Source organism: Chionomys nivalis, chromosome 16 (genome assembly GCF_950005125.1).
Source record: "Chionomys nivalis chromosome 16, mChiNiv1.1, whole genome shotgun sequence".
NCBI lineage: Eukaryota > Metazoa > Chordata > Mammalia > Rodentia > Cricetidae > Chionomys > Chionomys nivalis.
In genome coordinates, this window is record NC_080101.1 from 60,566,684 (window position 1) to 60,638,421 (window position 71,738).

A 71,738-nucleotide genomic window follows, 5' to 3' on the forward strand; every position below is an offset into this window, starting at 1 on the left:
GTTTTTTACTCACAAAATAAATATATCTTGATTATGATTTCCCTCTCTCTACTACTTCCAGGCATTCTCCACCTCCCCTCCCATTCAGATCCAGTTAATTTCTGTCTCTCATTAGAAAATGAGCAACTGGTAGCGGCTCCCCTGCTTCTCAGAATTTTCAGGCTCTTACCCTGATATATGACTTCTGATTTTTTTATTGGTAAGAAATAAGATAATACTATGCTATACTGTACTAATATAATAAAATTAAAAAAACAAAAATTAACACGTCAGAATTGAACAAAATGAATGAACAGAAGGAAAAGAACCCAAGAGAACATACCGGAAGCAGAGACCCAGACATTTGCCTGTTCAGATACGTCATAAAAACTAAACTAGAAGTCATATATATATGCGCAAAGGACTAATAGAGTAAAAGAGAACATATATATTTATATATGTATATGTGTGTATATAAAACGTGTGTGTATATATATATACATATAAATATATACATACATACACACACACACACACACATATATATATATATAAAATAAGATAAAAGAAAAAAGGGAAAACCCTAACATGACTGTGGTGAGTTCAGAAGTTTTATACAGTAAATATACAGCTGACAGATTTATCAGACTAATCCGCTGGGAAAGGTATACGTACACACCCACTTGAACTAACCTGTTTTGCAGAGCTATGGGCACACCTGTGCTTTGGATAAGTCACTGTCGATTCTGTAAAAATCTTGTGAAATCATGGCATTTCTCCCTTTTATAGTCTCCCAGCAGTGTATAAACCTGACTTTTCCTGTAGGACAACTGGATGAAGCCGTGGTGGGAAAAGGATCCACTCAGTCAAGCCTTTATTCTCATAGCCAAAATCTATATAAAAATAGCCTCCCACAAACTTTCTTTATTGACCATAGTCACTGATAAGAGAGGAGCCTCATACAGGAGGTAATGCGTCTGCTCTAACAGCAGACCCAGGAAGGTGTAATCTCCTGGTCTTCTGCTCTGACTTAACAGGCTACAGACAGTCTGTATACTTTACCTTGGTTTTAACTAACATAAGATCATAGCCCGGGCAATTAACTGTTTATACAGGACAAAGGCCTGAATTGCTAAAACTAGCTTCAGAGAGAAAAATTCTCACCTGGGCACCCTGCTGGAGTCAAAAGCAAGGTCCCCAGAAGAGATTTCCTTTAACTCAACCAGCTAGATGCTAATGCAAATCAAGCTCACAGATTGGTATAGCTGCAGAGAAATTTCACAGCCTTGCCTCCTCTGAGATGTAAGGCACCTCCCTGCCAGATCCATGGTTTCTTGTGACTCTGTGGAAATACATGCTTGATACTATTGTTACAACCTGTGGGCTTGCTAACTTGTCCATATGCCTATATAAACTCAAAGATTTGTGGAGATGACCCCTTATGCCTTATGATCACCTTCCTCCAAGAAATAAAGAGACATGCAGGAAATACCTGTCTAAGTCAGTTTTTCTACCCTCAGATCCTATTCCCGAGCCAGTTTTCTCTTGTCTCTTGCTGTGGAAGTCCTGTTCTGAACCCCGAGGGAGGACTGAGGCTGGTTCTCAGTAGCTCCCAATATGTAACACTGTGAGACAAGGACCCTCTAAAGATGCCATCAAATTCACTTTCTGTTGACCTTCTACTGTTGGTCGTGCAGCCTACCCTTAAGAGTAGTTTGTTTCATCCAGGCAGTGGTGGTGCACGTGAGTTCAAGATCAGCCTGTTCTACAGAGCTAGTTCCAGAACAACCAGGCTACATGGAGAAACCCTGTCTTGAAAAAAGAAAAAAAAAAAGCAAAAGAAAAAAATAGGTTGTTTTCCAAGTGAGACTCCCTTGGAGGAAACTTTATTTTCATTTACAAGTGGTTATCGGAGATTGCTTCTGGGTTAGGAATGGGGACATATGTCTGCTTCTTCTTTCAGTTCTAGGGCCCCATCTGGTGTAGACACGTGCCATCCCTGTGCATGCTTCCTCAGTCTCTCTGAATTCATATGTGCATTGTGTTGCAGGAGAGGGCCGCTTGTTTGTCCCTGCCACCCGGTTTGCTTAGCCCAAAAATAACCACACAGAAACTGTATTAATTAAATTGCTGCTTGGCCCATTAGCTCTAGCCTCTAATTGGCTAACTCTCACATCTTGATTTAACCCATTTCTATTAATCTGTATATCGCCACAAGCATTGGCTCACTGGGAAAGATCCAGCATGTTTGACTTTGGCAGTTCCATGGCGAATCTCTCTCACTCTGCTTTCTTCCTCCCAGAATTCTGTCTTCTCTGACTACCTAAGTTCTGCCCTATTAGGCCAAGGCAGTTTCTTTATTCATTAATCAATGAGAGCAACACAAAGACAGAAGGACATCCTACACCATCATTGGTCATGTTGGTTTAGAGGACCTTGTTCTCCTGGTATTTTCCATCTTCTCATGTTTACACTCTCTCTGTCTCCTCTTCCCCAGAATCTCCTGAGTTCTGAGGTAAGGAACCTGATGGAAACATCCAGTTCAGGGTTGTTGAGTGTTCCAAGGAGTTCATTGTTTAACGTCTGACCATGGGTCTCTGTATTGATTCCTATCTGTTTCAGGAGGAAGCTTCTCTGAAGATGACTGAGCACTGATTCTTGGGTATAGCAGAATGTCATTATGAGTCATTTTATTGCTCCTTTGTTGTTTTGATTTATTTATTTAGTTGGATGGTAATATCTGGTTTCTCCCTAGGTCCCCGGGCTATCTGGGCTCTGGTTCTTGGTCATTCAAGTCATATTAGGTGCTTGGTTTCCATCTCATGGAGCAAAACTTCAGTCAAATCAGATACTGGTTAGTTGCTTCCAAAAGCATGATGTCCCCATTGCCCTTGCATATCTTACAGGTACTGTTAGCATGGTCAAGAGTAGTGGAAGGTTTGTGAAGTTCAGACTTAATAGCTAGGAGGAGCTAAATGGGGAACAGAAAGAACAGAGGGAAGGTTTGGAGCAAAGATAGGAGACAGTTTGGACATAGGTACCTCCTTCTGTCTACCTGATCACTGGCAGAAGCAACAAAGATCTCATATAATATCTAGATATAGGGTGCCAATTGGAAACCACTTGGATTTATTACTTAAAGGGTATCAGAGCCAGGTTTGGCTACAAAGGTAGATAAGTTCAGAAGCCCTTAAGTCGGGTGCTAGGTGTAGAAGTCTGGGGTTTTCCAAAAAGCATCCCAGCAGGGAGCTTGGAGGTATGGCTAAGGATTCAGTTCCCATGAGTGAGGTAGAGAAAGAAGATCCAAGGCTTGAATATCCTATGGCTACGGCTTGTGAACAAGACCAAAGGGCAAGAAACGATGCTTGAGATATTAATCCTCACTCATGGGAAATGATCAGAGGTGAGTTTGATGAAGAGAATCAGTTGCAGCCTTGAAGATCGTGGCTGGGGGTTCCTCTGCTTTCAAGAACACCAGAAAGATACAAGATGTGGCCCGCCAAGACTCGACCAGCGATGAAATGAAGACCACCGACACAGGATCCTTCTCTATCGCGCTTTATTGAAGTGCACTCGGTTACAGTTGACTGGTGGAAGTAGGGGGCCCCGAATGGCGGAAAGCGGCTGAATATATACAGGGAGAATGGGCGTGTTCAGAACCAAAGAGACGTGGCCGCATGGGATTGGAAGCAGCTGTTGCTGGGCAGATCAAGAGCAAGATCAGGCGGTAGAGACGTTGGTCTAACACGCCAAAACACACTTGTTCATCAGGCTCTCGGCGCCATCTTGTAATGGCGGCGATAGTTCGCCACATCTCCCCCTTTTTTGTTTGATTAGAGAAAGAGACCTCCAGTCATGGCTGAAATTAGAGGGTTCCCCCCTGGGCAAAAATGATAATCTCTGTTTTTCCAGGGACGGGAAAATTAGTCAGAGGAAACCCGTCTGCACGGAACCATGATTTCCAGGGTGGCTCACCCTGTGCACTCTGTGGTGCAAGCCACCCAGGTAAGGCAAGCCGTTCTTCCGAGTGCAATGGGCAACAGGACCCGTCAGGTGCAAAGACACGGCTTAAGTCTCTTTAAACATAGTGAGCCAAGCTTGGGGGGATGTGCCAGCCTCAAGTGCAGCGAGTGCTCGGACAATTGCCATCTTCTCCCTTTTGCGTGCTCTCATCATCTTTATAATCCAGAACAGTGCCACCATCAACCCTGCACACATCAGCACACCAATCACACCAACCCCAGCCCACTCTTTAATATAAGAGAAGGTAGTAACCAGCCAGTCCGTAAACTCTCCAAGTGTAATCACTTCTGCTTTGGTAGCATTTAAACTTAAAATTTTCAAGCTTAAATTGGATTGTAATTGCTCAAACTCCAAGCTCCAATTACCTTTCAAGTAATTGGATAATCGTTTTGATTCGTTAAATGATGCAAAATAAGGAGTAACACATAAATATTCTTTGCGTAAAACACAACTCATAGCCATAACATCAAACATCTTATATAAATTTTCTTCCACTAAATCTATCCTCTTATTAAGTAATAAAATTCCTGAAGCCAAATGCTTATTTATAGCTTCTTGTTGTATCAGGGCTTCTGAGGTTTTCTGCACTACTTCATTAATGGTATTTGCTACATGTACCTGGTTGGCCATAGCTACCCCAGCTGTAACAGCCGCAGCTGCGGAAACAGCAATAGCTGCTACGATAGCTGCTGTGATACCGAAATCTCGCTTTTGCCGAATCAGGGACAAAACAGAAAATTCATTTGGGTCTGCCTTCACTGGTACCCACACAAAGGTAGGCACCTTCGCTAGCAGGCCGGTTGTGTGCCGAAAGGACCAGCATTGAGATAATACACAAGAAGTCTTTGAGCAGTTAAGCTGCTTGTCGGTAGAGTGATTGCTTAAAATCCATAAAAACGGGGCATCCACACAAACTGGATTTTTTGATTTGGAAATATTAGCCACCCCTTCACTCTCTTGGATCAACAACTTGGACCCATTTAACACTCCTGAACTATTTGTTAATATCCACTTGGAAGTGTTAAATAAAATAAAAGGTGACAGATCCACAAAACCTCCATAATTACTGGAATAAATCCAAGGTGAGGTAAGCAGACCCCTTTTTAATCCTTGTTTCGTTGACTTTGGTAGCTCTTTCCAAAGCCACCAGCCCGGAGAAGCTGGTTTGGGCTTGTCAAAGCGAGGGACACAATTTAAAAATGCAGGTGGCCATTGAAAATTTACCCTACGCTCACAGCGAGGTAAGGATAGGCTGTAATTATGGGTATTGTCTTTTGTCCCGTTGGAATTACCTGTCTGAACAACAAATGGAAGGGCGGCGGTAACATTTAACGTATAGGTGGTAACATTAAAAACAGTCTGGTTGCTTATATCACCTGAGCCACTTGACTTGCCCCCATTCGCCTGCTTAAGAGTCTGAAATATGGCATCAAGCATCCACGATTCGTGAATGCCATTTAAAGGATCTAAATAACTAGCAAACATCTTAAAGTCTAACATCAAACAAGAGGGAAGGGAGGCGCTACTATTACTAGTCAGGCAAAGGGTTCCCTGTAAATCGTAGCTGGTTGCATTATAAGCTTCTTCTCTATAATCTACTTGTTGGCAGGACAAATCAAAAAGGCAATCCTTTATATACAAATGGGGCAAGATTCTAGAAACATTAGTAACCGGCATGGGAATGGGCCAGGTGCGGGTAACTGCCCAAAAATAATTGTCTTGGCTATTAACAGTCATCAGAAGGGGAGCAAGGGCGAGTATGATGTTCAGGGTCAGACGGTGCTTCCTCGAGAATTGGCTCGTCATCCTGGGGCTGTCCAGCGTCTTCTTTGTCTGCCACTGTTCTGGTTAACCTCGAAGGCACCCACACCGGATCGGGCCGCTCCTGAGGAAAAACACAAACAGCTCCCCTGGATCTCTGTATTACAGGATCCGGTCCATGCCATTTGTTATCTAACACGTCTTTCCATTTTACATATTCTGTGGATGTTATAATGTGGCCAGCATGTCTATCTGCCGGTGAACGGCCATGATTATCCAAGATTAAAAAATTCAAGGTAAAGAGGGCTAGTGATAAACGATCCTTGGGAGAGGCAGAGCCCTCAATACCCCCCTTTTGTTTTTGTAGCATCTCTTTGAGGGTTCGATTTGCACGTTCAACAATCCCTTGCCCTTGAGGGTTGTAGGGCAGCCCAGTGAGATGAGCTACTTGCATTTGAGTGCAAAAGGATCTGAAGCCCTGGGCCACATAGGCAGGACCATTATCTGTTTTTAAGGTTACAGGCTTTCCCCAAGCTGTCCAGGCCTCTAGACAGTGGGTTTTTACATTTCTCACTTTCTCACCCGTTAAGGCGGAAGCGTGAATGACACCTGAATAGGTGTCCACAGAAACATGCACCCATTTCTGTTTGCCAAACTCAGGAACGTGGGTTACGTCCATTTGCCACAAGGTTAGGGGTTTCAATCCTCGAGGGTTAACCCCGGTGTGAGGCGGGTGATGAAACATCACACATGTCTGGCAGGATTTGACTATGTCTCTGGCTTGGTTCCTAGTGATATTAAAGCGGAGGCGTAACGTCTCGGCAGGTACATGAAAGTTGTGATGGAAGGATTGGGCTTGGAGTACTGAGTCGTATAATAGCAGTCCAAGCTGTTCTCTTGTAAGAGCATCCACCGTGGCATTAGCACCAGCGAGTGGTCCAGGCAAGCCTGAATGTGCCCTTATGTGACCAATATAGAACGGCGTGTCTCTTTTATAAATACACTGTTGTATTTGATAAAGGACTGCCGCAATCATACTTTGTTCTTTAATATGTGATGTAGCCTCCAAGTGTCGAACCGCATTAACAACATAGGAGGAATCTGATAACAAATTAAATGAGCATGAATGAAAAGCCTTGAAAACTTCCAAAACGACCAAACATTCAGTCACCTGGGGGGCTCCAGGGCGAAATTGTAACTGCACTGGCTCACTCCCCATAACTTGATAAACTCCTAATCCTGTTTTTGATCCATCTGTAAAAATATGCAGTGCACCTGAAATCGGTGTTTGAGAGGTAATAATAGGAAAATATATAATATTATGGCACAAAAATTGTAACAATTTATCTTGGGGATAATGATTATCTATCAAATTTGAATAAGCTGTAACAAGAATGGCCCAACTATCTATTGTACCAACAAGGACCTCTACCTGCTCTTTTGTATAGTATGATCAATTTATCTGGCGCATACCCAAAGGTAGAAATTGAAAACTTCAGCCCCAATAAGGCCAGAGAGGCAACAGCTTCAGGGTAATAAGTTAAAGTTTTTTGGCCTTGAGAATGGCTATGTATCCACCATACCGGAGCATCTTGCCAAAACACCCCCGTGGGGCTACCAGAAGTGTGAAGTATACAAAACGTTAATGGGCGCAAAGGATCAATGCGCATCACTTGTACTTTCTGAATTGCGGCCTCAACCAATTTGAGGGCTTCGCGTCCTTCTGCCGTTAAACTCCTTGGTGAATTAAGATCAGGATTACCTTCCAAAATCCTAAATAATGGTTTTAATTCTTCCCTCGTCATAGGGAGATATCCGCGCAACCAATTAATATCTCCTAAAAGCTTTTGAAAATCATTAAGGGTCTTTAGGTGTTGTGTGCCTATCTTAATTTTTTGTGGTCTGATTGTCTGTAATTCAATCTTAGATCCTAAAAATTCCACCGTTTCAGTCTTTTGTACCTTTTCTGGAGCTATATAAAGTCCTTTCTCTCCCAGGGCTGCCTCCAAGGCAATTAAGGCCTGATCTAACTTAACCTTCTCTGGGCTCGCCAGTAAGATATCATCCATGTAATGAATTATTCTTACATCAGGAAAACTCCTCCTAACAGGGGTAAGGGCCGCATCCACAAAGAGCTGGCACATAGTAGGACTATTTGCCATGCCCTGAGGCAGGACCCGCCATTGGTATCGTTTGTCGGGTTCCTCATGATTTAATGAAGGAATAGTAAAGGCAAAGCGCTCTTTATCAGCTGGATGGAAGGGGATGGAGAAAAAACAATCAACAATATCGATGGCATATACGTGCCATCCTTTAGGTAAAGCTGAAAGCACAGGAAGGCCTCTTTGAATCGGGCCCATTAAGGACATTTGTGCATTAATGGCTCTCAAATCATGCAATAAGCGCCATTTTCCTGATTTCTTCTTTATTACAAATATGGGAGCATTCCATGGCGACGTGGACGGCTCTATATGTCCTAGTTGTAATTGTTCTCTCACCAACTGCCATGCCGCATGGAGTTTTTCCTGAGAGAGGGGCCACTGGGGTATCCATACGGGCTTATTAGTCTTCCATGGAATTTTTATATAATCTTCAGTGGCCCCTAAGAAAAACCCAAACCCTTTCTATCATGTTTTCCCTCTGGGATAATAGGCTCAGGCCTACCTTGTAAATTACAGCCTAAACCTGCTCCGGGCATATATCCCTGCTTACTCATAAGTTCTTGGCTAGTACTTGAGTAACTTCCCTCATTGGTTAACATAAGTTTTAGTTGCTTTTGTACATCTCTTCCCCACAAGTTTAATGGCAGATCTAGTACGAAAGGTTGAAAAAATCCTTCTTGGCCATCCACATTCCATTTTAAGCTCTTCGCACTCATGTCAGGTGTGTTCTGATATCCTAGCCCTTGGAGTGTTTGTGAAGCCTTTTGCAACGGCCAGCTCTTAGGCCAAAACTGACGGCTCATAACGCTCCTATCTGCCCCTGTATCTATCAGCCCTGTAAAGGACTTCCCTTCTATTTTTAATGTACACATCGGCCGATCGTTCAACTCCAAGGAAAGGCAGGCCATATCTACTCCGGAAGACCCGAACCCTTTGTCTCCTCTCTCCGCGGTATGAGCCGGAAAGCGCTCATGCATGGATGGCACGACTATCATCTGAGCTATTCGATCTCCCGGAGCTATAGAAACAATTCCAAAAGGAGAGTGACACATGATCTTAATGGTCCCTTGATAATCTGGGTCAATAACTCCTGGGAGTACCAGCAGCCCTCTCATTGTACTAGAGGATCTACCGATAACAATTCCCACTGAATCTTTTGGAAGCGGTCCCTTCATGTCAGTGGGGATCGCTTGTACTCCCATACTTTGAGTTAAAACCAACCCGGAGGTGGCACGGAGGTCCATCCCTGCGGAGCCTGATGTGGCTCGTCGGGCGATTTGGGAGGATCCATGTTCCCCTCCTGTATTGCCCCATAGATTTTGGGGCCCTGGGGTCGAGGGCCCCTCTGCATGTTTTTTGACCTGGGAACATATGGGTTGTTTATGGGTTGACCATTAATATCTTTCGTTGACCTGCATTCATTGGCCCAGTGTTTCCCTTTCTTACACCTAGGACAGGTGCCTGGTTGTCTGCCCGCCCGTGGGCCATTGCTTGAGCTCCCTTTGTTTGGACAATCACGTTTCAAATGTCCCTGCCTACCACAGGCAAAACAGCCATTCTGGCGGCTCTTTTGTTTTGTGGCGGCTATCATGGCACGGGCTAGCCCTTCGTTTGTCAGTGGGCCTCCAATCTCACGACAGGCCTTTAGCCAGGCATCTAGCCCTTTTCCCTTCCAGGGAGTAATGGCCCTTTGGCAATCTTTTGTACATTGTTCATACACTAACTGCTGCACCAGCGGCATGGCTTCCTGGGCGTCACCAAAAATTTTTCCCGCTGCTTCCACCATTCTAGCTACAAAATCTGAGAATGGCTCATTTGGGCCTTGTATTATCTTAGTCAGATTTCCTGACACTTCTCCTCTTTTTGGGATCATTTTCCATGCCCTTTTATAAATATCATGGATTTGTTGATAAACCTGAACTGGATAAGCTGTCTGGTTCACGGCCCATTGGCCTTGACCCAGAAGCATGTCAGCATTCCATGGCGCTGTATTTTGTGCTTGAGCGTTGACCCTAGCCTGCGCATGGGCTGCCTCTGTCACCACAGATCTATAATCTAGGTATTGCCCGGTGGTCAAGCAAGCCCGCGCTATCTCCCACCAATCATTGGGTGTTAATGCTGAATTCAATATCCTGTCCAATAAGGTTATGGTATACTGTGCGTTGGGTCCCCAAGTCCGGGAGGCCTCGACTAAGTCTTTCAGCTGTTTATATGGAATTGGTTCATGATACCTCCGCTGGTCCTGATCCTCAAAAACAGGAAACGCCATAGACGGGATTGGGGTAAGTTCAGCTAGATATCGAAGAGTATTTCGAGAGAGTCTATGAGCTCCCCCTGCCGTACCACGCTTGTTCCGACCTGAGTATGGCGGTGGAGCATAGCTAGGCTGTGGTTCATATCGGCCCTCCTCATATCTAGCTGCCTCTTCCTCCAGCTCTTCCTCTTCCCACTCAGTTAGTTCCTCATCTCCCTCTAGTCCTTCATCCTTATACAAGTTCATGGTGGCAAATTCATCTAAAAATTCATCGAGGGGTGGGTAGAGGGATGCACTTGGCACGGGTCTCTCACCCTCCTCCCCTTTTGCTCCCTGATCGGGATTTCCTTTTTTCTCTATCCCATGATCGGGATCCCTTTTTTTCTTACTGGGTTTCTCCTTCTCTCCCAGTTTGGATCCATTTCTTTTGCTATCCTCATCTCCCTTCATTGAGCTTAACTCTGAGAGGCTATCCTGATGCTCTGTCAATGCGCGTCGCCCTCTTTTCACATGCTCCATATGCTTGCCTTCTTTTAAACAAGCACGAATTAATTTCCAGAGCGGGATCGTACCTGCTCTAAGTTGATGTCTTTCCTCTGCCTTGTCGAGGTCCTTCCCCAGTTTCTCCCAACAAGGGATATTTAAGTCCCCTGACACTACGAACCACGGCGCCTGTTGGTCAATGTCTTTTAATATGGTTCTAATAGTGCCATCAGAGACCTTCAATCCCCGTTCTTTCAATAAAGCTTGTATTGGGCTAACAAAGTCGGGCGCTCGACCCTTGCTGCTGTCAGAGCCCATCACCTTCCTTCTTTACGAGAGTCTTACGATGGGACTGAAATACCGAGTTGTCTACCCCGGATTTTACTTTCAGTTTGACACGCAGCAGAGGCACTCCTCTCCGGGACGATCACACCTCAAGCACAGGCAGCAGAAAAAAATTATCAACCCAAAGACTACTGCAGCGATGCCAAACCACACAGGCTCAACCCCCCCCACCAGCAAGCTCGACATACCTGAGGATACTTTACCGACGTCGACCACTTCGCGTGTAGAGTTCTGAATCCTCTTCGGCCCCCTACGGTGTCCGCCGAAGTTCCCGGGTTTCGGCACCAGCTGTGGCCCGCCAAGACTCGACCAGCGATGAAATGAAGACCACCGACACAGGATCCTTCTCTATCGCGCTTTATTGAAGTGCACTCGGTTACAGTTGACTGGTGGAAGTAGGGGGCCCCGAATGGCGGAAAGCGGCTGAATATATACAGGGAGAATGGGCGTGTTCAGAACCAAAGAGACGTGGCCGCATGGGATTGGAAGCAGCTGTTGCTGGGCAGATCAAGAGCAAGATCAGGCGGTAGAGACGTTGGTCTAACACGCCAAAACACACTTGTTCATCAGGCTCTCGGCGCCATCTTGTAATGGCGGCGATAGTTCGCCACAACAAGACACTCAATGGTCACTACTACAGATTAAGAGAAGGGTTTAAGCTGGCTACCAATTGCAGCCGGTGTTGGGTGAAGAGCCTAGTGATTGGTTACTTGGAAAGTGAGCTGTTACAGGTAGACTGGGTACAAGATCCCAGCATGCCTCCAGCTGCCGATAGAGAGGAGGAACCAAGAGAACCTGTCACGTCTCATGACACCAATGTAATAGTTTAGCAGCACTGGGGAGGCAACCTTGGTGGGTTGGAGCCAAGGGACACGACAAAATCATACCATGCAATTGTTAGGTCCAAATCCATGAAGTCCCCATAAAAGCAAACAAGAAAACCAAGTCCCACATGTAAAAGCAAAGAGCCGTTATTTTAATCAAGTTTGCAAACTTGGTCTTTCCGCATGTCCAACGTATTGGAATAACCGGAGAGTCCTGAGCTCAATTAGAATAGAGTTTTATAGTAGTGAAGGTGGGGTGAGGGGTTTTTGAGGTTTGAAGACCCCTGATTGGCTGACAGTGTCTCGGGTGTCCTGGTGAAAGTGCACTGGCAGGTGACCCTATCTACAGCACTTGGAACGCCAGGCATTTCCTTTGAATGGTCTGTTCCTGGGTGGGGGTTGGGTAACTCAGCTTGTGGTTCCTCTTGCAGCTTGTGGTTACTCTTGCAGGGTAAACTACTGAGACTTGGGCCTCTTATTAAATTTATTGAGGGCCGAGTTCTACTCTGGCGGGTGATAATGGTTGGAAATAAAGAACTTCCTTTGGGTGACCTGTCCATACTTAGCTAACCATGGCCGGTCCCCACAGCAACGGAGCTCAGGTGGTAGGAGTTATGGTGGGGAGGTGCAGCGGTGGGCTCTGGGCGAGTGGTGGGAAAGGGGAGGAGAGGTGAGAAGGGCTTGCTTTTTATGAGGGGATATAGTGCACGCACACAGTGGGTGCTTTGCCGAGTGGCTGCAGCTGATGACGTGTCCTGTTGGGTCTCTGAGAGCAGGCCAGTGTAAATGCCTGAACGCTAACAGACAGGACACCATTGTGGATTAAAGGGGCAGTGGCTGGGTTGGTGTTTATGCTTCTACTTTGGTTGTATATTTAAAATATATCTAAAAGGGATATTGCTTCAATAAAGTGTTAAGTTGGGAGTGTAGCCTCCAGCCCCGAGGCCTGAGAGTTGTATTGGTCTGGACTCCAAATCCCAGTATGCCAGGTCCTGACCCCTCCCGCGAGGGGGGGGTGTTGGGACCACTCCCACAGGGTATTTAAGATAGCTACCAAAGGAGAATCATGTGGTCTCTTTCCTCTGCCCCTGGTGGTGGCATTTGCGGCCTCCCGGTTTGGGTTCCACCCGAGAGTGCAGGAATCCCATTAAACCCGCCCATTGAGTTCAGTCTGTAATTTGCCAGGCAGCACACTTGTTTAAGGCAACATGTTGGTAGTTGCTGGGTGGAAGCAATGTGGTTTTCCATTGTGTTCAGTGGGTTTAAGAGACTAGGGTGGGAGGTATCCTACAGTTTTGAACCATGCTTGCACTTTCTGGAGTGAGTTTTGAAACAGCAACAGTGCTAATAATTTGTGGTTTGATGGAGTTGTCTTCTCAGCTCTTCCCAGAGAGGGGTCCTCCTTCGGAGAGGCATGTGTAGTGCCTGTTTCATCACCAGGAAGCTATTTCTCACTTTTCCTTTATTTCTCCCAGAGCTTTGCTGGTCACTGAGAACAGACAAAGAGCTTCAGTTTGTGCCTTGGCTGACTGTGGGATGATCTGACTGAAATGCTCTCATCTACCCTGCGGGGAAAATAATCCTGATTACAAGTCATCAAGATTAGTAGCACAGCAATGCCAAATACCAGGCTATTCCCATCACCCCAAATTCCAACAAGCTTCAAATTCCAACAATATTTGATCTTATGGGTGTGAAATGTAGCCAGACATGGGTTTAGCTTTAAAACCTTGTCAGGATGGATAGAACCATCAGTTCTCTCATGGATTGGGGAATTTACTCTGTATCAGCAGGCAGATTACAACTGATCTACCCTAGTTGGCTGAGGGAGGATTTCAGACTCCAGTACATAGTGTCCAAATCCCATACAGATACCTGATAACCGGTAAATTTAAAAAATAAAGTGAAAAAACAGATCACAAAAAGCTCATTCTGTGCTGTTTGGAGTGATTCTTTGTGAGCTCCACTGGAAACGGAGTCGTGTTTTGCAAAGACCTAGCATCTCTTTAAAGCGTCTTCCCCAGCTGGCTGTGAACCTTCACTCTTGTACATGCATGACCCGAATAAATCTGAATGACAATTGCATGGCCATCCGAGGAAACAGCAAAGAGATAATCAATAGGGCATCCCTAACAGAGAAGTCTAGGCATTTCCCACCCATATGCAGGCAGTAGCACCTTTACTGCCCACAGGCAGTTAACTCTAGGCTGGAAGCCTTTGTTACTCTTGGTTTTAATGGACTTTCCCTGCATTTAAGTTGAGTTTTTTAGCTTTGGTGCAGAATCACCTCGGGGTTTTGAGTCTAGTGTTAAAATGTAATTGAGAGGTCATTAGGCTGGGTTGAACTCCATGTCTCTAAATTCCTACCAATGCAAGCCAAAACCAACACAGAGTACAAGGCAAACTGAAGCCTACAGCTAATCACAAACCGCCCACACCCTAGAGCATAGCTCAGTGATAGAACGCTTGCCCAGCCAGCACGTGCAAGGCCCCGGCAAGACTGAAGCCCTGCGGAAACAAACAAAACTCACAGAAACTTTGCCTTCTACCTAGAGACTGTCCACCTTAACCCATCAAATACTCTCTCGGTCTTGCTTCTGAAAACAACTTACAAAGCATTCTCCTTTTTCCCTCTCAACAGAGCTTAAACTCCCTGTGGGTTGACCCAGCCTGGTCCATGAACCAGGGTTGGGGGTGGGATGTGGGGGATTGCTCAATAAACTATTTAAACTGTTGATATGCCTGTGCTTGCCTTTTAACGGCTGCAATGCCTGGGTCTCATCCAGCGCCCACATCAAGAGAAAATAAATAAATTAAAGATTCCATGGATATAATTTTTTTGAGATTTCTTTTTATGTATACATATGACTCTATGTGAGTTTATTCAATGGTGTTCAGGTGCTGCAGTTATTGAAGTCAGTTTGGAGCTGCCTGAGGTGTGTGCTAGAAACTGAACTCGACTCTTCTGGAAGAGCAGCCTCTAAGGCATCCCTCCAGCACCCTGATGGATATAATCCTGGTTCTCAGATGTTGAGCTTTCTGGTGACTCTGTTGTGCAACCCTGTTCAGAGATATGCTGCACGGATTAGGAGTCAGCCTAAGAAATGAGAAATAATTATAGACTAAATCTCTAATCAGGATCAGAAGGAGGACAGCAACCAATATTAAACTACAGCTCTTCCAGGAAAACCTAAGAGGCTGGAAATTCAGCTCAGTAACTAAGAGCAGCGTTATTCCTGGTCACAACTACCCCCAACTCCTGTTTCAGGGGACTCAACTCCCTCACATGACCACCGAGGGCACCAGCGATCCATGTGGTACAAATACCTACATGCAGACAACATGCTCATACACATAACAAACCTCCAATCCTTTCTAAAAACTGGCTTGCCAATTTCCTGAAATCAGTAATCAGTTTTTGAAAAACTGTGTTTTGTAGATAGCATGTCATTATGTCTGAAATGGTCTGGTCTCACATTTACCATGCCCCTGCCTTCTGCTCCTAAATGCTGGATTATAGACATGTTCCCTGAAACCTGTCTCTAGCCGTCAGCCCTTCAGGCCAGTTTTGGCCAGTTCCTAGAAACAGCAATGTCTTAAAAACCTAGACCAAGTGTGTCAGTCATCATACAACTGACAACAGATAATTTATACTTTGGGAATATGCATTTATTTAGGTAATATTTAAGTTGGAGTAGCTAATCACTAAGTCTCATTTTAAATATCCCAATTTAAGTGCTCATTTGTTTATATCAATTAACTTGAATATTATTCTTAATTTTTATTTTTGTCTGAATAGTATTCTTGACTTTTTCACTTGGACTACAAATTACTTAAAACATAGATCTGTGTTTCTGTTTATTTTAAACAGAATGTTCTATTTGAACATCAAATACCTCATTAGATAGTGGCAGAACAGCCACAAATCGTGTCTGTGAGCCTGTAATCTCAGCACGCTAGAGGCAAGACACAAAGATCATGAGTTGAGACCAGACTGAGCTATCATATGGAAGCTCATCTCAAGACAAACAAATCAATAAATAATAAAATAAACAGCAATAATAGAAGATACTTCTGTAATGTCTTTGGTCTAAGCACCTGACATGCATTAGCTTATTTATTTATTTTTCACAGCTCTTCAAAGTGTATTCTCTAATATTTTTATATTCTCTCTGTGTGTGTGTGTGTGTTGTGTGTGTTGAGGAATGTGCCCAGGATCAGAGCTGATAAGGAGGGATCTGAAGCTTCAACTAATCAGTCTGACTGCTCTTCACTACATGTTACAATGTCAAATGAAAAGTACTAGGCAATCAAAACTGTATGTTGAGCCCATTCTTAAATATTATGGACCCTAATTACTAGTCTGACAATGTTTGTATTAGGGCTCCATCTCTAAACCAAATACCTAAAGCCAACTTCAAAGAAGAAAGTGCTCATTTTGCTGTATAATTTGGATGTCTGGGTCCATTGGATGTCTGTCCCATTGGTCAGGCAGAACACTGTGGCAAGTGAGTATGGCGGACCAAAGAGGCTTTACTAGTGATGGCTGGATATCAAAGAAATTGAGGAAGGCCCAGGATCCCAATATACTCTTCAGTGAGACACTCCGATGACCTTGTTGTTTCCCAGCAGACCCTACCTACCCATTAAAGGTTTTATCACCCCCGAAATGGCATCATGGGCTGAGAACTCAGACTTCAAGGGGTGGGCCTTTGGAGGACAGTTGACAACCCAAACCTACTCCCCTTATTCATGTGTTGAAATCCTAATTTCCAGGTTCAGTAGTTTTAGGAAGTAATTCGCTCCCATGAAAAGTAGAACCCTTGTTGAATCAGACTATACCTTATAAAAGAGGCCCTTGGGAAGTCATTCTGCAGTCTCAGCTATCAGTTTGGAAGCATCCTTACACAGAGACAGAAGTGCCAGCATCTAGACTGTGAACTACCCAGCCTCCGCAAGAGTGAGGGTTCTATTGTTATGATGTATGACATAGGGTGTTTTGCTACAATACCTGAAATAGGTTCGGATACTAGATTTTTCCCATGGTCTCCTTTATGGCTGCTAAGAAATTGTAATTTAAATTTAGCAACATTACCACCTGCTGAAATGATTATCTTCTCTTCCTCATTAGTAACGTAATACTTTTCCTGTTATGAGAGCGAAAAGTACCCATGTCTTTCATATAATAGAGTACTTATGTTTATTGACGGATACATTTTATGACTAGTCATATTACCATCAACCTCTAAGACTAGGAGGGCAGTTTTAATGTTCCTTTTTTAATGGGTTGGCGTGGGAGGAGAAAAAGGCAAAACCGAAAGTAAGGCTAACAATGCCCAGCAGAAGCATGTCAACTGAAGCCCTCAGGACAGAGGAAGCCTGGCACAGTGCACCTTCTTTGCAAAGAATTTCAAAATACAAGGAAGTTAGAAGTATATTAATTTATAGAAAACAAACATAAGAAGCAAAGTAATTCATAGACAACAAACACATCTTTCATTCAGATAATGCTGTTGTTCAATTTTACATCATGTGCTTTGCCATTCTTTCTGTGGGTGTGTATGTATGCACACGCAAACACACTCACACATTGTTCTGAACATGTGAGGATAAATCACATTCACATACCCAGTACCCAAAATATCATATTTTCCAAGACTAGAGAGAGTCTTTCCCACAATGACAGTTCACTCTAATGTAACCCCTGTGTGTACTCTAATCCACAGGCTGACCTCACATTCTTCGAATCATATGCAAGATACATCCAGGATCCTTCCCTGAGTGTGGCTGCCATGTATTTTCAGTATAATGTAATCTGGAAAGTTTCCACGACATTTTTTCTTTTCTTTTTTATTTATATTTTATGACATTGACATTTTTATTCTTTATTTTCTTATTTATTGATTTTTATTGAGCTCTATCTACATTTTTCTCTGCTCCCCTCCCTGCCTCTCCCCTCCTCCCTTCAACCCTCCCACAAAGTCCCCATGCTCCCAATTTACTCAGGAGATCTTCTCTTTTTCTACTTTCTATTCCCCTTGTAGATTAGATCTATGTAAGTCTCTCTTAGTGTCCTCATTGTTGTCTAAGTTCTCTGGGATTGTGGTTTGTAGGCTGGCTTTCTTTGCTTTATGTTTATAAAACACCTATGAGTGAGTACATGTGATAATTGTCTTTCTGTGTCTGGGTTACCTCCCTCAAAATAATGTTTTCTAGCTCCATCCATTTTCCTGCAAAATTTAAGATGTCAGTTTTTTTTTCTGCTGTGTAGTACTCCATTGTGTAAATGTACCACATTTTCCTTATCCATTCTTCAGTCGAGGGTCATTTAGGTTGTTTCCAGGTTCTGGCTATGACAAACAAAGCTGCTATGAACATAGTTGAGCACATGTCCTTGTGGTATTGTTGAGCATCCTTTGGGTATATACCCAAAAGTGGTATTACTGGGTCTTGAGGAAGGTTGTTTTCTAATTTTCTGAGAAATCGCCACCCTGACATCCAAAGGGGTTGTACCAGTTTGCACTCCCACCAGCAATCCAGGAGTGTTCCCTTTTCCCCACAACCTCTCCAGCATAAGTTGTCATCCGCGTTTTTGATCTTGGCCATTCTTACAGGTATAAGATGGAATCTAAGAGTTGTTTTGATTTGCATTTCTCTGATGACTAAGGATGTTGGACATTTCCTTAAGTGTCTTTCAGCCATTTTAGATTCCTCTGTTGAGAGTTCTCTGTTTAGGTCTGTATTCCATTGTTTTTATTGGATTATGTGTTCTTTTGATAACCATTTTTTTGAGTTCTTTGTACATTTTGGAGATCAACCCTCTGTCTAATGTGGGGTTAGTGAAGATCTTTTCCCATTCTAGGGCTGTCATTTTGTTTTGTTGACCATGTCCTTTGCTTTACAGAAGCTTTTCAGTTTCAGGAGTTCCCATTTATTAATTGTTTTTCTCAGAATACATGCAGTCTGCGGTACATGCAGTCTGTGGTACATGCAGTCTGTGGTACAAGCAGTCTGCAGTACATGCACTCTGAGGTACATGCAGTCTGTGGTACATGCACTCTCCAGTACATGCACTCTGAGGTACATGCAGTCTGAGGTATGTGCAGTCTGCGGTACATGCAGTCTGCGGTACATGCACTCTGAGGTACATGCACTCTGAGGTACATGCACTCTGCAGTTCCTGCACTCTGTGGTACATGCAGTCTGAGGTACATGCACTCTGAGGTACATGCAGTCTGCGGTACATGCACTCTGAGGTACATGCACTCTGCGGTATATGCACTCTGCGGTACATGCACTCTGCGGTACATGCACTCTGAGGTACATGCACTCTGTGGTACATGCACTCTGAGGTACATGCAGTCTGCGGTACATGCACTCTGCAGTACATGCAGTTTCCAGTACATGCAGTTTGCAGTACATGCACTCTGAGGTACATGCAGTTTGCAGTACATGCACTCTGCAGTTCATGCGTTCTGTGGTTCCTTCCCATCTTCCATCTACCACCTATCATCTAGCCACAATATCAGCAGAGTCTTGAATTACTCTTTTTCCCAGTGGTTTAAAATTCATTATGAATTTATGATTTCTTAATGATTCTTAAACTTGTGATTTTATCAAGTATTTTGCACCCAAATTGTCCCAAGTTTGGGCAAGTTTCTTTGTGTTCAGGTAATACACTTCTCTCATTTCTTTGATTATTTTTTATTTTAGTGTATAAAAATGTTTAAATCTTAGCTGGGTGGTGGTGGCCCAGCACTCGGGAGGCAGAGAAACCCTGTTTCGAAAAACAAAACACAAATAGTTAAAATCTCACTGAGTACTACTCTGTCTTTATGTGGAATCAGCCATTCCTTTTAGTGAGAAATGACATCAAACAACAAGCTCTGAGTGCTAGGCATGCTTATGTTTCTGGGGTATCTGTGTTTCTAAGCTCTTTGGGGAGACAAAACCAGAAGACTCAAGCATGCAAATACACATCAGGTATGTGCTTGCGACATACACATACACGTGTAATTGTGTCTGTACAATTTCACCTATTTATAAACGCACACACAGCTTGGAGACTGTATTAGTCCCTGTGACAAAACCCCCGGACTAAACAACAGGAGGGAGGGTTGCTGTGGCTGGTAGCTCCTGAAATCAGAATTCCAAAGGCTTGGCTAGTTAGCTACATTGGTTCTGGGCCAGTGGTCTATGAAGCATCATCACACCCAGACTGTATAGCAGAGGCAAACTCACTGAAGATAGGGGGCATAAAAAGAGGGACGGGACTGGGGTAACCTTCAAAGGCATGCCCCTAGTGATCTACTTCCTCCATGTAGACCCCACCTGCTAACGTTTTTAGCATCACCCAAAATAGTCCCACCAGTTAGAAGGTCAAGACTTTAACACGTGTGACTCTAAGGGACATCTCTATTCACAGCATGATGGAAACTGTGGATTTACACTGATCGCTTTGCATTTATTCATGGATTTTCCTGCCTTCCCTCATTTGTGTGTGTGTGTGTACCTTCTTCCACCTTGAACATTTGATTGCCATGAAAGTCACATAATTCTCATTTACTCAGTCATACATTAATTTCATTCTTATATAAGCACAGTGGCTTCTCATTCTTGAATATCAAGAATTACTGTATTCATTAATTTTACCACTACCAAACACAAAAGAGGCCATATGCTCATCAAATCTTGTATGAGAATGTAGCAGCTTTTATTTACCATATACAAACATGGGTTATAACCCAATTGTCTCAATAGAAGGATGGATTACCAAAATGATACAATTATACAATGAAAAAATACTCATCAATATAAAGGAACAAATTACTACTACATGTAACAATCTGGATGAACATGAAAAACATCATGCTAGGTTTTAAAATGGAAACAGAATGAATGCATGAGGTCTGGTTCTATTTTAGGCAAAGCTAATCTAGTACCAAATCTGCACCATTGTGATTCTGGTGGGTGAGGCAGAACAAGATATTACCTTTGGAGGGGGATGAGGAAGCTTTTCAAGATTAAGAAAATGTGTTTATCTTGGTCAGGTATCCCATTGTCTGTATATTGTAAAACTTTGGCCGAAATGGAATGGAGGTGGCTCCTATTGACTGAAGGTAGAGCCCCCCAGTTTAAAACCTCTCACCCCCTTGTTTTGTTTTCTTTGTGGTTCCCCTGCCTCATACCTTTCCAGGCCCCTTGAGTCATTTATCACTGCCCAGATCAATATTCTTACTTTGCTTTAGTATTGATTACTTCTTTTCAAACAGTATGAGCGCAGCCTAGGTTGTCACTTAGCAGACAGTGATTTTCATGGGCTATTTGTGTCTGGTCAATACAGAAGGATTAACATAGTAAGACATGGATGAAACAGAAAATGTCTAAATTAACAAATTTAGGTTAATTCTCAATTTAAACCTTTGCCTATAGGACATATCAAGACAAATGCAAAACCAGACGAGCCAGCTGCAGGATCCTGGGGTCTCGCTGAATGATTCCCAGTCTTAGGTGGGGAAGGACCAGTTGAATGAAGCTGCGATTTTCTCAGACCTTCTCATAAATTCTGGTGCAGACCACACCCTTCATCGTGCATTCCTTAAGAGAGGGAGATTGACTGGGTAAAATACAAGTTAGAGAACAGGACATCTGGAATAAAACAGAGGTCTAAATGATCACATTTAGAAAGGACTAAAACATTCACACGCCAGTTCGCTAGTAGTTCACAATGATGGTCACTGACAATTGAGGACAACTTTTAAGGTTGATCTGTGTTACTATCCATGTTATATATAGTTATAATGCTTAATGTTGGTAGCCAGCTTTGTGGGAGCTGGAGTCCTCACAAAGATAAAATAAAACTCCATGTGTGAAGGAGAGTCTGTGTTGGGTAGCTGAGGTGAGAAGACCTGAAGACTGGGTACAGGTCACATTAGCGAAGTGCTGTTCCATGGACCATGGCCTTAGACTAAGGCAGAAGAGGTGGGCTGGATTCTAGTGTTCATCTGTCCTTGCTTCCTGATATCCAGGACAAACTTCCTCAAGTGCCTGGTCTCCTGTTTTCCCTGACATGATAGACAGTATCTCCTCTAACCATAGGTCAAAATCCTCTTTGGGACCTGAACCCCACCCTCTTTTCTGAAGAAGCTGGTCTTTGGCATCTGGCTTCAGTGTGGACAGGACTTACCTTGGGTATTGCAAACCCCTTAGCAGAGAAAGACTAAGAGCTGGGTGAAAAGGAGGACATATACTGGAGTCATGTGTCGTAAAGAGTTCAGAGAAAGAAGACTTTTATTGACATTGTGTAGTGCTCGTAAGAAAAAAGGAATCAAGGTTGCTTCTTCTGGACTAACAGCCTTCTTACAATTTGTACGATGATATAGTCCTTGGCTCCTTGGACTTTGGGACTTGGGATAAGATGGGTAGAGACAGTCAACACTGTACCACCTCCAAAGAGTCTGAGAGCATGCCAGTGGAAACTTGTTCTCTCTAATGTCACACCCGGCCCTTGACACTAAATTGTAAGCACCCGGCGATGACCTGCCTCTACCTATGGCTCCTCCACCATGTGAAGGGATGGATAATTTCATTAAAATGTCATGGGTCAAAAGACATACCTTTTATGTCTCCCAGGCTTATGTAGTCTCTATAGTTTAAAGCTTAAAAAAGCGATGAGAAAGTGATTAAGGTATATATTTTTTTAAAACTGTATGTTGCTTATGGTTTAAAATGTATATAATTTGCAACAAAATTTGGCTTTAACATATAACAAAAAACTTATAGTTAAAATTCCATACATGGGTGTATATATACACGTGTGTATGTGCACGTGTGTGTATGTGCGTTTGTGTGTGTGAGTTTGTGTGTGTACGTGTGTGTGATATTCAGTTTTTTTTTAGGGTGTGTGTGTGTAACTTAGATTATCATAGTCTGGTTCTGTTTTGTGAAACCCCTATCTGGGACATGGGGTGTTCAACAGGACCTTAATAGTCTCCGTCTAGGGCAAATAGCGAGACATTGCTCACCACTTGCTTCTAGTTTGTTTTTGGAAGTTTTTGTCTGTATTTTGTGTATGTGGATTGGTCTATGTTTTCTGGCATGTCTGTAAGTTTTGTTGCAAGCATGGAGCTGAGACAGAAGTGTCTCTGCTGCCACAGTCTCTGAGATCGCTGGCCACTGGATTCAGCTTGGCAGGAGTTCAGATGTCTTTTTCATGTGGAAAACATTACTTGAAAGTTTCCTCTGTGACCTGTGTCAGATTGATCCACCTCACATTGATGGGGAAAAGGAAGCAAAGTAGGACAGCCAAAAATTTAGACTTGGTTTATGTGAACATTCTGTTCTTCAAGACTTATAAGTTTATGGGGTATGGTTAAAAATCTGTAAAGTTTATTTATTTATTTTTTTTTAAAAAAGGTTAAAACTAGTAACACTGAGGGTTGATAGTTTAAAATCTATGTATAGGAATCTTAAAAGAACTGTGTGGCCTGATCCCATCTTTAGGCAGCCATGTGGCTGGTCACCATCACTGCTAGGGTTAGAGAAGATGATTGTCATGTGACTTCACTGCCATCGTAATAAAAGGAGACCCTGTGGAGTGGGACTACCAAAGAGACACCAGCAGGCCTCCGAGACGTTTTCGATTAGGATAGATTTTTGTGTGATAATTCCTGTCCTGCAAACAAGGTTTACAAAAGATAGGATTTAAAAACAATGTTTAATAAGGCATTAAGCTATACCTCCATGCATTTATATGCAAGGCTGTACAAAGCCAGAGTTGGTAACACTAAGGAGTCCCCCAGGTAAAGTTGGTTTCAAGACATGAGGGGTCATAGGGAGCAGCCGAGGCTTCCGAATGTGTGGCAGAGCTAGCGTTCCTAAGGAGAGCCCAGCTGCAACGGTGAACCTTACCAGTTTCGGATGCTGGAGCCATGATTGGCACCGGAAGCCCCAGCCACAGTTAAATAGAGCGGGCTGGGACCTGGAAGGCAGGCTGTGAAATGTGGCCCAGGTTGAGTTCAGAGAGGAGAACCCCTTGGAAAAGATTGTTCCCTCTGTTGGAGCTCGGTTCTGCCGTGGGTGGGTTATCTCTTGGAATAAAATAGAGTACTTTATTTCTGAGAGATTGTACACTTTTTAAAAAGAAAAGTGGAGTTTTATGGACATCTAAGTTATAAAAAACATACTGGGAAACATTTAGATTTCGAACATTTTTAGTTTAGAAAACTTTTATCACAATGTCTTTATGCAATCTTGGGAGTCAGTTTGCTTTTCTAGCAGCAAGCGCCCAAGCTCCTTTCTCCCTAGGTGTCAGCTACCTTCCCAGTTCCCTTCGCTCAAAGACTCAGGCCTCAGGCTTCGCTTTCCTAAAGTACTCCTAGGTCCAGACAGTTTACCTTGCTACCATACTCAAAAAAGAGATAAACTCACAAAACAGATTTCAACGAAACATTTTACTATTCCTTTATTTAAAGAAACTCACTTTACCATGACTGCTCTGTCGTCAGCAACCTGTGTCTTGTAGTGAGTGATTGAAAAAATAAGGTGTGAAGTTTATGTAAGGTCTCAGGACAGGAAAGCTTAAGTTATGAGGCTCTAAAAAATTGTTTTAGGGTTCTAAGAAGGTGTTTTAAGGTGTGTATAAAGGTTTGAGGACATAAAAAAAAATAAAGATGTGTTTTGAGGTACGTGGATGCAATTTGTGAAGGTATGAGAAAGAAGATGGCTTTAAGGTTTATGGAAAACGGATCAGAATTCTTTCACTCTCTATGCTGTTGTTACATTAAGACTTAAAATCCAGAGTTTTAGCATTAACCAACGAAATTCTGATAAAATCCAGAGTTTTAGCACTAACCAACGGAATTCTGATAAAACCCAGAGTTTTAGCACTAACCAACGGAATCGTGATAAGCTGTTACTCTAGCTCCGGTAAAGCACAGCTACTATTCAGTCACAAGCTCAAGATTTTACATTTCTTTTGGTGGTTTTGTAAATGTAGACTTAAAAGTTCTTTATATTGTGTGCTAAAGGTATCTGTCTAATCTACATACACAGTCTTCTAAAAGGTTCTTATAGGCTTCAGGAAACTGACTTGGATCTACCTCACAGGTCATATGAACTACAGATTAGGTACTGTCAATCAGTAGCCTATTTCCCCACCTGCCTATTCCTGAGGGAGTGGGAATTCTTCCCCCTTCCCTGGTCCTGGGGCTTCCTTCCCCCAGTTACCAGGACCGTGGACCTAGAAGTTTCCCTTGTACACCTAACTCTAGATGGTTGAGCGGAGCCTGGACAAAAAGGGATTTGGTCAACACCCCACCTATGCCCCAACATCAGCAGGAAGTAGTCGTAGATGAATTCTTTGCTCCTTATCATTCATTTATTATCAACAAAAAGGCTGGGACTTGCTAAATTTCAAACTTGGGACAGAGGTGCCTGTTTGACATATCAAACCAAAGCAGGACCTGGCTGCCTGGTTACCCCAGCATCCTTCAGTCCTTTGCTGTTTGTTATAGAATGTGAACACATACCCTACCTTCTTCCCTGAACTCTCCAGCCCAACGGCTGGGTTGCCTTCTGCAGAGGCTCTTCCCTATATAACCCAGACATTTTGGTTGCAGACCTTACATGGCCAAATTACTGTAATTAGTCATGGTGTTACAATCTCTCTTGGTTTCCGCATGGAAAGATTTGTAAATTCCTTAAATTCCTTTGTCACAGGAGGACTTTGGGTTATTTATTATCAATCTGAGCATTATTCTAGACTCTGTGCTCATTCTTATCCTTCTTCTTCCTGTCATTCTTTGGTGACTGACAAGCCTATTTGATCTCTTCATCATATTTCTAGATGTCTAAATTACAAAATTTAAAAAAAAAAGAAGAGATGCCATGGGCCACATAATGACCACTGCTGCTTGACAAAGTTCCAGCATTTCAACATTAGACCATACTTTCCCAGTACTTTTTAACTTTCATTTTTTAAAAGATTTTCACTATTAATGCCTTCCCCCTTTGGAAAAATTTGTGCAGGTTTTGAAGGATGAAAATGTGTACAATGGTAGCCTCCCTCTAAACAAAATAATTCTCTGGAGAGAATTCCCTGCCACTATGGAACCAGGAATCCCATTGTGCCCTCCTAATTACACCAAGTGAAGGAAGGTTAGAGATTTACTAGACATATTTGATCTAGGATGTAAAGTCTACAATTCAGATCCAGAGTCTGAGGCCACTTAGGGCAAGGGTTCAGTTAATAAGTTGTAATGAGCATAGAAGCAGATTCCTCTGAATGAATAAAAAAGGGGAATCTGTAATGTAGATAGAGCAGGAAATTTATAGAATAAGAATGACTGTAACTTGGTGTAATGTAAAAGCATTTCTTCTTGTGTGTGGTGTGGAAAATTACTAAGGTGAAATATTAAGAGAACATTTGCCCGTTTGTAGGCTGCCACACCCATCTGGCCCTGCCAGATTGGTGGGGGGGGCTGCACCCAGCAACCGTGGTAACAAAATAATCTTGCCACACAAGAGGGACCCCCACCCTTCTGTGGTCCGTCGATACTGATAACCTAGGACACCTGGTTATCGGAAGGATCAAACGAGGGGTAGTTTCGAACTGACTTAAAAGAGGTGGCTGAAGCAGGAAGGTTGTATCACTTTTCACAATGGCTCTGGCATCAGGCCTCCGTGGAAAGAGAGATCCTTCTAGCCTGCCTCCTGAAAAGCAGCAATATTAAACGCTTTGCCTAAACATTTAATGCTCTGTCTCCTGAGTACAGAGCTTCGTCTCCTGAAAACAGACATTTAACGTCTTGCATCCCGAATGCAAATCCTCATTCCTTGAGAGTGGACATTGAAGGCCTGTCTCCCAAGAACAGACTAGATACTGTGCCTTTTAGAATGCTTTACCATCCCGAGAGCAAAGCTTCGTCTTAGAGAGTAGAGAACTAAGGCCTTGTCTCCCGAGACTCGGTCACCCGAAAGCCGAGTCCAAGGTCCTACCCGACAACAGCCTGGAACAGGACGTTGGAACCTTATCTCCCGAGCGCAGACTATGGGGTCAAGAGTAGATCTACGCTACCCAGCCCCCAGTGCGGACAAGAGCCCAGCCTGAAGAAATTCAAAAAGCCCTTTTTAAGCCAGGGAATACCTGGCTTATGTATGATGTATGTATGATGCTATGTATGATGTATGATGTATGTATGATGCTACTTCATGTGTGTATGAGATGTTAAGAGAAGAGCATAGACGTGTTAATACATATGTTTAGTGTGTGAAATGTTAAGAGATATTTTATGGATAATTGATAAAATGAGGATGTTAATGGATAAGTTAAGGTTAAGAAGTGTTTTATAGACAAGTAATGGATAAGTTAAGGTTAAAAAGTGTTTTATAGATAAGTAATGGATAAGTTATATTAAGGTTAAGAAGTGTTTTATGAATAAATCATAAGTTAGATCAAGGTTATGAATTGGTTTATGTATTAGGTTTAGTAGGATTAATAATTGTGAAATTGAATTGCCTGTGTGTTGCCCATCATCAATCCCCCATGCCTATTAAGATTGTAAACCCCATTGATGCATTGGATATTGAAGCTGCTAGTAAAGAATCATCATAAAAACAATTCTCTTGCTTGGTTTGGTTACTCATCACTCTCTGGGGAGAAGGGCACAGAGTCCTCATAGATATTACTCGAAAAGAACCTGGAGCTGAAGTCCCCAGCTCGTAACATAAATGTAGAGAAATCAGAATGGAATGTTATAATGGGAAAAGAGTAAGACGTCAGGACCTTCCCTTTCGGGAGTGCGATGAGGGGACAGGCCTACAAGTCCTTTTCCCAAGGTCAGGCATTTGGATAAGTATCTCCAGTCCTTTGGGGGCTTGAGGAAAGTTCCTGCTTACTAAAGCAGTCATTCTCCTTATCTCTGGCAAGAAAAATTTAATGGCCCTTCATTAACATATGATTGTTGTCAAAGTCAATGCTAGATTCCTCAACCCCTGATCTCAAGTCACACCCCAGCTCTATGTCCCTGTTCTCCCATCCAATCCTACGTGTAAATCTAAAATATAAAAGACATATTCCTTTTTCAATAAACACGTATGTCAACCATCCTGATTCACCCTGAGATTGTATCCAGTCCCTGGTTCCTGTCGTCCCCCCTCCCACTCCACATGTCCTCTTTGGGACTTGAACCCCCACCCAAGCAGGTCTCTGGCATAGTTCTTTTTTCTGAAGATGTTTTTTAGTTGGTTTTGCTCAAAGGAGAATAGCGACTAATAAAAAATGATTTTTTCACATTTGCCTTATCCAGTGAGTGGTCAAATAAACTCCCTAAGAGATTCTGATTGATTGATCTATAATGGGCCCTCATGTTGGAACTGTCTGCCCATGTAAATCTAGTGCATAGCAAAAACTAAGAACCACACACTGAAAGAAATATCCAAAACATTGGAGGATTGTACGTGCCAATTAGTGAGCACAGAGTCCTTTGAGTCCATCTTGACTCTTTTTCCTCGGATCTGCTAACTGAAGGAGGTCTTCAGAACTTACAGCTTAAATTGCATTTTTTACATTCTTTAGGTAAGTTCCTATGAACTATTGGAAGCAAAGTACTTTTACTGCAAATATTCTATAATTGAGCCTGTCAGGGTTATATTTTACTTTTGAAGTATACTTTTTTGGTTGTAAGTCCAAACAAGTGACATTTATCCATATTTTCAATGTTGTTTAAACGTTATTGTTTTGATATGGCTGCTTGGAAATCTTGAACTAACACTTAAAGGATGTAAATATGAATCCTTTATGGTTTTCCAGTTAAGCACTAACTCTGGCTTTATTCTTAGCGTTATGGTCCATTTGTAGTCTAAAGAACAAGGGACATTTTGATACAAGCATAATCAATGTATTTATGTAGCTTTATTTCTGTCCCGAGAATTGGGGATCTTTTTACTAAGCATCTCAACTCCCCGATGCCCATAAAATCAGCAACAATGCCCACAAAATCAGCATGAAGCAGTCACTCGGATGACGCAGATAACCGGCTCACACATGCGCACAACTGCTTAGCTGAGTCATAAGTGGATGTAACCACGCATGCGCACACGTGGGTGACACAGGACTCGTTAACATTCAGGCAGTTCTGCCTGAGGGCTTGTCCCCACGTGCATGGCTCTAGAACCTGGAAGTGTCGGCCTATGTTACTGAAATTATTACACTTACCACGACCATTTTCCCGTCCAGCAGCTTCCTCTTTATGGTTGTCTCTTTACCGTCCCATCTCTGCACTTGTCGCAGGGCGCCCCTCTCCAGCGTCACGATGCTCTGCAAATACAAGTTCATGATTAGCTTGTCTCAGTTTCCATGGCAGACGTCTCAATACGTCATGTTCATTCCCCACTTCCCATAATCCTGTCTCTCAATAGTTGACTGGACCAAGTTTCAGGACAAATATTACACATTACTTTTGTTTTTCTGTTGTCGGCTGTGGTTTCTTCAAACTCCTGGCCTAGCTTGAAGGAGATCTCCGTCTTTTTGAAGGCGCTTTCTGTTCTTATCGTCATATAATCCCCCTTCTTGCTGATGACCACAGTGGGCTTGGCCAAATTTCCCAGTTTTCTGTTAGCTAACCCCACACCTGAAAAGCAAGGCAATATCAGATTTTGTGGTCAAGGCAACATATGTAAGGGACAATGGTGGTCACATTCTGTATTTAGTAGTACCTTCAATGAGTAGACGGCAGGGTTTCCTACCAAGGACTTCCTCCATGTTTCAACAATGAGCGGAGAAACATGTTGGTGACACAGGCATTTTAGTGTAGCGCTGTTCAGTTTTGCCCACTTTGCTATGCCCTCACCACAGAATAAATCATTGCTGTTCCGTATAAGCTTAAAAACAGCTTAGTTTGTAATTACAAACATAGCTGCTTTCAATGAGACTATCTCTCTTCTCCTCCAGCCCCCACACTGTTCTATAATAAGGAGCTATGGCCATAGTGAAACCCTCCTTTTTATATCCTTCATTGAATCTTATTTCTGACATTTTGTAGTTCCTAAATCTTCCTGGTGAAAAAACAAAACGAACTGTCCATCACCCTTTTCTGTCTGTGGACTCTGCTCCAACACAGCATTAGTGTGACTGAATTTGAACTCACTGCCGCCAACCAGTTCTTTTGATCTCAGCCACTTTTAAATGTCACACACGTCCTCATCTAGGGGCTGCTTCATTTCTCAAGCTTCACCCACATGATTATTTAATAATGGACAAACTCAAAGCAAATAAAAAAGAATCTTCAGTTTGTATAAATATTGAAATTTAAAATTGTGGTTTTCTAGTATTCGAGTCTTTATCTTATGAGCCTACTCATTTCTATTAAACCAGTTTTCACAAAATCCCAGAATATGGATTGACTAAAATTCTAATATTTTTTCCCAAGACTCCAAAGACAAGCCTGTGAAAGTAGCTTCTGGTCCCATGCATTTAAATAGCTTCATTTAAGTTAAGTTCTGATAATTTACTGCCAATGAGGTGGAAGTACATTTCATGAACGATACAGAAGATTGCACTTCATCCCACACGACATTCCCCAGACACCCGGGAAAAAGCATTAGAAGAAAATCTCTTGCATCTTTCTTTAAAGGGTTATTTGCCATGGAGGGTTTCTCACCCAGAGCTTTCATGTAGTCATCAAAATGCTCACTGGAGACAAGTTTCCAGGTGCCCAGAAATTTGTTGCTCATTGCGATGGATGAGAATTCAGCACAGTTCCTGATGGGATACAATAGATGTCCCTGAGATGCTGAGACCTTACACAGTTCTTTTCAAAGACACCCAAAGCATGTGACTTATGCTGAGACCCAATGGGGAAAGGCGGTGATAGGACTGGGCAATGAATGGCTCTTAAGTCATAAACTGCCTACCCATGGGAAAAGAAATGCCTACATAATGTCCCTGTGTTTCCAAAACCATGAAAAAAACTGAAAGTATTGTTTGAACCTTCAGAATATTCTTTTGGTTGATCTTATATTGATATGAGTGCTTAAGTCCTTCTATGCATTATATGCTTGTGTATCTGTGTGTGTGTGTGTGCGTGCCCATACATGAGTACATTTGAGTACACTTGCATATGTGTAGGCATCTTGGTGACTCTTAATTCAGCACAATTAAGATTTCTTAAAAGAAAGAAAAAGTCTGTGAGCATTGTCATAAAAGGCTCAAATATGCTGTGGGAGAGAAATGGAGGGCCTCATTGTGAGGACAAATTCAGAAGTGAGGGAGGCTTGGCGTAGTTTTCATATTCTGGCAGGCTGAGTAGGCAGACGAGAAGGTCAGTCTGTCAGAGCACAGCACAGAAGGTGCATTCATACATCAGGATGAGAAGCAGCCCTGTAGCTCCTTTAAAAAAGTCAACCTGGAGACAATAAGTTCTTAGTTTCTATAACAACTTTGGATTTAAGACATTTAACAAAAATCTAGAGATTTATAAAGAGACAATCTCCCACAAAATAATACCAATGGATGCTGAGAGTTCAGTATTGAATGGCCCCATGGAATGTGTTTAGTTCAGATTGCCTCATTCCATCCTCTCAGCCCACAAGACACACTGCTGTTAATGACCAGCTTGACAACAAGGAAAACTGCATCTTGAAACTAGGAAACTTATTCCCAAAAGTAAACTGTAAGTCTGGATTTAAGCTAGCATTGTTCCCCAATGCTAAACTATGATTCTTGGACTAGTATCTCCCCATTCTACAAAACAACAACATGCACACACACATACATACACATGTACACACATATACACATGCGCACATACGTGCACAGACCCTGACTAACATTCAGAGATCTTAATATACCATAGCTTTTTAGCAGTGCTCGCTCTCTCTCTCTCTCTCTCTCTCTCTCTCTCTCTCTCTCTCTCTCTCTCCCTTTTCAATACCAGACAATCAAGTGAACCAGGTGACATATCAGAACCCCAGTCTTTGATCAGGGGAGCAAATGTCAATCTAGTTCATACATAAGTCTTGCTGTATGGCTGCCATGCCTTGCTACCAGATTTTCTATACTAACATTAATTCTGGCTGAGTAACAACTATTAGCACTGGATTTTACATTTTCAGCACACAAGTCAGCAGTGCTTACAACTCTGGAACTAAATACTCCACAACCATTTCACCTTTAACAGATAGAATCCTTGGCTTCAAAGGCTCAGGTCCCCAGTACTGAATTGTCTCTATTGCAACCACATGGCTCGGCATCAAGATGACTGAGAAACAAGGCATCACATACAGTGAACCAGGCCTCATCTTCCACGGCCAGTGTCTGGTAAATTCAGCAGGGAAACAACAGTGAAAAGGAAATTTTCTTAGCCAACCCACTCCCAAACCCAAGGCAGTGTAAGTGCTGTATTGGGATAGAAACAAAAGTTTGCTGTATTGGGATAGAAACAAACCAGGATGAAAAGAGGCATTGTGGAAGGCTAAGTCAGGAAGACCTCAAATTCAAGGCCATTAGGATACACAGTGAGACTCTGTCTTAAACAACAACAGTAAAGGGCACTCACATAATGAATATGAAATTTCTTTTATCACCTCAGAGTAAAGGGTTGGGAAAAATTTTCTGATCAAATGGACCTAAGAAATAAGCGGTGGTAGTTATCCTAATATCTAACACATGATCATCTCATTAGATTCTGAAAAAGTCTTTGAAGAAATACAACATCCCTTCATGATAAAGGTCTTGGAGAGAGCAGGGATACAAGGAACATACCTAAACATAATAAAGGAAATGTACAACAACCCACCAGCCAACATCAAATAAAATGGAGAGAAACTCAAAGCTATCCATTGAAGTCAGGAATAAGACAACGTTGTCCACTATCTCCATATCTATTCAATATAGTACTTAAGTTCTAGTTATAGCAATGAGATAACAAAAGGAGATGAAGGGTATATAAATCAGAAAAGAAGTCAAACTTCACTATTTGCTGATGATATGATAGTTTACCTTATGACACCAAAAATTCTACCAAGGAACTTGTACAACTTATAAACACCTTCAGTAATGTAGCAGGATACAAGATTAACTAAAAAAAAATCAGTAGCCCTCCTTTACATAGATAATAAATACACTGAGAAAGAAATCAGAGAAACATCAACCTTCACAACAACCACAAATAACGTAAAATATTTTAGAGTAACTCTAAGCGAGCAAGTGGAAGACCTGTATTACAGTAAGTTCAAATTTTTGAAAAAAGATATTGAAGAAAACACTAGAAAAATGGAAAGATCTCCCATGCTCTTGGATAGGTAGAATTAACATAGTAAAAATGTCAAACTTAACTAAAGCAATCTACAGATTCAATGCAATGCCCATCAAAATCTCAGCAAAATTCTTCACAGACCTCGAAAGAACAATACATAACTTCATATTGAAAAGTAAAAAACCTAGGATAGCCAAAACAACCCTGTACAATAAAGAATCTTCTGAAGGCATCATAATCTCTGACTCAAACTCTACTACAGAGCTACAGTACTGAAAACAGCCTGGTATTGGCACAAAAACAAAGAGGAGGATCAATGAAACCAAATCGAAGACCCAGATACCAATCCACACACCGACCAAACCTGATTTTTGACAAAGAATCAAAAAGTATAAAATGGAAAAAGAAAACATATTCAACATATGGTGCTGGCATAACTGGATATCAACATGTAGAATAATGAAAATAGATCCATATCTATTGTCACACACAAAACTCAAGTCCTAATGGATCAAATACCTCAACATAAAGCCTGAACCTCATAGAAAGGAAAGTCGGAAGTACACTTGAATGCATTGGCACAGGAGACCACTTCCTAAATATAACACCAGTAGCACAGACACTGAGAGAAACAATTAATAAATAGGACTTCCTGAAACTGAAAATCTTCTGTAAAGCAAAGGACATGGTCAACAAGACAAAACAGCATCCTACAGAATGGAAAAAAATCTTCACTAACCCCACATTGGACAGAGGGCTGATCTCCAAAATATACAAAGAACTCAAGAAATTGATCATCAAAAGAACAAATAATCCAATGAAAGTGGGGTGCAGACCTAAACAGAGAACTCCCAACAGAGGAATCTACAATGGCTGAAAGACACTTAAGGAAATGCTCAGCATTCTTAGCCATCAGAGAAATGTAAATCCAAACAGCACTGAGATTCCATCTGACACCTGTAAGAACGGCCACGATTGAAAACACTGATGACAACTTATGCTGCAGAGGACGTGGGGTAAAGGAGTCACTCCTGCGTTGCTGATGGGAGTGCAGACTGGTACAGGCCCTTTGGATATCAGTATGGTGATTTCTCAGAAAATTAGAAAACAACCTTCCTCAAGACCCAGTAATACCACTTTTGTGTATATACCCAAAGGATGCCCAATTATACCACAAGGATGTGTGCTCAGCTATGTTCATGGCAGCATTGTTTGTCATAGCCAGAATCTGAAAACAATCTAAATGCCCCTCGACTAAAGAATGAATAAAGAAGATATCTTGCATTTACACAATGGAGTACTACACAGCAGGGAAAAATAATGGCATCTTGAAATTTTCAGGCAAATGGATAGGTCTAGAAAATAACATATTGAGTGAGGTAACCCAAATCAAGAAAGACAAATATAATATGTACTCACTCATAACTGGCTTTTAGACACAAAGCAAAGGAAAATCAGCCCACAATTCACAATCTCAGAGAACCTAGACAACAAAGAGGACCCTAAGAGAAACATCCATGGATCTTATCTATGTTGGAAGTAGAAAAAGACAAAATATCCTGAGTAAATTGGGAGCGTGGGGACCTTGGGATAGGGTAGAAGAGGAGAAAAGAAGGGGAGTGGAGAAAAACAATTTTTAAAAAAGGCTTGATTTCTACGTTGTTTGAAATTCTCAAAGAACTAATAAAAAAGGTATTAAAAAGGGAAGTACAACAGTCAAGGTGTTGTTTTTATGCAGGAGTCAGTGAAGGTTTTCACACCACCTGTTAGAGGCAAGCCCTGTATTCAGGCAGGACACAAGAGAAGAGCTCTTTGGATTTCAATGGTCTCTGAGTTAAGCACAAGAATAATGATGGAGTTCAAGATTCACAGCACAAGAATAATGTTGGAGTTCAAGATTCACAATCAGTCATATGTTCTGCCATGATAGAACATTTAAAACAGTGATACCATTTTATAACATGGTATAACAGGAAATCATCTCTTCTAGGCAAGTCATCAATTGTGTTTGACTGCCAACGTTGACTGGATTTGCTTGAATCAAAATGAGATTCCAAGACCAATGTATGGACCAAAGTTACAGATAAAACCAAGGAGAGAAACCTGAACTGAAGCAAGTTTAAGGCATTAAGAGACTCATTAAGAAACACCGGAGAGAAGGCGAAGAACAGGCAACAGAAACACACGTACCTGGATGCATACATTCCAACAAATTAAATTTTAGGAGAGTAAATAAAGTTTTGCTATTGTCATGGACTTGATTCTTTTCCTCTCAACAATTGATTACCCATGTTAATTCTTGACATGGGTAAGGTTTTGAAATCATACACTGAAAATACCACCAAAAGACCCAAAGAAAATAATTGAGGAAGGCCTGTTTGTAAAACTTGCCATGGAAATGTCTCTTGCAAACTGGTTTTCAGCTGTATTGCAGTCACTCATTTTGAAAAAGAAATAGAATAAACATTGCGTGGTAAATGAGCAGACAGAAGTATTTATGATTTTCCACTGGACGGCATATTTTACAACCGTGATACTGCTTTTATATTTAAGGGACTGTTAAATGCAAAGCCCTGTTGGAAGTGTTAGTGAGACATCTTTGGTTCCTGTCCTATTGAGTCGTACACTCTAATTAAGAGGACTGCTATAAACACTCAGGTCATGTGATAGACAGTCACTGTCCAAGGTGGTCAGCAGAAGAGGCCATAAACATGCAGGTTGTGTGATAGACAGTCACTGCCCAAGGCAGTCAGCAGAGAGAAGGCCATGAGAACTGCATTGAGGAGCCAGGTGAGCATGGCCACATCAGCAGATGCTTGGTACAGTTCCATTTAAAAGTCTTTGAGGATGCGTGGAGGGTGTGTGTCTGAGAGGGGGTGTGTGTTGAGCTTAGAGGACCATCTTGGGTGTGACTCCTTACTTCCTGCCTTCTTTGAGCCCCTGACCATGGAGCTTCCTGGCATTTTCTCCACTTACTACCTTGCTGCAGCAATTCTGGGGTTACAAATGTACCCTATAGTGTCCAGCTTTCCTGTGGGTTCCAGAGATTTAAACCCAAGTCCTCAAACTCATGGCACACTGTCCCCACTGAATCATCTCCACGGTCCTAAGCATTTAACTTCTCAGATGTGTTATGAGCAGCAATCTGATCTAGGTCCCTTCAGAGAGCAGTCAATCTGAGGCATCACCATGGGGTCAAATAGTCCAATCTTCCTCTTTCATGCTTCAAATAAATACCTTTTTAAAGTCTAAGAATGCTGAGATTAAAATTGCTTTTTTAATCAAAATGACACCTTATAGCTTCCTCAGATACCAGTGCCTAATTTTTTGGTTACCATGGTAATAACTGAATTTATTCTATCGCAATGGTAACTAATAATTTTTCTTAATGGAGTAGGGGAGAAGGAGCTATGAACAATTAGCTTGTTCTTTTTCACAGTCTAATGCACCCTGGATCTTCTCCAAAGACAAGTGTAGGATCTCACCCCATTATTTCTACTTGAAGAGCTGAGAACTGAAGGCACTGCTGGAGAGGAGTAAAACTCAGGGCTTCTACATTCCAACCTCTTCCCCTGGTCATTCCAGCATCTGCTGGGCTTCCCACAGCTCTGCTGCCTCCTCTGTCTTTGCTCTTGGAGAGAAAGTGATGTTAGCATTTTCCAAATACATCCAAGTAGCTTGACCTTTCTGGGATCAACACAAAATGCTGCAGAAGACATTTTTAGGATGCAACCCTTCACAGTGCTGACAGAAGAAAAGAATTTGTTTAATGCAATTCACTGGAAAAGCATACTGGGAAGAGAGAGAGAGAGAGAGAGAGAGAGAGAGAGAGAGAGAGAATGATTTTATTACTCAGTCATGTACCATGCTTCCTCCTTTATTTCCTTGATTACATCTTAAAATTTTTTTCCCAGAAACTCAGGTAGTTCAAGGCTGCTAAAGTGTAATTTGCATATGACCTTCAAGTATAAATCGTTAAAATTAGATCTGAGGAGGTTTTTTTCAGCCAGCCCTATCTTATTCCCTCAGAGGACCGAAAACTAGGTGTATAGTTTTCACATTCTAGACTAGTGAGCAGAACACGCGCGTGACCATTGACTTCAGGGTCCTCCATGCCCGAAGACAGATACCCGATTTCTGGGGGACGGAAAACTACCCCTGCCATAGTGACTTCAAACTTTTTGACAGAGTCTTCACATAATATTCCCATTCTCTCTCTCTCTCTCTCTCTCTCTCTCTCTCTCTCTCTCTCTCTCTCTCGCACGTGCGTGTGCACGCGCGCGTGCGTGCGCGTGCACATACTCTTTCTGGGTGTACATGTGAATCTGTGTGTGACTGTGGAGGCCCAAGGACAACTTGAGGTGTTGTTCTCAGAAGTTCTCCATCTTTTTTGTTGTTTAAGCAAGGCCTCTCACTGGCCTGGAACTCACTGAGTAAGTTAGGATGGGCTAGCCAGTGAACCCCAGGTACCCACCCACCTGTCTCTGCCTTCCCAGTGCTGGGATTACAAGGGAACCCAGTGTACCGAGTATTTTTATGTGGGTTCTAACGATTGAACTCAAATTTTTATGCCTGAAAAGCAAACACTTTTACCCACTGAGTCATACATATATATATACACATACATACCTAGGTCCTGATATCATTTTTAAATTTTTTTTATTATTATTGTATCTTTATATACATGGTGTTTTGCCTGTAAGTGTGTCTGTGTACCACGTGCATGCTTGGTGCCCCACGGATGCCAGAAGAAGGCAACAAATCCCCTTGGAATTGTAGTTACAGATGGTTGTGGGCCACCATGTGGGTGTTGGGAATAGAATCCAGGTCATCTGGAAGCTCTTAATCACTGAGCCATCCCTCCAGCCCTCCCCCGCCCCCCCCACATACTCTCTTTCCATTTGTGTAGCTCTGGCTGGTATATAACTCAATATGTAAGCCAGGCTTGCCTCAAGACCTCAGAGATCCACCTACCTCTGCCTCCTGAGTGTTGGGATTAAAGACATGGATGACCACTACTGGCAAATGATATCATTTCCCAATGTGAAATGTACAATGGGATCCTGAGTGTAGAGGGAACATTCATCTGTGTTTATGACTTACTAAATGGGTGGGAGCTGTGTTCAGTTCCATCATCTGTAAAATATTTATTGATTTGAAGAGCAAGAAAGATTACTTTGATGTTGTTACTTTGTGACATACATGTTGAACAGTTATTTTAATAGACAGTGTCCGAAATCTGTTCTTTTTTACAGAGTAAGCCAGATCTTCATTTTATTCACAGGAAACTTCTTTTGGGTTACCTTCGGCCAGCCTCTGAGCAATGTCTGCGGAGTCGGCCGCCACTGGTTACCAGAGGCATCCTTCCTGCTCTTTGTATATGTGCCTTGTCACAGGGAATGAGACGCAGGAGAGATGACTGCTTGGGCTGGCTGGCCTTATTTTGTCCTTCTTTATGCTGATCACAACCCTGAGGAGGAGAAACGTCTCCATTTGGGGTAGAATGAAGTGGTGAGGCACCTATCAAAGGCTCCCACGTAGCCATTAATGACCGGAGATGACGACGCAAGACTGACTCTGACGGGTCCTTAACCCACAACCACTTCTCTGTACATCTCAGTGGCAACATCTGATCTGCCCCACTGCTGAGACAGGTGGTCAGATGGTTGCTCTGCACCACCACCATGGGATGAGGGCACAGGGACTGGGTAAGAATTACAAAAGCAATAAACTTTATTTTCTCCCTAGATGGTCTCCCTGGATTGTAAGTACATGTAAAGGAGCATGTGTAAGTGTGACCTGGTATTTTATCCTGTAAAGGAGCATGTGTAAGTGTGACCTGCCATTTTATCCTAATGTTCGTCTACTTTTGATTCCTGCCCTGAAGATAGTCTATTGTCTTTGTGCATCAAGTGGAAAATATGCCTTTTATGATTATTTTATGGATGTGTATGTGAAAATTAAAACCTGTTACAAATGTTGAAAACATCATCCTTGATTTATGAAATACTGTTGTACAACAGGAAGAAATGTGATGAGCTCTCTTTGGGTGCTAGCACTAACAGTAACATCAGTATGATTGCTATCCAAAAGATTCGTTTTCCTGTAAATTTCAGCCTGTCTTTCATGTAACGGTTCATTACTGCTATTCTCTGTAAAAAGAAATTTCAAAAATAAAACTTGTTTTTTGTATGGGTTATAAAGTCTGGTCTCATTCCTGTTTCAACTTCTCCTGGCATGAGAATAAACAGTGGCTTGTATATCACTCACTGGGGTGAGAATTGCTATTTTTCTTCTGTACCCAGTGCAAGGTGACGTGCAAGATTTATTTGATTATTATGCACATGTATGCATGTGTGCCTGTGTGTGTTTAGTGTGTTCAAGTGTGCACTTGCCTGTAGAGGCCAAAAGGGTGTTATAAGAATCTTGTGAGCCACTCAGTGTGGGTACTGGGAATTGAACCTGAGCCCTTGGCAAAAGAAGTAAGTGCTTTTACTTTTTCTTTTCTTTTCTTTTCTTTTCTTTTCTTTTCTTTTCTTTTCTTTTCTTCTCTTCTCTTCTCTTCTCCTCTCCTCTCCTCTCCTCTCCTCTCCTCTCCTCTCCTCTTCTCTCTCTCTCTCTCTCTCTCTCTCTCTCTCTTTCTCTCTCTTTCTTTTGTTAAATGAAGGAAGTTTTTATCCCTGCTTACAGTTCATCATGACGGGAAGTCACGGAGGTGGGGCTTAAGGTGGTCAATCCTACTGTGCCACGGTCACAGTCCAGAGGAATGGGCTGGTGCTCAGCCTACTTTCTGCTTTTCATTCAGCCCAGGACCCCTGTCACAGAGTGGGGTCTCCACATTTAGGATGGGTCTTCCTACCTCAGCAAATCCAATCTAGAAATTCCCACACCAAGAAGCCCAGAGATTTGTCTCCTGGGTGGTTTTAGATCTAGCCATGTTAACAGGAACTTCCTGTCTTACTAATTCTGCAGACTTCCTGTAGTAGTTTGAGTCTTAAAGAGTCACATGTTTGAGCACTTGGTTTCCAGATAATGATACAATTGGGAAGGTTATGGAAGCTGTGGGAAGGAGCTTCAGGAGGAAGTACATCATGACGGACAAGTTTTGAGGTTTATAGTCTGGCTCCACTTCCTGCCCTGAACCCTCCTTCCAGTGTAGGGATGAAAGGTGGTCTCTCCGCTTCCTGACTGCCCTCTTACTTCACACCTCTGCTGCCATGCCTTTCCTGCTGAGACAAAGAACAGTATCCCCTCTGGAACCATGAACTAATGTCAGCCCTTCCCGCTCTATGTGGCTTTCTGTTAGAGTGTTCTACACAGCAACAGAAAAGAAACTCACGCCGTCCATAACCTTCATTATCAAACAGTTGGAAAACTGCATTTCAGTGAGTGCTTTTATTGGGCAAAATTTATCCTGAAAATGTTTTGAAGTCACTGTCCCTGATGCTGATTTTCTTCAGCAACAAGTTTTCTGCAGGGGCCAAGTTCTTTCTGGTGTCATCTCTTCCTTCATGCTTTCTCATAGGTCCTAGTACAGACAACGTTGTTCATGGTGCACTCCTAGAAGCAGAGAGATGTGTTAGTGGTGACTGTTGACCGGTCAGACCCAACCTTTCCTCTTTCCGCAGACCAAGCCCTCAATTCAGGCTACAAAGGAGGTTAAGGAGTTTGACTGACATGCATTCAAAACAGCATGTAAAAATGTAAACTTGGGGAACACTCACCACTACCATTTTCCCCTCCATGATTTTTCTTTTGATCGTTGTCTCTTTGCCGAGCCATTTTTGGACCTGGATCATTGACCCACCTTCTAATGTTACGATGCTCTATAAATACAGAGAAAGTGATTAGGAGTTGTTCACTACTTCCCACCTATCACAGAACTAGACATCTACAGTTTAACTTCACATCTGAAATTCTCTTCTTCATAATGCTCACCTTGGTTCCTGTTATGATTTAATACAGTCAATATAGAAGTCTCAAGAAACAACTAAATTCATATTCTCATAGACTAGAATCCACAAGCTATTTGACCTTTTGACCTTAATAATTGTTCTAGTCTATATGACCTTTCATACAATAACAAACAAGTCAGGGGAAGAGGATGAGTGAGTGCGGATTGCCGCACAAAGTGGTACACATCGGTAACCCTACCACTCAAGGGCCAGGAGCAGGAGAATACTAAGTTGCAGTCAGCTTAGGCTATATAATAAGACCTTGTCTCAAACCACAGCGACAGAAAGACTAATAGGAACATTTTACTCCATTAAGCTGTCTGAATAATTAGCAAAGTATTGACTTTTGGCTTGCACAGATTCAAACCAGCCCAACTAGACTTAGCAATAAGTCAACCTGTTGAATGAACCCTACCAACCACCTGTTCCCACAGCGGTTGAGCACAGCAAGATTTAACTCCAACTCACCTTCACTTGCCGACTATCTGCGGTGGTTTCATCAAACTGTTCCCCTAGTTTGAAGGAGATCTCCGTGTTCTGGAAAGAGCTTTCTGTTTGGATGTTAATCTTTTCCCCATTGAGACTAATATTAACAGTTGGCTTTACTAAACCTGCCACATTCCGGGCTGCAAAATCCACTCCTGAGAGACAACGAAAGATAGACAAAGAAACATTCACACATTCAGGAAGATGTACGACCACCATCGTGCACACCTGCACTTAATGAATGCATCCTTCCTCACTGAAAGCTCGACTGGTATACAGCCTTATTTCTTTTGAAATTGAGTCTCATTACATAGCACAGGCTGGCCTTCAGCTCAAGATCCTCCTGTCTCTTGCTTTGAGTCCTAGACTTGTAGGTGTGTGCCACCATTTCCAACCACAGTGTCTTATCTGATGTTGTCACTAGTCTCTAGATTAAGCCAGGTCCTTCCGTGCTGCTGCTAGTCATTCTGCCATCTTGAAAAGCTAAACTCATTTTCTCAAACATTGGTGCTTAATATGAAATGCATGTTTGCTGGATGACTTTTAGGGGAGCAAATGCTTGCATTTTACCTTATGGAAACTTGCAAAGGCAGTGTGGGAAGGATGTGGTGCAAACCCTGGCCCTGCTGCTCAGATTGGGGACTTTAAATTGTCAAATATGACTTTTGCAGTATGCAGACAGAAACTGACTCATCCCTCTGAACACATATTGAAATCTACTGCCCGTTCAGACTATTGATGTGTGCCTCGGTGTAGAAGAACAGATGTGTGGACTGTGAGAAGGGGGCCAAAGCCTGGGCTTCCACCTCAACACTCCACAGCTTTCTCCATAGTAAGCTGAGGGTGCCTCCAGCCCTCCTAATGCTTGCACTGGAAGAGAACATGAAAGGTCTTAGAAGGGCCACAGAACAGAGTAAGTCCTCAGTTGCTCTCCCTCCTTGTTCCAGACTTAACCTGGCTCCTAGTCAATACAAGGGTTATTCTGGTATAAGCCCAAGATCCCACCCATTACTCTCCTATATCTGTCTATTCTTATGTCTATATTTATGTATAAATAGATGCATGTGTAAATACAGAAATATGGATATACAAATATAGACAAATGTAGTTATATAATAGTATATATGACCCATATTTAGTATATTAGATATAGATGTTATATTTTCTTTCCACACAGGACTTTCTATGTCGTCAGACTGGCCTTGGACCTTCTGTATTTCTGTCATAGCCTGTGACAGCTGGGATTGGAGTTATCCACTGCCATGTCCGTTTCCAAGTTTCTTATTTGCCTTCAAATTTTTATCCAAAACAAATATGTCTATAAGCCCATGAAGAGGTAGGGAAATTTATTTATTACTTCTGAGAAGTTAATACTGTCTGTGGAAGACGAACAGGTATTATATTTTAAGCATGTTAACTTATTGAGGGGATAAAGCATTGTTGGTTTGGTGCTTAGAAAGAGTACATATGTTATTAATAATGGTAAACATCCATTGGTCATTGTAGGCAAAATGCAAAAAGTGAAGAAATCTTCTGCTTTCTATATGGCTTATTTATAAAAGAGGTTGCTATTAATCATGAAAAATGAATTAACTGTTGTTCACCCAGAATTCATAGAAAGGTGTAGCTGTGGCAACACAACTCATTGTAACTCATGTTTGACTACAGAGCTTGAAGCAGAGACAAAGGTCAGGCAGGCCCCCACTCTGAGAGGCAGAGTACGGGAGGCAGTCAGCCAGTAAGGAAAAACTGTTCTAGTTCTCCTCTCAAGAAGAAAACCTTCTAAACCGTGTATTGAATATCACTCACACATGCATGAACACTCGAGAAAAACAGACTCTCGATGTTATTTGTTGCTACAACGCTTCTAATTTTTTTTAAAAGATTTATTTATGTATTTCTTATGTATACAACATTCTGCCTCCATGTATGCCTGCAGGCCAGAAGAGGGCACCAGATCTCATCACAGATGGTTGTGAGCCACCATGTGGTTGCTGGGAATTGAACTCCAGACCTCTGGAAGAGCAGCCAGTGCTCGTAACCACTGAGCCATCTCTCCAGTGCCCTGCTTCTAAATTTATAACTAAAGTTAAGCCCAAACGAATTCAATCTATAGCCATATTACAATGATTCTTTTGCATCAGTTTGGGGTTGAATGAAAGCTGCTCAATGAAATGAGCCAGCTAAAGAGACACTCTGCCCGGAGATCTGCACGACTTCATACCGGGGCCGGCTGGGACATATATGGACTATAAACTGAGAGAGCTGCTAGCCTAGTTAGAATTTTAAATGCTAATTATTTATTATAAGAAAAACAAATATTAAAAATAAATGGAGTTTTAAACATCTCATATGAGTTTAACCTATAGTCACAAGAAAGACAAACATAGAAAATGCTATTGCAGGGTACAAAGCCAGCCCCGGCACCAAAATCTCGTCACAAATCCCTGAATTCCATGATGGTGTCTCTCACCCAGTTCTCTCATGTAATCCTCGAAGTTTTCGCTGGAGACCAGCTTCCAGGTTCCCAAGAAGGGCTCAATCATCGTGGGAAGCTTTCTGGGAAGGTGAGGCACTCACAACCGGCAGCCAAGTCAGTGTGGGCACCCCTATGCCTCCAGCAGCTTATTTTAAAGAACATCTTCATCACGTGACCTTCCTGAAGTGACCAATGGGATGCCAGGAGCCGAGATTCCAGGCACCAGCCTTTGACTCATTGTATTTACCTTCAAATTAAAAGACAGAAACCTAACCAGCAAAACGTAACTCAGGTCAACCCCTTTTAACTCTAGCAAAGAGATTTACACCCAGGAGTCACCCGATAGATCTTTCCTGCCGAATGGAGACAATTGTCGATGGAGACCAATCTCTCGACACTAATGTTGACTTACCCCAAGGGAATCTCCGACAAATGTCTGACGAACACCGAGCCCATGTTTTCCCATCCTAAACAAGGACATCTCCACTTGGTCTGCCTCAGCTGGTTTTTTTGTTTGTTTGTTTGTGCAAGTCATAGTGTCCAAGTCTCCCCTTCATTAGAAGAAAATCTTCCCTTCCTTTGCTTGCAGGGTTGATGAATTGATATTGTTAATGTAACTTAACACGCCTACAGTTGCTTGGAGTGAGGTCTAAGGTGTCATTAACAGTATCATTGTTGTCAATCAAGGATAGCTGAGGACCACAAAGAAGATGCCAATTATTGTTGAGCAGAGCTTTGTGATTTAAGCCTTAGAAAGGAGTGATATAATGACATCAGAGTCTCTCTCTCTCTCTCTCTCTCTCTCTCTCTCTCTCTCTCTCTCTCTCTCTCTGAGACAGGGTCTTCCTATGTATCCCAGGCTGGCCTCAAATTAGCAATCCTCCTGCCCCAGTCTTCCAGTGTCTAGGAATGATTACAGACATATTTCATCATGGCTAGTTTGCAAACTCATTTTTATATTAAAAGATGGCATTTGAGATGGTGCAGGTAAATTTTGGGAAGTTTTTTTTGGGGGGGGTAGGGTTATGTCTGACACCTACATTCTAAAAAGTAAAAAGGACACAGGTGAATTAAACCTCTATGTAATTCCTTCTTGTTTCGTGTTCTGCTCTCCAGGCAACTGAAGTAGGTCAGAGACCCAATTCAAACATTTGATCAGGTAGATTGATGTTACTGCTCTGCCCTTCAACTGCATCAGAGAATTGGAAATTTAGATGGCCAGGGACCAGAAAATGAGTACCGATATTTTTATCTGTGCTATGTCAAATAGCTTTTTGACTCTGAGAAATGTATATTTATCTTTGTATGTAAAGCCATCTCTTTTCATACAAAGCAAGCAAGATATTGCTGTTTGAGCACCAGGGAACAATGATAACTTAGGTGGGAGACAGAACTGCTTTTGAAGAAAAGATATAAAGAAGTGGGGAATGTTATGTTGCTGTGACTTGAAGAGTTACTGAACTGTCTGGAGAGAGCAGAGGCTGGAACAAGAGCACTAGAGGGGGTCAGGAGAGATCATGCTGATGATAAGGGCCTTAACAAGAGACAGTGTGTTCAGCTTCAGCGTTTAGATACAGAGCGAGCGGCTGGACCTGCCTCACTGCTTCCAACCATTCTCCCTGCACTGGAAGGGACCAGGGAGTAGTGTGCAACTGTCCTTGTTATTCTGAGGTTGACTCAGAAGTGAATCCTGTGGTCCCTTTTAGAACTCAGTCAGCCCATAGAACAAAGGGGAAAGTCAAATTCTACCGCCTGTAGGGTTCCCCACTCATGGGAGGAATTGGGGGGGGGGGAAGAACAGCCTCGAGTCTCGCTCTGCACACTTTGATTGTTTCTGTGATATTACACTGCTACACCCATCATGATACATATTCAAAAACAGAGCAACAACCAATCTGTTACATGGGTGTCATTGTCAATTATCAGTCTTGTGCCTGAGATTTGTCACTTGGTGATTAAGCCTTTTACTACTGACACATCTTTGTAAATAACTTCGTTAAATGGTTTGTGTAGGTCCAGCCAATTACTTGTATGCTGGGCAGGTGATTTCATGCACACTCCACCCACTGTCAGTGACCCAACTCCAGCATGTGACAATCTGGTTCAGAGCTATTCGGTATCTATTATAGCATACATTTAGATCTTAGAATGAAGTGTACTAGAGGATGCAGCTTATAGCATTACATTTCTGTTGGGCATCTGCAGGCTGCTGTAAAAGTGAATCAAGAGAGACACTACTTTCTATATTCCTAAGACAGCGCCTGCTGTAAATGACATTGCACATGCTAAGTGAAGGATTTATGAATGAGTAACAAAAGAGATAAACAGCTCTCTCTTGTTTTTAACTAGTACTTCAGATTTGTGTCAGGAACTGAAGAATGTGGGAACATGGTGTTTCCCTGGAACTATGATAATCCTTTTGCTCTGGTCCTCCCTGCATGGAGTGGTACTTAGTTTGCATTGTTAGTGCTACAACACCACACAGACACAACTTAAGCAAGGAGAAATTATAGCCCACGGGGGTAGGGGAGTAGGATCAGCCTGGTAAGCTCACAATGGTAGGCATCCATAGCAGTGGCTCATCACATATCAGTTGACCAGGAAGCAAATAATACAAGGCAAGAACTTGGAAGTTAGGTGAACGGTTCACAGAGCCATACCCAGTTGCCTGCTTCTGTCAGTCAGAATGTGCTTTCTGAAATTACACAGCCTCTCAAAAAGCTGCGAAACAAGCATTCAAAACACGAGCCTCTGGAGGACATTTAAAGTCAAATCAAAATTTTTGTCCCTGATTTCCAAAAGCTCATGGCTGTCTCATAATCCCAAATGCATTTAATAACTTCAGTAGATTCTGAAGCTTCAGCATGATTCAGGATTCAGAAATCTAAAATTTCTGCTAAGACTAAAAATGATTTTGCAGTGGCTTACAGCTAAAAAATCATCTTCAGTCTTTGAGTAGACATTTTCCATTTCTTTGCAAGTCCTGGGATTTTTATTGTGGTTGATGTTGGAAATTGGATATTCAAATCTAGTGTTGTACTAACTATGGTAATCAAGTTGCAGTAAGATCTTAAAAAATGCTGACTCTTCAGTTGTGTCTAATAGATGTCCAGTCAGCGGCTTAACACTGACACTTGGCATCTCCGCCTTTGCGTTTATTTACCTTCTTTACTTTGGGTTAGATTCTTTTTCAACTCTACACATAGATGTATTAAAATTTTAATGTGTGTCTGTCAAGATTTGCAGTGATATTCAGCTGTGAATTTTCACAATGTCCCTCTCCAGATCTCCTAGCGTAGTGTCTGGAAGTGTCCAGCTATTGTTCTATGCTGTGGAATAATCCTTCTGTACATTATTTGAATATATGTTACTAGGATTTATAAAAAAAGCTGACTGGCCAATAGCTGAACAGGATAAAGTCAGGTAGGAAAATCAAACTGAGAGTGATAGGCTAAAGAAAGGCAGAGTCAGAAGAGTCGCCAGGAGATGAACATGCCATGCTAATAAAGGTACAACCTTGGTTACAGAGCATATAAGAGGAATATTGTTTAACTTAAAATGTAAGAGCAAGTTAGTAATATGCTTGAGCTATTGGCCAAACATTTACAATTAATGTAAGTCTCTGTGTGGTAATTTGGAAGCAGCTCCTAGGACAGGAAAACTTTGCCTACAGTTATAGTTTAAACTAACTTTTGGTTCTAAGAACGGTATTTCCTCTCAGATAGATCTTCATAGGACAAGATCACTTTTAGTTAGGATCAATTGGACAATGATGAAAGGCAAGGCTTCTCCCTAAACAGAGGCAATCATAGGGGTCATTAGACTGTCCTCTCAACCGATGAGGACCTCACTGAAGCCACCTTGCAGAACTAGGACTGAGACAATGATCAGTCAGTGAGCACCTTGACTAAGAACATTGGTTACGTATAATGCTTGCCCTCCCTCAGTTTCTTCTTTGTTTACAGTTGAGGCTCAGATCCATACACCTGAGGAGGGTTGAGATGCTCAGTGTCCCCTGCCTTTATCCATGTAGCCATAATGATCAAATTCATTAACTGCCTTTCCATAATTAATTTTCTGTCTGATTTCTGGCTTGCATGGCCAGTGCCACTGTCGAGACTTGGCCAGAATCAAACCTTTGCTTTATGGCTCTGATAACAAAGTACTCTCCTCCTTTCTTCCTTAGTCTTTGTTGGCATTTTTCTTGATTTGTTTCATTTCTATTATTTTTGCTAGAGACCAACCTGAGAAGTAAGATCAACAGTTGCCTCAGATCTTATCTGAACTTTAGTTTTTTTAAATCCTTTGTTGTGTCTCCCCAATTCCATTCTTCCTTAAGATTTCTTCTGAATTTATTAGTCTTAAGGACTGGTTCCTGAAAGGGGAGAACAGAAAAATGCAATGGAGAAGAGCTGGTCATGTAAACATCCTGCATTTAATGGAACTTTTAATACCTTGGATTTCTTCAGTCTAAGAAGACAGGGCTACAACAGTGAGGTGTGTGTGTGTGTGTGTGTGTGACTGATGGCCTTTGTGTATGACCTCTGTAATCATCAACTGCAAGCATAAATCCAAACACACTTCCAGGGGCTGAGAGATGTCTAAGTGGGTAAAGGCGATTGTTGCCAAACATGATGACCTGAGTTCAATCCCTGGGGCCCACATGATGAAAATGAGACCTGCAAGTTTTTCTCTGACCTACACACCCTGTGGTATATGTGCTTCAGTAAGAATGTTCACACACACACACACACACACGCACAGAGGAGGGGAGGAAGGGAGGGAGGGAGGTTTATCTTAGGTCTTTCGGGATGTGTGCTCCCTAGACTTGGGCCCATCAGATTCCCAAGGCCTGAAGAGTAGTACCCGCCTCATTTCTCTGACCTCTCTCTGTCAAGGTGTTACTCGTGGAGCAGATACCCAGAAGATGAATGGCTGTAGACTGTAAAGAGCGCATCTAACCAGTGATATCAACATCAGAACGCACAATGTTATTAACACGCATTGATTATACATTAATTGTTCTGCTGCTGTGTTAAGAGCTGAAACCAACCAATATTAACCTTAGTTTATTATGTGCTTCCCGTTGTGCCTTCTCAAACATTGCAAGGATTGAATTTATCCCCTAGAACTCTGTCTCATTGGGTTCTGGTACCACACTTGGCCTCCAGACCTACTTCCTGCCAGGATAACTGCTGAACTTCAGAATCTACACCCCTTCCCCCTTTGTCTTAGTGCTCTGAGCCTCAGTTTCCAGGTCTGCATGGAAACAATGGCTCCTCCCACCAGATCATTCTGGTGATCAGTGCTCTGAGCCTCAGCTTCCACGTCTCCATGGAAACAACGGCTCCTCCCATCCGATCATTTTGGTTATCAATGATGTACATCATGCAAAGGACCGGACACCAACGTTTGTTCTTAATAAATACTGGCAAACCAGTGATTATTATACTTAATAAGTAAATACTGATTTATGTTGCATGTTTGATAAAAACCCGGAGGCAGAAGGTCAGAAAAGCAAAACAGGCAGCCCCTGGCTCTTACCTCTACCTCAATCCGAAATGCCCATCCTGCTCCCAAGACTCCTCAGCCTGAGACTTTGTCTGAAAGCTGTCTGCTTCCATCTTATATTCCTCTCTAGGGCTGGAAGTAAAGGTGTGCATCACCACTGTCCAGTTTCTATGGCAAACTAGTGTGACTACTGGGATTAAAGGTGTGTGTCATCACTACCTGGTCTGTAAGATTGACCAGTGGGGCTTTTTTACTCTCTGATCTTTAGGTAAGCTTTATTTATTAAAATATAAATGAAATCACTACAGGTTTGCCAATATTTATTAAGACTATTCTAAACAACCCTACACAGCTCTAGTGAACCCAAATTGTGGGCCTCACTATTTTTTTGATTAAAAAATATTCTCTGACAAGGAGCCTAATCTCTTCTGTGGTCCCTCTAAACCAGGGTGTTACACATACAATGGGTGGGCAGGAAATGAACAGCTTTGGAACTGTGTTCTAAAGAGGACATCACAATGATAACAGTATAGATTTAATACTTCTCAGTTTGTGTTAACATGTATTAATTATACGTATTGGATGAGGTCAGTGTGAGGTAATGTGATACTTGAAGATATTTATATAGTGTGCTCTGGTTCAATCCACACTTCTGCCTTACCCTAAATAATCTCCCTTCCACACCCCAGGATGTCTTTCCTTTAACATCTGCAGATGAGACAGAAGGAAGATGCTACACATTGCTTTTTGAGTCTGCCTTGTTGCTCAGCAGATCCCTCACTATCCCTGAACTGTACGCTCGAATGGAGTTTTGTTTTGTTAGAATATAAACCTTGTGACTTAGAAGCTTTACTTCATGTGTGCAAAACCTCAACGTAGAGGTGCTTCATGCATGAACACACATAAGTACAGCACAGATCTGCACACATACACTTCCGGAGAAACCCGACGGTTGTCTTTGTGTGTACAAGAATGTTTTTAACCTGTTTTATATTTGTATGAGCACTAAACTTCGCTGCTATTGCATGTGTGTATGCATACATTTCAAACCTCACTGCTTTATGCCTGTGTGTGCACAGATGTTTTAGATATAGTGACTCCATAGAGATTTGCAGCTGAGTAAAAAGGTTATAAGCATAAATGTTTGAAGCCACTGTACACATTGCATATTTGTTTATGAACAAGCATGTCATGATTGCCTAGCATGAACATTATGGGATGTCTGGCATGGCTTCTGCATAGCTGCTAGGCAGAGCATGTTGCTATGGCTTGGATGTGTTTTTCTCCCTGAAGGTTCAAGTACTGGAAGCTGCACGCCCAGCACAGTGTGTTAAGATACTGGAAGCATCAAAGGGTAGGGCTTACTAAAAGGTTGTTAGGTCAGTGTGGGTGAGAATGTGTGTGGAAATTCCTCTCATGGGATTAGTGGGTCCTGCCAGACCCTACAAGAACAAGTTGTTGTCCATGACAAGAATGGCTCCTCCCTGCTGTGTATCAGGGAGAGATGTCCCTCTCCCTTATCATTTCCCATGATAACACCTACCATTTGGTCAGAGCCAACTCTCGGGGCTGCACAAGCTTGACCTTTCAGTCTCCAGCTAAGAAAACCTTTTTTTTTTTTGTTAGTTTTTTGTTTTAAGACAGTATTTTTCTGTGTAACAGTCCTGGCTGTCCTGGAACTCTCTTTGTAGATCAGGCTGGCCTCAAACTCAGAGATTTTCCTGCCTCTGTCTCTGGAGTGCTGGTATTAGCGGTGTATGTCAACACCACCTGGCAATTTATTCTTTTTAAAGCAAACAGCCTCAAAGTTTTATTTTATTTTTTATTTTTTAGATTTATTTATTTATTATGTATACAACATTCTGCCTCGATGTATGCCCGCACACCAGAGGAGGGCGCCAGATCTCAGTACAGATGGTTGTGAGCCACCATGTGGTTGCTGGGAATTGAACTCAGGACCTCTGGAAGAGCAGCCAGTGCTCTTAACCTCTGAGCCATCTCTCCAGCCCCCCTCAAAGTTTTATTAAAGTAATGAAAGACTGACTGAATTACCTGTTTTAGATTGGGAATTTTACACTAGCTGAGCATGCTGGTTCATACCTATAACTGCAGAACACCAGAGGCTGAGGCAGGAAAACCGCAGTTCAAGACCAGTCTGGGCTACGTAATAAGAACCTCTCTCTCTCTCTCTCTCTCTCTCTCTCTCTCTCTCTCTCCCCCTTACCTCTCTCTCTCTCTCTCTCTCTTTCTCTCTCTCTCTCTCTCTCGCATGCACGCACGCACACACACACACACACACGTGGAGACCAAAGTGCTTTTCTACAGCACTGCCGAGTCACAATGCCCCAGGACAGGGCAGATATGAATGTGCATGCCTGAATCACATGGATGTGGATAACTGCGCTGTGTTTAAAGTTACCCTTGGTCTTGGGCAGATAGCTTCTAACTTAGCTATGTTAAAGCAAGGCTTAATACTCAGTCTTGGTTCCTATATACTTTCTCTTATCTGGGACATTTCATGGACACTGACTTTTCTACTATGCAAAATTATGAAAGATCTTATTACTTTTATCAGAACCAAGATAATGCAGCTTTTCTATTTTCTTCACTGAATTATGTGTAGACACACAATAAAATTAGACACACAATAAAAATATCATTGCATCTCTTTCTAAATCTAAAAATGTTTTATTTAATCAACACAACCATATTCAATAACATCCAGCTTCTGGGAAAATTAGTTGCTTGCTAATTAGTGGGAAATCATCTTTTTAAAAACAATGCATCCAACCAAGTATTGTAGAGCTCGATGCAGATTTCAGTCCAGGGCCACTCCCCTTGGCTCACGCCCTTTCATAAGTTCTGGTAGAAGTGACGCCTTTCATGACACATTCCTAGACATGGGCACAAATCCATGGTCAGAAACTGACAACCATGTGCAAATGTTTTTATTTCTCGGTGTTGGAAAGCAAATAATAGTCAACAAAAATACATGTTTTAGAATTGCTGTGTTTGTATTGCACATCCATCCCCAAGTGGACTACATTAGGATGATGCAAAGACCAAAAAGACACAGGTCTTTCTCTCAGGGAGCTGGAAAATCTCCATGGTAAGTGGGTATATCAGCAGAAGAACAGAACACACTCTGGTGAGGGTGTTGCATGAGGCAGCTTGTGACACCAGGGGGAAGCAGGGGAAACCATGCTGGGAGGAGTAGCCCAGATTCCACCCTAAGCTCCAAATAAACAAATACTGCAAATGAACCTTTTGTCCTAATCAATCTGGTAGGTTGCTAAGGTAGAGTGAGGGTCCTGAGGCCAGGATGCAGGGTACTCACCACCACCAGCTTGTCGTCCTCTCGCTTCCTCTTTATGGTGGTGGACTTCCCATCCCACTTCTGCACCTGCACCAGGGCCCCGTTTTCTAGGGTGATGAGGCTCTGCAGACACAGGGAAAGGAGACCGCAGTTTGCATCTCAATGCCAAAAATAAGATCAAGAACATGGAATCTTGGTTCAGGGGAATATCCTGAGGCCCTTACTCGAAACGACAAGAATATAGTCCAACAAGAAAAAGAGAGAAGAGAGAGAAGGAAGGAGAGAGCAAGGGAGGGAGCAAGGGAGGGAGGGAGGTGGGGACAAAGGAAGGAAGGAAAGAAGATGTCTTAAAAACAATAATGTAGAACTTACATGTATATGTATATCAACTTACATATTTTGAACAGAAATAGAACACATAGAACATAACATTATAACTTGAAAAAAGAGGCTATCTTTCGAAAGGAGCTAGATGACAGAGTGTACGTGGGGTTCGTGGCATTAGATTGGCTTTCTTTTATAAACTTCCTCTAAAGTTTTATTGCTCTAACTTGCTTCATAGACACGACTTATGACACACAAAATATCCTAATCCTTTTTAATGTCAGGACAATTTAGTAACGTGTCATCCTCATTCTGAGGGCGGCGACAGTGTAGGTGTGAGAGAGCTCAGAGGGGAAGCCTTCCGCCCGCCCATTGTCTTGAAATGGCGGTTATAGGCCATAGCATCCAAAGCCAGGCCCTCACCCTGCACCAGCTCCACCGGTCCTCACCTTCACTTTCCTGTCATCCGCGGTGATTTCTTCAAATTCCTGGCCGAGTTTGAAGGAAATCTCCGTGTTTTTGAAAGTGCTCTCTGACCGGATGGTGATCACGTCTCCGTTGACGCTGATGATCATGTTGGGCTTGGCCATGCCGGCCACTTTCCTGGTGGCAAAGCCCACGCCTGGAGTTAGGACAGAAAACATGTCAAGCTTACTCATTTTGTGTCCACGGAGAAACAGACACCAGATTCCATGATGCTCCTTTAAAACAAGCTATGCAGCTAAGCGCGCTGCTCCTAGTCCCCCGGAGAACACTCTCAGGAGCGATCCCTCAGATTTACTCTTAGCTTCTCCCCTTCTCCGCTTCAGGAGACTCATCATTGATTTCAGCATAATCAATAAAGAGATTTAATCTTCACACCTCGACGTGTGTGTATTTTCTATATATGCTGGCATATCTATAACATGTAATAATGTGGCAATAATATATGTATATGTATCTCTCGCTATTTTGTGTTTATGATTGAGACTGCTTCACTCTTAAAGTCAGAGACCAGGCTTGATGTAGAGTGAGCAGGTTAAAAGTTCATCTATTTTGATGTACAGAACCCAATTTTCTCCTCATGTGTCACTCCTTCATGAAATGAAGATCTCTGATTAATTTTTCTAAAAGGAAAAATGATTCCTACATACGGTGCCATTTTAGAGTGCCAATACCATTCCCCAAAATGTGGAAGGAAAATTAAGGGGGAGCTCAGTAAATCTTTCGAACTCAAGAAATCAGAATTCCGCTGCTCAGAATAGATTGGGAACTAGCACTTTACGTCTCAATCACTCAGGCCTTGTTTGTTTCAACGAAGGAAACACTTTCCTGCAGAGGGTGAGCCACTTACAGCCTTAGATGAACGCTAACAGCTTCCTCTCTCTGCAGGGGCTACACAGAACTCCCATACCACAGCCGGGCTAACTTTTCCAACACAAATGCTTAAGATAGAAGTGAGCCCAGGGTAGAATTAAGGCTGAACTGAGAGAGAAACGCCCCACAAGTGGTGCACACGGAGCCTGCGACTTAGTTCTCTGTCTAAAAAGTAGCCACTGTGAGAAAGGGATGTATTTCCCCCTTGAATCTTCACTCTGCCACAGTCAACCCGTGCTGGGAAGGGATGAAGTGTGGAAGGCGATTCCAGAGGGGCGGAGCCTGTGAAAAGCTGCCGCTTTTTTTATTTGTGGGCAGAAGGCAATACCTGCCCACTGTGCAGCAATTACCGCTGCCAATTCCATTCCGGAAATACCTTACTGCCTTTAATTATGAGTCTTTCTCAATTTAAAGTGTTGTTATTATAACTTAGATATAAATATCACAACTCAAAAATATTTGTTTCAAAAAGTTGATAGCTAAAAGCGGTCCAAACCTGGTGTTTCTGGGTCAGTACCTAGTAATTATCATACTGACTTGCTAGCCGATATGCCAAAAGATCAGTCATGCTGAAATTCCTGACATTCTTCTTATCTGCAAACAAGAGAACTGCATTGACAGATAACCTAAAGGTTCCACTGTGGAACTTAGGGAAAGGGTAAGCCTTTGAAAATTTAGGGGGTCCTGTCTTAATGAAGACACTCTGTGGTATGGGATCTGACTTCTGAAGGCCCAGAGAGAAGGGCTCAGGGCAGAAACTCATGGGAAAGTGCATCACTGGCTGCTGGCCACTATACTGCTGCCAGCCATGCTTGGTGAGCCTGCACACAGCAGCACGTAAGCAGTGGGGACAGAGGACAAATCATTCTGAACCTGTGCGGCTACGGGAAAGGCGCGCTCTGCATGCGCCTCACTTGACAAGCTTCCCTTCCGATGTCATAGCTCTCACTAGCTCTCTGACATCCCGCATCATCCCAAACCAGTGAATGTGTAACCCCCCAGAAAAGTCTTTCCTGAAGTCAAGCTTTGACTACCGTGACATTGAGACAGAAAACAATTGCTGAAATCTATTTTCCAACATGATGTTTTCTAAGAAGGGCAATATCATAGCTTCCATTTAAAGCACAAATTACTCCATGCCACACAAAATGTCTATTTTTCTTTCAAAGTTATTGCGAAATTTTTGTGTAAAAGGAGATGTTAAAAATGGACAAAGAGCCAAGTGAATCACAGAGACACAAGGGCGGCAATGAAGGCAACACCTTGTCATTCTATGGATCACTAAGAATTCCCTCACTGCTGGTTCATCTGCAGGACGCCCTAGGCTCAAGCCTCCTTCAGGAGGCTTCCAGGACACGCTCTTTCTTGTACCTTCTGCAGCCTCCAAGCAGAAACCAGCATTTCCCTCAGCGACTGCTGCCAGCTCAGAGCCAGCTCCCAGCCCTCTCCCCTCCTCAGGGAACCCCCAGACCCCACCGTACTCACCCACTTCTTTCATGTAATCGTCGAAGTTTTCACTGGAGACCAGCTTCCAGGTTCCCACAAAGGCGTCACACATCCTGTTGACTTCGGAGATCTTTCTTCCAGGTGAGACAGAGGCCGCAGGAGGGGAAGGTGCTGTGATCCTCTTGTGTCCAAATAACTCCCTTTTAAAGATGTCCCGACCATGTGACCGCAGCAGTGACCAATGGGGGTGACCCCAGATCATTTCCTTCATTACTAGCCCCTGTATTTTTTCCTCTGAGTCATGTTTTTAATAGAAATTTCTCAACTTTGGTTCTCCCTGGCAATGATCACTGGACTTAGAGTACAATTATTTTTAACCAGGAACAGCGTATTTTAAACGTTCCTGTTTTGGCTGTTAAATGCTCAGTGCACTGAACTTCCCCCTATTATTCCATATGTAACTTGCCTCATTGAGGAGGAGACAATTACCTCGGGACACACTTTGACCCTCTTGTGTTGAGTTTTAATTTTACTGATACCACAGTAATGTGCTTAGTTCTGAATTTGAGGACAAAAAGCCTGCCTGAGAGATTTTTAGTCTTAATGGCTCTTTTGTTGAGACAGTGTTGTTTCAGGGATTATAGCACAATAAATAGTGAAATAATGTTGAAATAGTCACGGTATATTAAGTGACATATATTACTAAACCTGGTTTTTACTTTTGTCTTGTGCCTGATAGAAAATTGCAGTTGCTCATGTGGCCTATGTTCTCTTTGTTTTGGGAGGGCAGTGTGAGGAGCGGCACAGGGACACCCCGTCCAGTTATTTATACACTTGTGACTCAGGCGCTGTGATGACCACAGGGAATTCAACAGCGAGCCTCACCAGGCATCAGCCTGCTCTCAAGGGCCTTTCATTCCCCCACTAGGGAAGATGGTGTGCAAAGGGACAGTTAAGAAAGCCTATGCTGAGAGCAAGCAGCACACGGTGGGCTGACACCATATCTGTTCTGAGAGGTGAGACTAGACAGAGCCGTCTGGAGGGGTGGCACAGCCTGATCACTCAGACAGGGCCATGCAGACCGTCTGTAAGTCAGGACAACTGTGGATGGGTGTGCCTCGTAAGAAAAGACCAACTTTAAGACAATGACCTTTGTCCAGATTCACCCACTGTGAGATACAATCAGGTATCCAAAAAATACACCAAGGGAGTCTTCATTGACCGTGTGCCTAAGAGTCCATTGTTCTATTGTTAACACAAAACAAAAATTCAAAATAAAATTTCTTTGGACCCGCAGCTTGTGTTCTTATGTTATCATGTTTAGCACCTGATCCTTAGCAGGGATTGGTACAAATGAGATCTGCTAAAGACGATCATATGTTCCTTTAAATATTTCTAATAAAGGGGAGTAGTCTACAGGAATGTGTCTTTTTAACTTAAATAACAGTGACTTCTGTATGAAGTTTGGAGGTAATACTTGTAGGAAGAGACAGAGCAGCCCCGCTCTTACCTAAAGGGATGCCGGTGTCAGAAGCGACCACATTCTTACTACACAGAACATCCTTATTCTACAGGCACTGATTCATGTCTCAGGAAAGGCAAAGAGCTTTCCAGATAGTGAGGTGCTCAGTGTATTGAGAAGGTCCTTGTCTTACAGCTGCAGCACAAATGGAAGTGCAAGCCGTCTGCTCAATGCTTAGATCCCTTGGAAATTACTTCATCTCTGTCCTTAAAGGGCTTCTATTGCTCACATGATAAGAAAGCACATCTCCTCATCGTGACCAGCTGGTGGATTGTTATCTGAATAAGAGAGTATAAAATAAGGGGAATCTTGTTTAAAAGCTCAGTGTTGAGGTGGTGTGTCGGAACATGCCTATAACCCCAGCACCTACAAAGCTGAGGCTGGAGGATTGTGAGCGTAAGGCCATCCTGGGCTACAGAGTGAAACTCCATCTGGAAGAGAAATCACATGATTTGGGGTACAATGTTGTTTGAGCCTTGTCTCCCTAAGCATTTGTGGTGAGCGCCTACATTTAACCAGAGCTCTAGCAGTCATCTCTTCTTTAAACGAGCAGGCTTTGTACTCTCAGCTTTCCAACAGGGTTTTACTGCGGAAGTCCACGCTGGCAAAGAGTCTTCAAGATACTTTTAGTTTTGCAAGTTTGACATGTCCATGACACCAGCTATGTGAAAATAAGGAATAAAACATGACCACATGGGCCAGAGCAATAGCTCAGCGATTAAGAGCATCTAATGCTCTTGCAAAGGACCCTAGTTCGGGTCCCAGGACCCATGGAGCAGTTCACTGGTGTCTGCAACTCCAGTTCTAGGGGATCTGATGCTCTCTCCTAACCTGCCTGACCTCCTGGGTTTCTGCATGCACATGGTGCGCAGATACTCAGATACATATACATAAAATAAAATACATAAATTAATCAATATTTTAAATAGCTTCTGACTATTTCCAATAACCCCAGTTCCTACTTAGCTTACAGGCAAAGGGAAAATGCAAAGTTGAAACGTTTTCTTTTAATAGCTGCCTTTAAATGAGCATTTTTAAAACAAAAAGCTTCCCTGAAATTTTTATACTTCTATCATCTTTCATCAACATAAAATCTGTAGGAGATAAGATGTCGCCACCCTATCCTGTCTTTTCTCATCCCTGATATTTCCCCATCTATGACTTAACGTTTCTAACATTTTGCTCATTTGTTGAGTGTTAATTAATGAAGTAATTCACAAAATGAGGGCGATATGCCACATAGCCGTGCTTTTGTGTATGTTTTAAGGCAAGAAACCACAAACTGCAAGAATGTCTCTTCGCAGTTTAGAAACGTGAGCACAGCAGCCTTGGAAGGGTGACCGATGAAGGCCAGGGTGATCTCATGCCAAGCTATGGACAGGACAAGAGTTCTGGCTGGCGAAGGTCAGAGCAGGGGAGGCAATGCAGCGGGGGAACTGAGAAATCTAGATGCTCGTCGGGAGCGTAAACGTAGAAAAGTTAATGGGAGACAGTTGGCATTGGCCATGAGAAGAATTTCCACAGGAGCGCCTGTTGTCCGCAACACATACCAGCGCTGCACCCCTGGAATGGCGGCAACTCAGGAGACTGAGTCAGGAGAATCACCTAAGTTCAAGGCCTGCCTGAGCCACAGAGTGAGTTCAAGGGCATCCTAGTGATTTTAACAATGAGCAAGTCTCAAAACTAAAAATTAAAAAATAGCCATGATATACAAACAAACAGGAAAAACAAAAATGATGCAGCAGTTAATATTTCCTCAGAGTCGCGAGGAAGGGTCTGCACTGGGGGCAGCCTGGCTTTGCACTGAGGAGGCATCCTAGGAATCTCAGGCCCGATGGGCAGACGCCCTGGTCCAGGCTGCTTGCCTTGTACTTGGCTCCTCTATGGGCTCTTTCTGTGGAATGCATTTCTCTGACCTTTGCCTTTGTTTATTTCTCTTGGAGGAAATGAGCTTATTATTCCTGACGATTTTTAATTAATGAGGAAACAGACCCTCTCTGGATCGTGAAGAGTAATGACCAAGCTGCAACGGGAGGAAAGGTTCTCACAGTTTGCACATGCCAGCGAAGGTGAGGGTTCATGCCCAGACCCCCATTTTACTGGAGGCAAAGTTCCTCTGCTAATGCTCAGTTACTACCTGTTTGGGTGTTTGCTAGCAATTTTAAGATGAACCTTTAATTGAGAATGTAGGCACGTTTTCTCTTCTTCCTGACGGGATGCCGACCATGGGAACTGTTCTGCGTCCCCTATCCAGCTAGACCAGTGTGTCCTTCCTTACACGTATGGTTACAGTGACTCTTTGACCTCAAATGGTGACAGTTTTACAAAGAGTAAGTAAGCCATAGGCTCTGCCTCGGGTAAAGGGCAGTGATTAATGACAGACGTGAACGCCTTGGCGGTCCTTGGGTAACTTCTTCATTTGCCTTCTTGCTCACAAAGGGAACTCCACACACAGTTCCGGGTATGCAAGCAGGCACCCATCGTGTTGGGGTGGTAGTGACAGAGTGCTTTCTGAGTATAAACTGTAACCTACTTAGTCTTCATTTCATAAAGCAAATCCCATTAGGAACTCACTGTAGGCAAAAGTGAACTCTCAACCAGAAAATGCAGAGAAGAAATTACCGACAGGTCAGCTGCACCATCAGAAGTAACCAAGAAAATAAATATCCATGAGGCCAGCCACCCATACACACACACACACACACACACACACACTTCACATTCTCTTCTTTGTGTTTGCATCTTAATACCTTTACCAATTTCAATTGCTTGTATTTTATATATTTTAAAGTTTCACATATATAATATAATTTACTTTATACAAATAGAGCTAAATACAAAGAAGATATTAAATTTCCGATAAGTGACAGTTGTGCCCAGCACTGCTGCTGTTCTGGTACTTGAATAAGGCAGGAAGGTAAGGCCTATAGAGATCACTATCAGCTCGTGGAGATCATAAGAACCTCAGTTTACCTAGTTTTTTTCAGTGAGTAGCAAGGATGGGGGTGTGTGACATATAAGCACTGCTTAAGGATGACTTGAGTAGAATTCTAGGCAGCACTGTGTGACGTGTGGTTGTCTAGAGAAAACCTAGAAGAACCTGTAGGACCAGCTCTGTCACTAATCCCAGGTGTCCTAGTCCCTTGCCCTCCTTTAACCTGAGCTTCCTTTTTCAGAAAGCTGAGGACTTAGTAAGGAAAGTGTATTTTAATCACCAACGTTACAGGGGTGTACCATACGTCTGTGCTTACAGATCTTGAAGTTTCATTTCAATTATTTTGTCTGTTCTGACTGTGGGTGGGTAGTTCTGGCACCAGCCTGAACCTCTAGAAGGAGGAAACCCAGGGGCTTCCTGCAAATAATGGGCTTAACTCTCAGTAGATGAATAAGACGATACCTGAGAGAGAGAAAACAAGGAGATTTTGGAAGAGAGGGGGCTCGAAATGGAAGACAGGGTAGGGAAGGAAGGGAGCCATGATGTTTGGGTGCCCAACGTTGCAGACAACACAGAAACCACAGAAAGAAAGCCACAGAGGGTGGCACATGCTATAGTGGGCTCCAGCTGTGGCTTGGTCTTGCTAAGGAGGCAGAGCAGGGACAGCTCATCCCAAGTGACCAGATTACAAGGCATGGACACTGGGCTTTCGGGAGGCCGCGGGCGCTGTGACACTTCTACCAGTTAACTCTGGTCCAGTGAGAAAGCACAAATGTCAGGCATCTGGGAACTCAATTTGCCATCTGGGTGTTCACTTCCCTCTTGACTACAATCCCTCCTCACTGGGTGAAATGTGCATTCCTGCATTTGTTGTGTGGTTTGCCAAGATTCCCCATGGCTCTCTGTGATTTTCCAGTTACATGATGCTTGCTGGGAATTCTCTGCTCTAAAGATACATCGCTTTAGAGCTGTCATTGCGTTCAAATTTATATTTGGGGATGATAATACGTTATGGCATTTTTGTTGTTGTCTTATAAATCATATTGCAGGCTAAAGCAATGCCTTGCGCATTGGCTTTAGACATGTCGGGACTCTATTTCTCTGCTCACCAACTTGCAGCCCTTAGCTGGCTGATTGGTATCTACACACTCCGTGTTCTCATCTGCAGCTGGAGAGCTGCATTTGATGGCTATCACCTGAAAATCAGCAGCCTGAACTGACAAATTCTTTCACAGGTTGCTAGCTCTGCCTCACGTCACATGTAGCCTGCTGCTTGAGTTATAGAGATCATATCAACTCAGAAGAAAAATCACACCCATGGGACGCCTGCACTGGGAAGAGCTGGACATTTTTCCTGACCCAAAATATCCTTGCTCAGAAAAGCACTCTGTGGACTTGGAACTTTCAGAGGGCTCAGTTCTCTGCGCTGGTGACTATTGAGTAAGAGCATATTCTTTAGGTTTCGAAATTGACTTCAAGAAGTTAGTGAAACACAAGCTGAATTGTCTTGATTTGCATGATTCAGAATAAGAGTTATTTTTTCCTCAGGGTTGGGGATCGTATTCAGTGGTAGTGCACTTGCCTGACCATGATCAATCTCCAGTATTGCAATAAAAAAAACAATTGTTTTCTCAAGAAACAATACTGTGTTGGGCTTAGGAAACATATAGACATGTAGATAGACTGATGTATTGGTAAGGTTACATCAGCTGTCAGGATGGAACCCAGGGCCCCCGCACAGGCTGGGCAAATACTTTACCACCTAGCTACATCTCCAGGCTCTAAATTAGAATGTTTGTAATGCTTAAAAAATAGTGAAGTCCCTGGCTCTGACTGCACATAGGTAAGCCCTTCAAGGTGCCAGGGCCGGGTCCTGCCTCCAGACTTCTCTAACAGGCAGTAATGGCACTTTTCAGCCCCTTGAGATGTAGGTGGCCAACCTCTGCCCTATGGAGATAAAAGCCCAAGAACAGGACAGAAAATCCTGCCAATTCCTGAGCTCAAAATCCCACCAAGTCCTGAGCTTGTCCCAAGATCATGTCACAAAAATCCCACCAATACCAGGCCATCCTGGAATGCCCTCCCACTACACACACACCAAAAATCCCTATATAAAGTCTGCCTCCTGCTCAGGTCTTCGCTGCTTCCCTCTTGTGTCTTTCCCAATAAATCTGTGTGAGGTTTGTTGTGCAGTGTGACCTCGTGGTCTTCCTTGACTCCCGACTGCCAGGAAACCTTTGCCCTCAGAGCTATAACACAATGTGTCTGTCTGTAATCCCAGGACTCTGGAGGCTGAGGCAAGAGGATTGTCTAGTTTGAGGCTAGTCTGACCTTATTTTAATATACAAGAAAATTAGCATACAAAATTAAAATTATGTAGATATGAAAGCAAAGGTAACTGTTCTAATCTGATATTTTAATATTTGATATTTAATATCGATAATTTTGATATTTTAATAACTCAGTTCATTGATGAGTATGGCAAACAGGCTTGACATCCTTTCTGAGATAAAATGATTCACAATTCAAATTCTTTTAAATTTAAATTGCAGAATGCCCCATGGGGACTGAAGAAGGTGTTGTGTGAGCAGAAATCTTTAATACATTCATATGCTAAATATGCTTTTCAACAGTGTAGATCTTCTTTTAATTTGAAAAGAGACCCAGGAACAGTAAATCGGATTTAGCTTGACAACAAGGCTGTGTTTCTCAACACGATGATTTCCATGCCAAAGGGAGCACAATGGAGTCCATTTGACCATTTCTTGGCTGCGCACGCCAAGAAGCCTCGTCCCCGTGACCAATGGGTGCAGGAAGCAATAAAGTCTACCAAGAAGGTTTGCTGTTCTAAAGGTCTCAGTCATTCTCCAAAGATCAATCAAGAAATGCAATCACTATCAAATGTCTTTGGTGATTGTAAAAACTGCTTTTATTCTGTTGAACTTCTCTATTTTCAAATTTGACATCCAAAATACTACAAATGCAAAACTTTCTGAGTGCCCACGTGACTCCACAAGCGGGAATTCCATCTCGTGTCACAGGCTACACAGCCAGAATGGTGACGTCTCCAACTTCTTTTACAAAACCACCTTCGGGCTCTGCGCAGGAGATGCACATGGAGCATGAATGAACTTTTGCTTAGACTTGTATCCCACTCTCAAGGAAGTTCATTATTTAGCCTGCCAGTAGTGACATATGCCTTTAATTCCAGCACTCAGGAGGCAGAGGCAGGCGAATCTCTGTGAGCCTGGTCCACAGAGAGAGCTCCAGGACAGCCAGCATTACACAAAGAGAAACTCTGTCTGGAAGAGAAAGAGAGAGAGAGAGAGAGAGAGAGAGAGAGAGAGAGAGAGAGAGAGAGAGAGAGAGAGAGAGAGAGAGAGAGAAGAAGACGAAGAAGAAAAAGAAGAAGAAGAAGAAGAAGGACGAATATAAAGAAGAAAAGAAAACTCATTATGCAAATATTCCAAAACTGTAAGAAAATCAAAAAAAAATCAAAATTTTAAAGTACCTCTGGTTCCAGACATCATCTCTTTCTTTCTTTCTTTCTTTCTTTCTTTCTTTCTTTCTTTCTTTCTTTCTTTCTTCCTTCCTTCCTTCCTTCCTTCCTTCCTTCCTTCCTTTCTTTCTTTCTTTCTTTCTTTCTTTCTTTCTTCCCTTTCCCCTTCCCCTTCTCCTTCTTCTTCTTCTTTTCTATTTATTTATTTCGAGACAGAGTCTCACTATGTAGCTCTGACTATCCTAGAACTCATTATGTAAATATGTAAATCAGGCTGGCCTTGAACTCACAGAGATCCACCTGCCCCTAGAGCTGGAATTACAAACCGGGCGGTGGTGGCGCACGCCTTTAATCCCAGCACTCGGGAGGCAGAGGCAGGCGGATCTCTGTGAGTTCGAGACCAGCCTGGTCTACAAGAGCTAGTTCCAGGACAGGCTCCAAAACCACAGAGAAACCCTGTCTCGAAAAACCAAAAAAAAAAAAAAAAAAGAGCTAGAATTACAGATGTGCTACGTGCTGCGCTGTCCCAAACACTATACATGAGAGGTGATAAATCTCCAGTGCTACATATTGATAATAGAAATCTCTAGGATGTGTAGTGTCATCTATGGCAAAAGCAGTCAACTTCTTTATTACCTCTCAGTCAATCAACATTTTATTGTCTGGTGTGTGTTAAGAACTAGGCATTGCTGGGTGGTGTTGTGGCACACCTTTAATCCCAGCACTGCGGAGGCAGAGGCAGGAGAATCTCTGTGAGTTCGAAGCCAGCCTGGTCTACAAGAACTAGTTCCAGGACAGGCACCAAAGCTACACAGAGAAATCCTGTCTCAAAAGACAAAACAAACAAACAAACAATTTGCACTCATTTATATATTGAAGCCTGCGTTTTCCAGATGTTCATTGGTGTTTAACTATATTTTGAAATTTGTATTTTTTAAAAATATTCTTTAGAGTATACTCACATTGGACTGGGGTGGGGGCTAGGGCATGCAGGATCTTGTTGTACCGCCCTTCTAAGCAATGTTTCTCAAATTCTCCAAGGGAAGAATACTGGTCACAGAAAATGTTCTCTTTGCGGTGTCTTTTCCTTGCTACAATGTGTGTTTCTTATAAAATGGCTTCCTCCCTCGGGTGAGTCAAAGGAAGGAATCAGATCCTTTCACAGCCTTACCAGACCAGCCTAGGAGCCCAGCATTGACGGCGGTGCCAGAGCCGTTTCCCGCATGCAGGCAGCTCCCCGGGCTTCTGATTGCTGATTTCCTTAGTGCAAAAGCCACAGTCCAGCTCCTGCTCTTTCCCCTACTTTTCTGGCCAAGCTATGCAATTGGCATCCTTACTTTCTCGCAAATCATTCCCAGGGACATTGTCTTCACTCTGTGATATTTGGCTGGTTTTTTTCTGTGTCCTTTGACATACTTCTGAGTTCCTCTTAAGTGCAGAACAGGGACTATTTTAAATAAAGTCAGCAAGATACCCCCTCAGTTCACATCTTCATGTTTTTATTCAAGGATTATTTATTGTTTATAGTTTATTCATGGGTTGTCTTTATTGAAAAATGGGTTTATTACAAAATAGTGTGCGATATTGATATTTGATAGCTGCAAAATATACCAGAAAATTAAAACTGTAGTGAGCAGACATTTTTCTCAAATGTACATTATTTTGACTAGCTGCCTAGAACTACGATCTTAAAATAGAAGTTTAAAATGTGTTTGGCATATGAAACTGTACGGATAACATATAAACTGTATTTTATGTCACTTTAATCTGAAAATGTTATTGTTCTTTCGTGGAATATAAGGTATATTATTGCTAATAGTTCTTCAATTACTGCAATTTTACAATGACATTCAGAAAATATTTCGACCTTGAGATTTCAGTCTGGTGCTCCAATGTGGGTCTTTGTCTCTGTCTCCTTTCATCGCCTAAATGTTTTTCTTTGGGTTCACCTTCTTAATTAGCTTTTCTAGGATCACACATAATAGGCTCAACGTCCCCTATTCATGGCTAGAAACCAAATATGAGTGAGTACATCCCAAGGTCCAAATCAAGAGCAGGAGACAGAGCACGAGCAAGGAACTCAGGACCGCGAGGGGTGCACCCACACACTGAGACAATGGGGATGTTCTATCAGGAACTCACCAAGGCCAGCTGGCCTGGGTCTGAAAAAGCATGGGATAAAACCGGACTCGCTGAACATAACGGACAATGAGGACTACTGAGAACTCAAGAACAATGGCAATGGGTTTTTGATCCTACTGCACGTACTGGCTTTGTGGGAGCCTAGGCAGTTTGGATGCTCACCTTACTAGACCTGGATGGAGGTGGGTGGTCCTTGGACTTCCCACAGGGCAGGGAACCCGGATTACTCTTAGGGATGATGAGGGAGGGGGACTTGATGGGGGAGGGGGAGGGAAATGGGAGGTGGTGGCGGGGAGAAGGCAGAAATCTTTAATAAATAAATAAATAGAAAATATTTCGAGAAAGCACAGATTATACTGAATTTAAAGACCAGCACTGACACTCTGTCTGTCACGTGTGTGTGTTAGTTCAGTGTCTGTTGTGTTTCCTATTGAGGCTTGCAATGGAAGAACTAAGCCCAGAGGAAAAAATAAATGAAGAGTCACTTCAAACCCATCTCCCTTTCCCTCTCTCTCCAGTTGGAAACCCTGCCTGGAAATCCCTGAAGATGACTTTACGAGTGGCAGCAGTGAAAATTATTTAATTTTTCAAGGCTCTCTCACTGTCAATACTATTCAGGCATTTAGTCAGCAACTGTTCAGGAGGTGCCTGTGCCTATGTAAAGCAGCTACTGTCAGATGAGCTCCTCCCTTTCTCACACTGGACAACTGTTCTCCGCAAGTCAGAGGTGCGCTCACTCATAGCCTGTATCTCCGTTAGTTCACAGACGCCATACAGCAGAGCACCTCGTCGTGGACATTGCATGGTTACTACTGCAATGCTTATTCTTAATGGTGTTAGGGACAGTCACAGACTTGTGCCCTGCAATGTGGAGGGTAAACTGCTGGTGGGAGCCTTGCTTGTGTTATTGGTCCGAGGCCATCAATGAAGTCAGGCTTTGGTTTGGAGAGCGGGCTCCACATTCAGCTGGCCAGAGTGGACCATATTGCTTTCTGGCCAACTCAGAGAAGATAGATGGACACACAAGAGAAATAATGGGGGGGTCAAAGGATGCTCAGTGTCTCCAGCAGGGAAGTGTGGAGAGTAGAGGTCGCTGATTGTTTTCTCTGTCCTTCTGTGGACCAATCAGGTTTTACCCAGTATTTGACTGTGGACCATTTTTTTTATTAATAAAACAATACAAGAAGCTGCTTTAATAAACTTTTAAGTAAATTAAGGTATTATAGAGTAATATTCTATACAAATGTACCCAAGATTTAGGTGGATTCATACATCTACTTGGAAAGGCAGAACATCCTCCGCGGATGAATCACGCGTTAGTGCAAAGTTGCAAGTTAAAGAGCGCACCAAATGGTCATGGAGCGGCTGGTGCAGGTGGAGGCGTCTCTTCATGCCACCCTGTGATCATCCGTGAATCAGCGTAGGGGAGCAAGCTGGAAATGCTCTAGGGCTACATTACGAGAAGCTTTGCATTCTTGCACAGGAACTGAAGTTTAGCGTGGGAAAATTGCAGGGCAGTCTTGAAAAGAACAAATGGAAGAACAGGTGGAAAACCAAAAATTCATCATGTAAAATAATTCCAGCAAAAATATAAAATTGGAGCTGAAACCAATAGTTAGAGCTAAATGGGAAGCAGGGAAGCCAAAGGTTCATGGAAGGCGCGAAGGCTAGAGGGATGTCTGATTAGAGAGTATAGCAGAAGCTCTCCCCGTCCCTGCAATCCCCTAATAGTCCCTTCTCTTTCTCTCTCTTTCTCTGTCTCTCTCTATCTCTCTCTGTCTCTGTCTCTCTCTGTCTCTATCTCTCTCTGTCTCTATCTCTCTGTCTCTGTCTCTATCTCTTTCTGTCTCTCTCTGTGTCTCTCTTTGTCTTTATCTCTCTCTGTCTCTCTCTGTGTGTCTCTCTCTGTCTCTCTGTCTCTCTCTCTCTGTCTCTGTCTCTCTCTTTCTCGTGTGTGTGTGTGTGTGTGTGTGTGTGTGTGTGACTGGCTTCTCAGACTCCTGAAGGTGCAGCATCAGAGAACACCTGCAGCTGTCCAAGACAGATGATTGCTGAACTCTACAAATGGGCCGCGTTCCCTTCTCCTTCTGCTCTTTCCCACCAAACGGATCAATGTGGCTTTCTGGTCACCTGCCGAGAAGCACCTTGCAGGCTGTTCGGGATGTCCACTCTTGGACCTTAAACCAGCAATGAGATTCACCTGGGGGCTGGGCTTTTACACGTTCACCACCATCAACTAAGTGGCTCTTACTCAGAACCCATCCTTTAACTGGCTTTGGAACTTTTAAAACTATTCTTGGAGGCTCCATCTTTCTGCAGATGTGAAGACCAGGGGTGAACAGAGGCCTGACACAGCAAGGACATTCCCAGAGGCTGGGTGTTTAGTCAGATTTAGAAACCACTGCCTAAGACTGTCTTCCTGGTGAATTATACTTCTGATGCTTGAACAGATGAAATAATTAGTCAGCTGGCCTTTCCGGTATAATTACAAAGGAATAGCTGGGCTGCAATTTTATGGAATTAGCCACAGAAAGATCTTGGAAAACAAGCTGAGATGAAAGATGATCCTTCTGACACCTTGTTGCAGTAACTCATGGCCTTGAGACAGAACAGCCCGGATGACCGCAGTACTTAGCACCTTGATGTCTACCAAGGTACACATTATGCAGAAAACCTCCTGACATGGGACAAAGAAGGCCCTTTGATCTAATCAATCGCATCAAAGCCCTTTTCTCTCTCCACCCTCACTGTCCCAGAAATCCAGGGAACTCCCTTTGCCCGGGCAGTGTCTGTGTTTCCAGTTTGGAAAGCAAAGATCATTGTTTCTTACGACTCATCTGGCAGGGTGTGTGAGGTTGGTTAAACTGAAAAAGATCCAATCTTAAGGACTGTTGGGCGTAGGATGAGTTAGGGTGGAATAAAACTTTTCAAGGAAGCAGCTTAAACAGACAATAGCTTTCATTTTCCAGGTAGTCTTTTGTAACCCTGACTCCACATCAACTTTTTTTGCAGAATTTCAAACAAGAGCAAAGGCTGAGCTGTACCTCCGTTGTATTCACCTCCAATGTGTGAGGCTCTGGGTTTGATCTCCAGTATACACACAGACACGCACACACACCAACACACACATATGCACACTCACGTATACACATGCGTGAGCATGCACGTCCACACACACATGAAACCACCAACAAAGCAGATTTCTAGTTTTTGTCCATGGTATTAGAATCTAACTAAGTCCTGTAGCTCATGGGTTAGACCCTGGTCTTACAGAATCTAATGAGCACAAGATCATAGGACTTACTGTGAAATGAAAGTTTGAAAGCAGGAAATGTTGCAAAAACACAACTTCATTCCACTAGGTACCACCCCTTGTAGCAGATCTGGCCCCTCCTTTTGGGAGGGTTTGTTCAATGAACCCCCGAGGCTGTGCCTATTGTGTCTTTTTTTCTATAGAATATATTAGAGGGGGATTTGTACTGGCTTCTGAATGGAGATGATAAAAGAAAAATTCTTCCTGAAAGTGTTTCAAGGGAGCACTGATTACGACTCAGTTTTGCTTTAATTCATCCCGGTGGAAAAAGTAAACAGGTTTCTAGGAAGAGAGACCTTTTGAGAGCTTGCAAGGAGGAGGGAAGATGGGCTCTCTCTGCAGTAGAACCTGAGGCTGCCTATCTTGCTTAAACAACAATGGAAAGAGTGCTGTGTCAATACCAGTGAACTACCAGGAAAAAGGAGAGTTTGCCGTGACATGACAGGGCTGCTCCCTCATTTGCCTGCAAAATTCCGTAAAGAACAAACCCACTGGAACCTAGAAGTACTTAGTCCAAGATTATTAGGGAAGGAGTCACTCCACTGGGACAGCCCGGATGCTGGCTGAGCACAGTGCTGGGGGGTGGGCTGGAGGTGGCCAGGTGGAGGAGGAGTGGAGGTCCGGATAGGTTGGTTGAGTCTGAGAAGGATCTAGTGGGTGGGAGAGGAGATGGGGAGCAATAGATTACAGTTTGGTGCTAAAGAAGTTTGGAGGGTAGAGATTAGTCATCGAAATGTCTCTGGGGAAGGATGACCTGCCCATCTTGTGTGTGTGTGTGTGAGTGTGTGTGTGAGTGTGTGTGTGTGAGTGTGTGTGTGAGTGTGTGTGTGTGAGTGTGTGTGTGTGAGTGTGTGTGTGTGAGTGTGTGTGTGAGTGTGTGTGTGTGTCTTGCATGGTGCTGATCAGCAAGAAGAAGCCAGCAGGCAGAACTCTGGGGGCAAGTTCGTTTCTAAATCAAATTAGTCCTAATGGTACAAGCAGGGAGCAGTCTATGCTCGGCAGTAGGGGGTTTGCCCTCAGTGGACCTGCGTTCAGTACCACGGACACACAGCAGAAGGAGAGAAGTGACACCCACAGATTTTCCTCTGATTTTTACATGCTGCATGCAGTGTGACAGAAATTTTCAAAATTAGAAGTGGTGGAGAGATTAGAAAAATTCCCTGATGACCATTTTATCAAAACTACAAACTGGGCTATGGTAGCACTCAGGAGGCAGAGGCAGGCATATCTCTGTGAGTTTGAGGCCATCCTGGTCTACAAGAGCTAGTTCCTGGACAGGCTCCAAAGCTACAGAGAAACCCTGTCTAGAAAAACCAAACCAAACCAAACCAAAAGAAAAAAGAAAAACAAAACAAACAAAAAAGCAACAACAACAACAAAAAAACTACACATGCCTTTAATCCCAGCACTTGGGAGACAGAGGCAGGCAGATCTCTGTGTTTGAGGGAAGCCTGGTCTACAAAGTGAGTTCCAGGACAGCCAGGACTGTTTCACAGAGGAACCTTGTCTCAAAAAACCAGAAAACCAGAAAATAAAACAGCAGAGAAAGGGTAACCGGTGTTGAATGAGGAAGTGCCAGGAGTTAAAGAGGCCCTAGGTTTGTGTTCCTTTCAGTCTTGCCCTATTTTCTTTACCACGCCTTTTTTTGTTCAGATTACATGTGCTGGCTAGAAGTGGTGGCACACACAGATAGTTCTAACATTCAGCAAGAGGATTGTCATGAGTTCAAAGCTATGCTGAGCTATGCTGAGCTTAACTCTGGTTAAGGGAAAAAAAAAACTTTCTCCAAACAAAGCAAAACAAAAACCCAAAGCAAACGACAAAAGCCTAAGTCATGGCAGCAGCCAGCCCTACGCCTCCACATCAGGCTACTCACCGCACCTAAACATGGACCGTTGATAAGATTATTTTTTCCTTAGTTTTCCACTGCTGCGTGGATATTAACTTTGGATGAACTGAAGCTGCTAGGGATCCCCCCAAAACTCAGACCAAACACACAGAACTCAACCAAGATTTCAAATCAGGGTTTCCAATGCTCAGCACTGCCAAAGCTTCCCTGAGGTTTGCTGTGCCGGATCAGCGTGAGGAGTTTGGAGCTGGGGGTGGTGGGGTGGGACCTCACAAACTCCAGGATCGCAAACCTCCCGGCTCTCGCTGGGAAAGAGGTCCGGGGAAATTAGAGAGGCGGGTTAGGCATACCAACGATGAGATAAAATAAATATGTGTCTATCTACCCAGACTTCAAGAAAACTTGACACGATTTTCTTTCCTAACCCAGGAATGTGGTGCTGTCTGCTCACAGATGACTTTCTTGCTGCGAGTTTTCCCCACGTGAAGACTGTCTGAAGACCCTGTTAAAAATGGGAGCT

The 71,738-nt window shown here is 42.8% G+C and overlaps 3 protein-coding genes across 3 annotated transcripts; all 3 read right to left on the reverse strand.

Annotated features, from left to right (window-relative positions):
• Positions 1-21,377: 21,377 nt before the first annotated feature.
• On the reverse strand, positions 21,378-30,563 carry LOC130888051 (myelin P2 protein). The gene is made up of 4 exons (XM_057790880.1): positions 30,491-30,563; positions 29,289-29,461; positions 29,047-29,148; positions 21,378-21,428 (listed from the first exon to the last, which is right to left on the reverse strand). The coding sequence occupies exons 1-4, from the start codon at positions 30,561-30,563 to the stop codon at positions 21,378-21,380; spliced, it is 399 nt and encodes a 132-aa protein (XP_057646863.1).
• A 10,025-nt stretch (positions 30,564-40,588) lies between these two features.
• On the reverse strand, positions 40,589-44,103 carry Fabp9 (fatty acid binding protein 9). The gene is made up of 4 exons (XM_057790920.1): positions 44,000-44,103; positions 41,509-41,681; positions 40,810-40,911; positions 40,589-40,645 (listed from the first exon to the last, which is right to left on the reverse strand). The coding sequence occupies exons 1-4, from the start codon at positions 44,070-44,072 to the stop codon at positions 40,595-40,597; spliced, it is 399 nt and encodes a 132-aa protein (XP_057646903.1). The 5' UTR covers positions 44,073-44,103; the 3' UTR covers positions 40,589-40,594.
• Positions 44,104-52,180: 8,077 nt separating this feature from the next.
• Positions 52,181-56,132, reverse strand: Fabp4 (fatty acid binding protein 4). The gene is made up of 4 exons (XM_057790560.1): positions 55,998-56,132; positions 53,606-53,778; positions 52,854-52,955; positions 52,181-52,410 (listed from the first exon to the last, which is right to left on the reverse strand). Exons 1-4 carry the CDS (start codon positions 56,068-56,070, stop codon positions 52,360-52,362), a joined length of 399 nt encoding a protein of 132 aa, XP_057646543.1. The 5' UTR covers positions 56,071-56,132; the 3' UTR covers positions 52,181-52,359.
• Between the last annotated feature and the right edge of the window lie 15,606 nt (positions 56,133-71,738).

Excerpts from the sequence above, each read along its gene's own strand:
- Fabp9 (XM_057790920.1), bottom strand. The coding sequence starts at position 44,072 with ATGATTGAGCCCTTCTTGGGAACCTGGAAGCTGGTCTCCAGCGAAAAC. Across the intron at positions 40,912-41,508 it reads CAGATAGTCGGCAAGTGAAG|AGCATCGTAACATTAGAAGG; the intron begins GTGAGTTGGAGT and ends CTGTATTTATAG. Across the intron at positions 40,646-40,809 it reads TGGAGGGGAAAATGGTAGTG|GAGTGCACCATGAACAACGT; the intron begins GTGAGTGTTCCC and ends CTCTGCTTCTAG.
- LOC130888051 (XM_057790880.1), bottom strand. The coding sequence starts at position 30,563 with ATGAGCAACAAATTTCTGGGCACCTGGAAACTTGTCTCCAGTGAGCAT. Across the intron at positions 29,149-29,288 it reads CCGACAACAGAAAAACAAAA|AGCATCGTGACGCTGGAGAG; the intron begins GTAATGTGTAAT and ends TTGTATTTGCAG. Across the intron at positions 21,429-29,046 it reads TGGACGGGAAAATGGTCGTG|GAATGCACGATGAAGGGTGT; the intron begins GTAAGTGTAATA and ends CCCTCTCTTAAG.
- Fabp4 (XM_057790560.1), bottom strand. The coding sequence starts at position 56,070 with ATGTGTGACGCCTTTGTGGGAACCTGGAAGCTGGTCTCCAGTGAAAAC. Across the intron at positions 52,956-53,605 it reads CGGATGACAGGAAAGTGAAG|AGCCTCATCACCCTAGAAAA; the intron begins GTGAGGACCGGT and ends CTGTGTCTGCAG. Across the intron at positions 52,411-52,853 it reads AGGACGACAAGCTGGTGGTG|GAATGTGTCATGAAAGGCGT; the intron begins GTGAGTACCCTG and ends GCCCATGTCTAG.